Raw genomic sequence first — 72,089 nt, forward strand, 5'->3', positions numbered from 1 at the left:
GCAGATATTACACAGCTCAAAGGTGGTTTCACTTAGTACAATGAGCTCTGCAAGAATCATAGAATCACAGAATCGTTAAGGTTGGAAAAGACCCGTAAGATCATCGAGTCCACCACCACTTGTCACTGCCAAGCCCACCACTAAACCATATCCTCAAGCACCGCGTCTGCCCTTCTTTTAAATACCTCCAGAGATGGAGACTCCACCACCTCCCTGGGCAGCCTGTGCCAATGCCTGACTACCCTTTTGGTGAAGAATTTTTTCCTCACACCCAACCTAACCCTCCCCTGACGCAGCTTGAGGCCGTTCCCTCTCGTCCTGTCACTGGTGACCTGGGGGCAGAGACCAGCCCCCCCCTCACTCCAGCCCCTCTCAGGCAGCTGCAGAGAGCGAGAAGGGCTCCCCTCAGCCCCCTCTTCTCCAGGCTAAACCCCCCCAGCCCCCTCAGCCACCCCCCAGCACACTTGTGCTCCAGACCCTGCCCCAGCCCCGCTGCCCTTCTCTGGACACGCTCCAGCCCCTCCAGGGCCTTCTTGTCCCGAGGGGCCCAAACCTGAGCCCAGCATTCGAGGTGGGGCCTCCCCAGGGCCGAAAAGACACATTGATACTGAAAGGTAGTCTTACAGAGTGGGAGGAAGGCAGATAGATCACCTGCTTCTGGAGCTCCAGCGGTGACCAAGGTTGGGTTGGTTGGAAGGGGTGGGTTTAGACCCAGCTGAGCCCTGGCTCACTGCTTTCCTGCAGGACTGCTTTTCATGGAGCTGAGTCTGTAAACTGGGAGCTGTGTTTAAAACATCCCCTGCTCTGAGAGCATTTTGCAACATTCCTCCTGCACCATAGGATTTTGGTGATACCTCCTGGTCATACCAATAGGCCTTTGTAGGGCTTTATTTTGTTTAATGGGGCGGGAGTCTGTGGCTGTAGTTGCAGGGATTGGCTTTACTGACCCCGGTGTTTCCTCTTCACTGATGTTCTTGTTTGAGCAGCTCTCCTTTATTAGGATCCCTGGGTGGTGGAAATGTCCTTTCCTTGAAAAAATACAGCCACGTACAGGCCTTTGTTACAGGCGTTACAGCACCGACCCTCAGCTGGAGACCCTCTCGCTGCTTTGTCCTGTAGGACGGAAGAATCTCCACCCCAATTACTCCGTGATGCAATGTAAACTTTGCTGCAAAACTGGCTTAAAACGCCTGGTGGGAGTCATTGGAGGAGCTCAATTTTTAGAGCACACATCTGCCTCTGACAAACTGTCACAGGAGAGAGAAGGGACGTTATTTAGTGTGAGAATTTGTAGGCCAGGTATCCTGTAACTGTCATGGAATAAAAAGTCAGCAGAAGTTGCCTGTGATTGGCTCACTGGCACCATCAAAACAAAATGCTAAGGAGAAACAATGTCATGTTATTTAAGAGTCTATAAGCAAAAAAGGAAGGCGGTAAGAAAAGCTGAGGGAAGTTTTCTTGGAAAGATAAAAAAGATGTGACACCCAGTGAGGAACAATAAGCAGCTACTGAAGTAAGTGGCGATGTTACTGTCTGGGATAGAGAACTGGCAGATTGTAAGGGATGCCCTGAGCAATGAACGGGTGGACAAGGGAAAAACTCTGAGTTTGCAAATACTTCGTAATTTGAGCACCTGAACCTCCATAGACCAAGGTAAACCACCTCCATGTTCACAAGACCCCGAGGAATTCTGGCAAACAGGCTGCTGTGGTTTTGCTGTCAGTGCTTTCTTACAGCTGCTTATTTTAAACAATGGCAAATGTATCCAGCCAAGTTTGTAAGTCAGGGAACAGGTTATTTTGCCTGTAACTGCTCACCGTATCCAGTTTTGTCACGTTAGCTACAGTTCAGTGGCCTGCCCAAAATCAGAAAGCAGCAACCATCTCTGCAACCAACTCCTTTCCTTTCCCCCTCCAGAAGACCCTAAGTCCGCCCAAAACTCTCCTACTATGGACTATTTGATTTTCCTTTGCAAAAGTTTCTCTGTTGCCTTCACTAAACTACACGGCCTCCTGCGTGTCCTCAAGAGACTGTACGTCCAGCTGTCGGATCGTGAACCTTAACGCAGCCCACCTGTGATGTACAAAATAAGGCCTCGTAGCTGGGAGACAGGTGGTGTGTTGTCAGTACCGCTAGCGCTCATCAGTAGTATTTCACTGCTGCTTTCTGGGTCTCTCGTGTCTCGTGTAGTCACCTGTCGTCTGGGCGCCCGCACCTGTACAGCGAACAGGAGCAAAGGGTGCGTTCCTTTGCTGTGGATTTGCAAGGAGTGTAGCACAGAGGCGTTTGCTGTCGGTAATAATAACTAAACATATTAATAAAAGGATAAAACACAGCCTTTTGGTTCTAATAGTCCTCTCGAAAGCAGAAGATAAAGAATCAAACTGATCTTATTCCTGTTCAAAACCTCTGAAATTGCTTGGTGGTATAACAAACAAGCAGCAGCACAAAGACATTATATTTATGTGTATTTCCAAACATACAAAAGCCAGCACTGCTGAGGTACATCTGGAGTGCTGGGCCCAGTTCTGGTCTCCCCAGTACAAGAATGATAGCGACTTAATGGATCGCAAAGGGCCCTGAAGATGATGAAGCACCTGGAGCATCTCTCAGATGTGGAGAGGCTGGGAGAGCTGGGACTGTTCAGCCTGGAGGAGAGAAGGCTCTGGGTTCAGGCTGATATATCCATGTGTATAAATTTCTGATGGGGTGTGAAAAAGATGCAGCCAGATTCTTCTCATTGGTGCCCACTGACAGGCAGAGGGGCAACGGGCACAGACTGAAATACAGGAAATTCCACTGAAACTTTAAAAAAAAGAAAAGGTTTTAAAAGCGAGGGTGGTCAAATACTGGCACAGGTTGCCCGGAGAGGCTGTGGAGTCTCCATCCTTGGAGGTATTCAAGATGCAGAAGGACACAGCCCCAAGGACCGTGCTCTCGCTGGCCCTGCTCTGAGCAACACAGTTGGATGGGACAATCTCTAGGGGTGCCACCAACCTATCCATGCTGGGGTGTGGTAAATGGGGGTATGAGGCCATGGAGGAAAAAAGGCTGCTTCAGAGAAAGGATGAATTTTTCATGAGAATATATTTGGGTAAAGTGGTCATGACTAGTTTGGTCTGATCACTGAGAGAAGATATCTACTGCCAGGGCAGAAAATAGAGCAGAATTCCAACTACATACATAAAACCAGATAGTTTGAGTAGGCAACCTGGCCGTTTCACGAGGGGGAGCCTGTGTCCCAGGTTGTAGCCTGGGAGTGGAGGCAGTAACCTGGAGCTCTCCTTCCAGTGCCTTCCTCATGCAGCCTGGGGAAACATGACTTGGCCACAGCCTGCCAGTGCTGAGAGTGATGGGGAAAGTGCCGTAATTGTGTCATTTCAAGCAGTACAAATATGCCTGAGAATAGAGATCTGCGGCAAACAAGTCTCTGTTTTTCCTATTACGTCCAGTTTTGTTATCTATGAACATATCCATGTCTAAGAGTATCTGGGAATATGTTATAAATGGTAGTCCCTACAGGCACGCTGTACTGATCTTTAAGGTAAACACGAAATGCAGAAAATAGAAGAAGTTGTTGGGAGAGCTTGAACTGGCCACAGAAGAAATTAGCATCATTAGTTGTGATTGACTGATGGAGTCATTAAGGTCAGGCTTATAGAAAATCTAGCCTGACCTCAGGCATCTTCTGGGTCACGGATGCTCACCCTGTGATCTGCGTCACATCTGTAACTCCCAGCTGAGCTAGAGCAGGGATTTGGGGAAGAAACCCGGCTAGAATTTAAAGATGGATTCAAGGTCTCCTTGTAAATAGACTAAATAGATTCTGATCCTCTGAAAAAGCAGAGTACTATCAAAAAAGAGCAAGTGTGGGGAGGTAAAAAAAATGTTTCTGAAGAGCAGGAACAATCACAGGATGGGTTAGATGCACTCTTTGTTTTGAGATCCTTGTTAAAACTGTGACAGCTTAAAGCACTCTACGGAAATGAAACATTGGAGCAAAATGCTGTGGGACTGCTGCGAGAGGGCTTTTGCGGCAAATTCCAGAGCTGAAAAGTGGAGGAACACATCGATTGTATGCCCAGGAGAGAAAGCAGAAATGGATATGAACAAACGATTGCAAAACACTATGTGCAGCTGAGCAAGCGATCGTGCAGGTGTTTGGATGGAACGAGCTCTGCCCGGCCGCCGTGGCGGCAGACGAGTACACACGGTGGGTAATTACTTCAGCCTGGCTGACAGTGATACATTTATTAAGTTGTGATAAGTCATTGCTTTCACTTGTCTGTCCAGGCCCGAAGTACTTCTATAGTGATAAAGTCCAAAAAGAGATAGCAAAGATTTCTACCTGCAGGAGCAAATTAAATTTCTGCCCCCATGTTACCAAGGCTCTTCGCAGAGCAGATAATTTATGTCAAGAAGGTGACTAGCCTCTTGGCAGAGGTAAGAGAAGTGGAGAAGCCGGGTCAAGGGAAAAATTCAGGGAGGCAGAAGTTTGATCCCTCTGGAGAAAAGAAATTGCAGAGTGCCTCTGAGGCTGAAGCAATGCGTTCTCCTGGAGAAACCTTGAAAAACCTTTCAGTTGGCAAAAAGCCGAGAAACAGGTTGACAGCCACAGTGGTGCCATTTAAAACTTCAGATTCTGGACAGCAATGGGCTTGTACAATTTTAGGTTTCCTGTGCCAAGCCTGGTATTCTTCTCCAAACTCATTTTTATTCTCAGCACTGAATTAATATTTCTATTTTGCTTTGCAGTAAGCAGCAGTACCACATTATAAACGCAAAGTCATGCAAATAGACTAACCGTCACCGACTACAAACGCTGCTCCTGTAGGCTGGTTTTCAGCCAGCAGTTTTGAAGATAGAGTGGATTAGTGCCTGGGTTTTGCCAGTTCACAAGCTACACTAAATGAATGCCTCATTAGAAAAAATTATATACATATATTTATTTTCTTCACGTTGAACTCATCGTTTAAGGCTAAATCCATTTATGGAGCTAAATGAGAATGACAGAAAACGAAATAATGTGGAGATGGCTTATAGGCATACAATGAAAGTTGGCTTAGTTTTCTCTCTAGCCCAGCATCTGTTGCGGCTCTCAGGCCAGGTTCTCCATTGGAAAACACTGGAAAACCACGCAACCACACATGGTTAAAGATAACCTATTTGACAAAATTAAAAAGGGCAGTCCACTGATAAAGGGTATTTTACGTCAGATGGTAGGAGAGAGGAAACGAAGTCGCAGCATGTGCTCTAATAATGCTTTGCAAAACCCTATACTGTGAAAAAAAGATCCTTGGAGAACTTTGTTACAGGAAGCAGTGACCTGAAAAGTAGGTGGCAGGTAATCTGATGGACGAGACCTCTCCGTGCAATGCTCCAGTCCAAATGGATGACAAAATGCTTGGGTACAAATACAGGGAGCTCCTGGGGAGGCGCAAAGAGTTTCTGTTGCATGGGTACTTAGCGCTGATGCAAGTGTAAGGGGAATACTGCATTATGGCCTTTATCCACAGCTCCAGGAGAAGGTTAATAGGTTAAACAAAGCTCATAGTGGAACCAACCAAATGTTGAAAATGTGGGAAAATAAGCCCTGGTAGCAACAGACTGCAGGAGCACAATGTGGGTAATTTAGAAAGAGATTGAAAGATGACTTGATCATAACAAGTAAGTACCGACACGGGGAATAGAAATTAAGATAATGGGCTCTTGAGTCTTTCAGGCCCATATGTAACAAGATCTAGTGGCTGGAAGCTGAAATTAGACAAATTAAGAGTAGAAATAAAATACATGCCTGATGATGAGAGTAAATTAACCAATGGGACCACTGGCTGGGTTTTGGGAAACATATAAATACATATATCACTGGAAATGTGTAAACTAGTGAGGTATTTTTCAAAACAACATGCTGATTACTTTAGGAAGGTCTTCTGACTAGCATTACACAGATAGGTTGCAGGATAGCAAGGATAAACTCAGCTTAAATAGCCTGTGAGTTCCTGACTGTCTCTGGTGATTAGGACATAAAGATAAAACAACAGAGTTTCCTCTGCTCTGGCCTGCTTGGAGCTAGTCTTATTTATAAATCACGCGAAGGCTTCAGAGGTTTTCGCAAATACTTGTCCTAAGTCGGTTCCTGGTGGCCCCCCACCAGAGGAAGGCAGCAGACGGGCGGAGAGCTTGACAGCGACTCCTCGCACCCCGGCACCTTTCACCTGGGGTGCATCGAGTGTGAGGAGCCAGCGGAGTAAGATAAGAAAGTAATTGTGCAGCCGCCACAGAAACACAAGGCATTTCAGTCCCGGAGACTGGCAGAGGTTAATTAAAAGTGTGAATTTCAAATGATTCCATTAATCTGGTACAAATCCCTTTTTGAACAATCATTTTTCATTCTGAAGCCGTGGGCTCTATTTTAGTTCAAGGAACACTGTTCAAGTAACCTGAGATGGTAATCGGTTCAACCCGGAATGCATATACGCGTGTGAACGTGTGCGTCGCTTCTCTGGTTTGAGCAGCCCGGTGCGAAGCGGTATGTATCTTAAACCTCATAGTCTTGTGAAAAAGAGAGATGTGTGCAATTAATTTTTTTAACTAGTGGCTCAATTTTGCCCTCCTCTGCGTGTCTTTCCCACGTAAATTACATGCACTTCCAGCATGTATCAATGCGGGATTTCCCTCTTCGGTGGGTGGCTAGTTCCTTCGGCGCAGCAGGTCACTGGAGGAAAGGTAACTACCCAGATAAAAGTAGTTTTCAACAACTTTTGAGATTGAAACACTCCTTTTAAATTGCACTGGAGGGTAAGCGTTTCACAAGCTACTTTTGTCCAAAAAGTTATTTCAAGTCCTGAAATCCTGAAGCTTCTGAGTTGCTTAGGCTTCTGTGGTTGAAGAGACCCTGAAGAGGCCTCAAAAACCCTACAGAAGCCTGAAAATTGTAACCCTTCAGAAAATCCGTGGCTTTCCATGGACTTGCGTATTTAACATTCAGTTGAATATTGGAGCATTAAATGGGATTTCTTTGACTTCCGTTACTCATAGCGTTCATTTGCTCAGTCTCTGCCCTGCAGTAATTATTTCTGGAGGAGAGTAGGGGCTTTTTCCATTAGTCAAAGAAATGAAAGTCCTCAATCTCATTTATTTCAGAAAAAATAAAGCCTGGCTTTAAGGGCTTTCTGCTGAGTCAAATTTACACTATGTTCTTGTTGCTCAAACAAAATGCTTCAAGGGTCATTTTCAGTACGGCTGGAGTGGCTTGTTAGGCACAATCCATGCTTAAAATGTCTTGGCTGAAATTGCTTCTAACGCTACATTTCCGTGCAGTGGCTCTTCAGCGAGTTCGTTTAAAGGAAATGTTTTGTGTGGGTGCGAGCGCTGCGCAAATGGTCTGGTGCATCCCGTTTCTTTTCCAACCTGGCTCCAGGAATGGGGCAAGGAGCACATGATGGCAGCTCTCGTGGTTCATCAAAGGCCACCTTTTATTCTGAAGTAGAAATGGAAAGGCTTCGCTGTACTTTGAGATGCAAAAGCTAAATTTATCACCGGCTTGAGAATAGGGAAACCTATTCCATCGCGTTGGAGAGAGATTGAAAAGGGTGATTTTCATATTATTTCATAGTGGTAGAAATTTCATCCACAAGAGTTGTGCAAACCCTACGTGCTCTCGTTGAACATTGTGTGTGACTTTTGATTTGTGGTTTATGAGATAAGCTGTGAGTTTTTCTGCAGATTATCTCAGGAATACACTTGGGAAATGAGTGTCACAGAAGTCCTTTAGGTAACATAGCTGTAGGTGAGCATGGGAAATATTTGGAGAATTTAAATGTCACTTCTGAGAAATATGTTCAAAATTGTTAAACCCAACACATTGAAGTTGATTTCATAAAATTTTTTTGCAAAAGTTCATGCATCTTTCCAGTGCTATGACAAGGGAGAAGGGCCTATGTTGCTTTGCATTATCCAGTGCAATGTCATGACAATTAAAACAAGAATTAAGGCAGGACCAGCATTTATCAGCAGGCTGGCTTGTCTCACAATCCTGGTTTTATTTTCAGCAAAAAACAACGAAAATTTAATATAGTTAAACCTTTTGGGGGCAGGCAGGTAATCTTGCAGTTCAGGCATTATATTAGCCGCAAGGAGACCTGAGTCCATTCCAAGTTCTGATATTGATTTCAATAGTGGAAATCAACTAGATTAAGCTGAAGGCACCTAATTGTTGCATCTCAGAAACACTGTACAGACAAATACCACGTGAGCTGTACAGCACATGTATGGCGGCCCTCACGTGCCCTACTCTGTTCAACCTGCTGCAAATGCTGTGCACAGAGTTCTCCTAGTGTGCAATAAGCACCTTGCGCTTTGAGGCTCTGGACTTGCTCTGCACACTGGGACTGATCCAACAGCATGGGCAGAGGGAACTTCTGGGCATGAAGATCTCCTAGCAGACTGCTGGATAGCTGCAAATCCTGACAAAGGGAAAGCATCTTTGGTTTTTTTTTCCTCTGAGATTTTTTTTCCCCCTTTTTATTTCCCTGAATGATTGTTCTGGGCAATAAAAGAAATTGTGTAAAGAGACAATCAGCAGGGAAACCTGGATGACTGGCAGCTCCACTGAGGCTATTTAGCTTCTTCTAAAACAATTCTCAGATTTGCAAAGAGAGCTTTTTTTTTTTTTCTGCAGGAATGGATTCTTGGTTTGCATTTCTGTAGTAAGTAATAAATAGAACCTCTGATCCACCTGGAGCCTCCAGGGCCTCTTGGTATAGCCTGAGATCAGCAAGTTCATTCAGTAGCGTAAATCACAGAAATGTAAGGAGGAAGCTAAAACAATGGGGTACATCAAAGCCCTGCACTGAGGGAAAATAACCGTTATTCCTGCCCTGCTCCCCGGGCAGACTGTTCATCTCCTGCAAACATTCACCAGAGAGGACTCGTCAGACCCCTGTTTCATTGGCATTACAGTTAAAGATGTTTCTCTGTACTAAGGGGTAATGATTTTAATCTAAAGTAGCGTAGATTTAGGCTGGATATAAGGGTGAAATATTTTACAGTGAGGGTGGTGAAGCACTGGAACGGGTTGCCCAGAGAAGTGGTGGAGGCCCCATCCCTGGAAACATCCAAGGCCAGGCTGGACGGGGCTCTGAGCAACCTGATTGAGTTGAAGATGTCCCTGCTCACTGCGGGGGGTGGGACTGGATGGCCTCTAAAGGTCCCTTCCAACCCAAACCATTCTGTGATTCTATGATTCTATGTTTCTCTAAAAGTCAAATGAAATCTGGGAGGTGATAATTTAATTTCTTCCTCAACTAGTGGAGAAAAATTGATTGACCTGTTTTACCTATGTTCTTGTCATGGGTTTAGCTGGGGTGGAGGTAACGTCCTTCCCCGCAGCTGCGCAGTGCTGGGCTTTGGGCTGAGGAGGAAAACAACGCCGGTAACACACCGATGGTTTGGTTGTTGCTGGGTGAGAGAGTGGCTGCGTGGGGTTTAGTTGCCAACTGAGGCTGAACCTCATCCTTACCATACCCATTCCCTATATCTGTCCACACCCCTCTACCTGTCTGAGCAGTTCATGTGCTGAATGGCTAAACAATTCTTTTTCTCTCCTGCAAATTCTTTCCATTTATTTACATCTTCCTTCCTTGAAGTACAGTGCTCAGAACATGGGGTAGCACCTCAGCATCCTCTATCCTACCCTGCGCTCTCCTGTTAATATGTCCCAGTGAGATTTGCCATTTGACCAACATGGTTCGCTTACACAGAATTTTAGGCTACTAATACCTGCAAATCTTTCCAAGATATTAAATGCTCCTTTGAAACAGGGAACAAAACCGGACACTGAGATCACAGAATCCCAGAATCCCAGGTTAGAAGGGGCCTCAGGGATCATCTAGTCCAACCTTTCTAGGAAGAGCCCAGCCTAGACAAGATGGCCCAGCACCCTGTCCAGGCGACTCTTGAAGGCGCCCAACGTGGCCGAGCCAACCCCTTCCCTGGGGAGATTATTCCAGCGGTGACTGTCCTCACTGTGAAAAATTTCCCTCTCGTGCCCAATCGGAATCTCCCCAAGAGCAACTTGTGTCCATCCCCCTTGCCCTCTCCATGGGACTCCATGCAAAAAGGGAGTCTCCATCTTCTTTGTAGCTGCCCCTTAAGTACTGGTACATGGTGATGAGATCCCCTCTGAGCCTCCGTTTCTCAAGGCTGAACAAACCCAGCTCTCCCAGCCTATCCTCGTATGGCAGCTTCCCAGTCCTCTGATCATCCTGGTGGCCCTTCTCTGGACCCCTTCCAGCCTGTCCACATCCTTTTTGTACAATGGGGACCAGAACTGGACACAGCACTCCAGGTGTGGCCTGACAAGTGCTGAGTAGAGCGGGATGATGACTTCTTTCTCTCTGCTGGCGATGCCCTTTTTGATGCAACCCAGCACCCTGACACCTACTAAAGATGCAGAGGTTCAGCTGGACAAACCTTTATCTGCCCATCCTGTTTTTCATTTTGAATGGAATATTGGCCACATGTATGCAAACAACTAAATGCAGATCAGCAGCGTTTTTGTTGGTTTTAATACTGAAGGTCCTCAGAGTTTCTCAGGCCCATCTTCTGTTGAGACCATAAGCTATAGCTGAGCATAAAAGCTGTAAGTTATTAAAGTGTTATGACTGTACACCTGAAACACTGACAAATAAACTAGCGTAACTGGCATTTGACTCCTTGGGTCATGTAACTTAAGAAAATAAATAAGAAGATGTGACAGTTCAGTTCATGCAGAAATAAAATTGTACTGTCTCAGGAAGTGGGTGTTCACACACAGTGCCAGTTTCTGTTGAACGTAGCAAAATCTATACATCAGTTGAGCTGATTTGACATTAATTACAGACTTAATTTTTCATACAGTAAACTGCATAGTGAATAAAAAAACTCTAAAAGAGGGAAGGTGAAATCCCACTTCCGTTTCCTCTGAAATACGTCAAAATTGAGTCTATGTTTGCAATCACTGAAATCCTGCTGTATGCAGTAAAAGATGGTTGGTGATACTGCACTGACACCCCTCACTTGGTCTTTAGTGACATGGGCTCAGAATCAGCTCTTCCACATATTTGGAGCATGGCTTTGGAAAAAAATGACTTCTTTTAAGCAGCATATTAAGCTATGCATCAATGGACCTTAATCGCTCTTTGCCCTGACTCTCTAGATGGAAAAATGGCATCGTAACCCTTCCTTTCTCCCGGCTTTATTTAAGATGTGTGCTCCTCTGTAGCAAGGCCTGAGGGTGAAGCCAGGTTGAGACAGAATCAGATTTGCTGAGCTCTTAGGTCTCTGTGTGACTGCTCTGCTCTTGTATCTAGTTAGATTTATCATAAGCTGAAAAATTGCATTTTACCTGACTCAGTCAATGTTTGTGCTCCACAGAAAACACACTCCTCCTAGAGAGGAAAGAGTAGTGCAAAGCTTTCCAGGTTCCTCTTGGACTTGAAAGAGTAGGGTTTTATTCCGTGTTCATCTGTGGTCACCCTGTCCTGCCTGGGAGCAGCCTGTGAAAGTCATTTAGGCACCTGTAGGTACCTACAGCCAGGTCTGCATAGGGACAGGACACAGGACACTTAAATCTTTTTGTTGTCCATTCCCTAGGCCCTAAGTCCTCAATCACACTTGTAGGGCCCTAAACACTCTGAAGATTTGGGTCCTGGTTGAATTGTCAAGGCTTCTTGGTTGCCTTGGTACTGTTTGATTACATTTAGCTTCCAAAAAACCTCTTGTATCTCAAATTGACAACCTGAGCATATAAATTCCCCAAAAGTTGTCCTGTAGATAGTTCTAAAAAACCAATATGAATCATCAAGCACTTAAGCATTTTAAATACTGAGAAGGCCTGCTGAAATTTATCTGAGTATATTTATGGATTCAACTGGAACAACGTCAAAGTCTTCAGCCGTTAGCACCTTCTCCCTGCATGCAGCATAGGAGAGAGGCCAAAAGGCTTTGAAAGATCAAAAAGCATCGTTGTATTTAGAAAAAGGCAGGAAAGGGAAGTGAAACCATGGGTCAGATAATCTGCATTTCTGGAGATATACTGGAGAAACTGGAATAGGAGTGGAGAAACTGCAATGAGGATGAACGTTGGAGACACTGGAATGAATCTGACATCCCCAGTGATGCTGTGCCAGAGTGGAAGGTGCTTTGAGAGACACTTTGATTGTAAGTACAAACAATCTGGATAAATTGGAGTTCTTGTACATATTGGAGCAAGCAATTGCTTGTATACAAGCTGGAGAGAGCTGGATGAAGAGTCTGAAAAGAATCAGAGGAGGAAGGCCAGTCTGCTGTGAAAAAAAAAAATATCATCCTGGGATATGTGTACAGGAATACTGTATAATAAACCCTTCCTTCTGCGCAATTATGGAGAGGTCTCAGGTGTCCAGGCATGTGCCCCGTGAAGCAAGACAGACATGAAATAATGGAAGGTAGTCCAGGGAAAAAAAAAAAACAATAAAAATGACTAGGAGTCTAGAAAACATGAAGATTGAAAGATGTGGGGTTGTTTATTTTAGAGAACAGAAGGCAGAGAGGAGATATATGAGAGCTTAAATGTTTAAAATATTGCTGCAGAGAGGAAATACCCATTTTCCATATCCAGGGCAAGAAGTTACGTTATGAACTGTAGTAAGGGAGAGAGAGAGCAGCCAGCAAGGAAGCCACCAAAAGCCAGCAGCTTAGCCCTGGCATAGGCTGCCTGGGGAGGTGGGAGCATCTCCCTCCATCCGCAGAAGTGTCTGAGCATGTTAAGAGCACCCGTAACAGTTTGAGGCGAGCTGAAACAGCCTTTGTACAAGGAGATGGACTAGGTGACCTCTATCATGGCTGAAAAATGAGGCCCTTAGTTTCACTGTCACTCACGAGGACAATTCATAGCAAGCCAAGCTATTACCTTAAATCTGTCAAAGATTATGAGGAGCTCAGATGCTTCAGGAGCAAAGGAAGGGAGGTGTATAAGCTTCTGAGGTTGATCAGCAGCCTCTTAAAACCATGATTTAAGTGGCATAGTGCTGTTGTGATATAACTCAGACGCTGTTGTACCGAGTTTCCTGCAGGGAACGGGACTTAATTTTTTTTTCCCCTAAACATTATCAAGCACAATGTCAGAGACAGTATTTAAGAATCCCACCATAGCCCAAGAGCTGTGATCTTTATTTTCCTGGGACAGCGTTTGCTATGAGGCCATCGGCCTGTATCCATGTAGCTGTTGAGGGAGGACTGTCAACTCTCACGGCATACAGGCAGCGTGGAATGATCAGTCCTGCAAAAAGCCCGCTCTTGGCACCTGAGTGTTCCCATTTCATACTGGGCTCCTCCAGAACTGAGAGAGAGGATTGCTAACTGGACAGGGAGCTTAAACCAGACTCCACCTCAAGTAGAAACTTGGGCTGGAAACACTGTTTTCTGAATTGCAAGAATGCTGAGGCAGTGGCACAAGAACATTGTCCAAGTTTGATTGTCAAATATTGAGTTTCCTTGAAAATAAATTATTCAATGTTAAAAGTAATCAGAGCTATCCAGCAGCAATTTAGGATCCAGCAAATAAGACAGACAAAAAAAAAAAAAAGGTAATTTCTTTACTTTGAGATGTGTTTTCAAGACTTAGGCATGTGAGTGCAGAAAATGAGTTGTCATGGCTTAATAAGTTACTGGTGATGAGCTGAGTTGCAGGACATTGGTGGGCTGTAGCAAAGTGATGGCTTAGGATAGGGCGTAGCTGAGGTACCAGCAACTGAGACGAAGACCCAAGACAAAGACAAAACTTTCACGGCGAGGAGAGGGTTATCTAATCACCAACGTATTCTCTTCCATTTCGATTTTTTTCAGAGTGCTGTGACCCTAATCACAGATACCTTAATACCAACGACAGCAGAGCAGATCCCTTGGACATTATCAGTGAAATAGAAACTAAAAGTCTGGCCAAGTGCAAAACTGCTTTATTGTTCAAAAAAAAATGCAGTCTGTATTTCCTACAGATTTCTCCCAACCTCTGTTTTCAGACATGGATCTTCTCACACCTTTGTCTGGTGGCCTGGGAAGATCCCACCGGAAAGAAATCTTTTATGCAGGTACTCAGGAAACAGATCAAGTCATCACTTCCACTTCTCTTGCTTAAACTAAGATGAACTTATTAAGTCTCTTGCTGTTCGGCAAGTTCTCCAGACTTGAAATAAAACTAAATAACTTCGTCTCTTCTACATACTTATCTCTGCCCCACAAAGCATTGTTTTAAAAGCTAAATACTCTGCAGGCAAGCTGTGCTGTTGTGTTTGGAGATTGCTTATTACGGGTCATAGTGTTCTCCTGGAGGGATGAACTTGTTCAGCAAGAACATCTAGGAAGGGAGGATCTGGAATTTAAAATTAGATGTTGGAAGTAAGGAGGGACTGTTTTCAGCGCATCCTCAATGCGTCTGATTAAAGACTAGGTACTAAAGAAGGATAATGTATCCTTGTATTTAACACAGCAGCTGTCTGGGATTTGGAGATTAAAGAGCAATCTTTACACCTCAGAGGTAATCTCCTGATTGAATGCTGGATTTGGAAATGCCCCAGGCTATAATGCAAAGGTCTGTATGGAAAAAGAAAAGAAGGCAGTCCATTTGGTATCTCTGGTAGCATAAACGGGAGGTTTTAATGGAAGAGGCAACAAAACAGTAATTTATTCAGCATGATTTCTTATCAGAAAATTGCCTATTTTTAGGCAAGAGTAATGTTCACTGGTGTGGATTTGCAGCTGCCCGTAATGGTGACCACCTACTCATTTATAAAAATTCGTACCGTTGTGCCTTCCTGCATTGTTTCCTAACAGCCTTGTTGATTCAGCTCAAGATAGTCACAGAGTAAATACCTTGCTAATATGGAAAGGGTGCTGTGTTCATACAGTCATGAATTATTGAATCCTGATTCTTGATTTAGTTATTGAGGTATTTACTATATGCCTGTTTGGACTAAAAAACTAGAGATGTTGGCAAAAAGCTCAGTGAAGCAAGAACGATCCAAGATAGCAACATCTATAAACCCTAAGGAATCCTGACTTTGCACCCACAGTAATGGGTTCTCTGCAGCACAATGGGACCACAGGAACCTCTAAAGTCTGCATTAGTCTGATCCCCACTGTCACATTATCCCTTCCATAATATGGTTTAGGTCACCTTCAGCCCCCTAATGAGTACCCAATCCTCAGCATCGCTGTACTAAAGGTGCAGATCTGCAGACATACAGCTGAAAGGAGTTCCAGTTTGCCTGTACGTGTTCTTGTGGCAGCAATATCCTATGTTTAAGTGGGTCTGCTCCTATTGTGGTGCATTTCTACACCACATCTACATCTACAAAAAGCAGTGAAATCCTCTTTTAGCCTTTCTTTATTAAACCTAACAAGCCCAAATTTTCTCCACCTTCTCTTACGAGACCACCAGTGCCTGATGCCCTTTATAGTCCTCCGTAGCAATTGTTCTAGTGCCAACATTTTTTGCTTCAATGACCCTGTCCAGAACTGCACAGAGATGAGGTCTTATCTAGGCTGTTTCACTGGCACCAGGGTGATCTTCACCGGAATTAGTTGTCTCCACATATTGTAGGGCTGAATTTGGTTTTTTACCAGCCCTACTGCATCGGTGGCTACATGTCATTTCCATTCCTGCTAACTGGTGACTGTCAGATGGGCCACCCTAAGCATTGTGCTTGCAGTGTTCTGCTGTCTCTTCAAATGTCTTACTGTATGTCGGCACAATGGCTGCACTGATTTATTTTTCTCTAGGCCTTAAGGTCATCCGGTTCTTCCTCTCAATATTCCTGCTTTACTCAAGAGCTGACAATGTTCCAACAGATTTAACAGGAACACTACTAATTTAGATCATAGAATCATAGATCATAGAATGGATTGGCTTGGAAGGGACCGTGAGGATTATCTAGTTCCAATCCCCCTGCCATGGGCAGGGACATCTTCTACTAGGTCAGCTTGCTCAAAGGCCCATCCAACCTGGCCTTGACCACTTCCAGGAATGGGGTATCCACAGCTTCTCTGGGAAACCTCTTCTAGTGTCTCACCACCTCCATAAAGACCAATTTCTTCCCAACATCTAATCTAAATATATCCTCTTCCAGTTTAAAGTCATTACCCCTTGTCCTATCCTCCCTGATAAAGAGTACCTCCCATCTTTCCTGTAGGCCCCCTTTAAGTACCGGAGGGCCGCAATAAGGTCTCTCCAAAACCTTCTTTTCTCTAGGCTAAACAACCCAAACAACCCCAAGTTCAGTTCCAGCTTTGCCTTGGCCTTCGAATCCCCTCCCTGCACTCCTGGGCCACATCTCTATAATGTCCCCAGGTTGTGTATCCCTGTCTCCACTGCCTATGCTTTTTGGTTTTGTGTTTTAGTTTGGCTAAAGGTCTTGACTCAGTCAAACTGGCCTCCTGCCTCCCCTGCCCAACTTCTTGCATGTTGAGAGTGAGAGCTCTTGTGCCCTAAGAAAAAAATGTCTTCAAATATCTCCCAGCTCTAGTTCTGTCCTTTGCCTCTGAGGGCAGTTTCCCAAGGGGTCGCATGCACTCACACCCTAAACAGCTGAAAGTTTGCCTTTGTGAGGTTTAGGGCCCTGACACTACTTTTTACCCATCCTGTACCCCTCAAGATTGAGAATTCCACCAGGGCATGATTGCTGCAGCCCAGTCTACCTCCCATCTTGAATTCTCTGGTAACTTCTTCTGCATTAGTCAGCAACAGGTCCAGCAGTGCCTCTCCTCTGGTCGGGCTCTCCATCGCCCGGACTAGGAAGCTGTCCCCAGTGCACTGCAGTAGTTTCCTGGACTGCCTGCAGTTCACTGTGCTTTTCCAGCGATGTCTGGGTGGTTGAAGTCCCCTGTGAGGACCAAGGCCAGTGTGATGCTTCCTGTTGTTGAAGAAAGAACTCTTCATCAACCTCCTCTCCTCAGGCAGGTGGCCTGTAGTCGACACCAACCACAAAGCTTCCTTTGTTGGTTTGGTCTCTAATTTTCATGCATAAGCTCTCGACCTGCATATTGGTGTTCTTCAAGAATAGCTCTGTGCAATCAATCCCATTTTTGGCGTAGAGCGCAATTCACCCAGCTCTCCTTCCTTGCCTGTCCCTTCTGAATAGTTTATAGCCATCAATCACAGCACACCAGTTGTGCAATTCATCCCACCAAGTTTCTGTGATAGCAATCAGGTCATAGTTTTCCACCTGGGTAGTGTGTACCAGCTCCTCCTGTTTGTTTCCCATGCTGCATGCATTGGTATAAAGGCACTTCAGCTGGGCTATCGGCCACGTCCCCTTTTCGGATAAGTTCAGCCTAATTTCCTTGAGCAATTCACAGGTGTTTCACCGTTGCTTCCTAATGCCTCAGCAACCCCTGGCTCTTCTCTAGTGCTCAGAACTCCATCCCATTCTCCTGCTAAATCTAATTTAAAGCTCGGCTTATAAGTCCAGCCAGCTTGCTGCCGAGGACAAGCCCAGCACACCAGTATAAAAACTGATATTCCCTGAGGAACTTTTCCAGTAGCCTTGTTGTAAAGAAATATTTCCTCTTTAACCATTTCCTTTTTCTAGCCTCCTCCTTTCCTACCTTAGTGTTTACCTATGCCTCATCTTCACTTGCATAATTTTGTATCTGGTACTTTGCAATTTGTTTTTTTTTTTTTTTGAAATGACCAAATGGATTCAACCTATGGCATTTCTTGCCCAAGCCCCTAGTCCAGCATGCTTGCAAAAGTCTGTTTAATTTTATGTCACTTTCCATCATCACCGTGTCTTCAATTACTTTTCTGTTAAGGACTTGTTCTAAATCTTTGCATATAATGGAACTTAAATTAATTACTCATTGGTACCCATATCAGTCTTTCCCAGTCTTCTACCTTAATTGGATATCTAAGCACATAAATCCAAGTCTTGCATTGTTTGTAACCAATACCATGTTCGATCATTTAGTTGGAGATGTTCTAGCTACTTCAACTACCGATGGGACATGCCCTAAATGTAGGATCTGATCATCATCAGGTTCATACTCTAAATACATGGAAGGTAGTGTTTAGAGTCATGTCAGCCCAGGTTTTCATGTGAATAAGTGCATCCAGGTAGTTTTCAAGAGACAAAACCCCGCTGGTTTTCAAGAGGCATATGTTTTTTTCAGAAACCTGTTGACTTTCCTGTAATTCATAAAGAAGGACTCTTCCAAAGCTGTAAGTGCTATTGACTGAACACTTTGGAAATGAGTTCTTCATTCTCCTCCTCTCTTTGAACCCCAACTGCCTTTACATCATGTCCTTACTCAAGCTGTAGGAGATAATTTATCCTTTCAGGACTTGTTTATAGGGTTTCTTTTGACTTCAGCAGTTCACTTTGTCTGCCTTACCTCTCACATTTTTCTGCCTCCCTACCTGAAACTCAGGTTTCTGAGTTATCCACCATGGCTCTGGGAAGGTGGATGATCTGGAGTGAATCCAGACCCAAAGCTGCTGTCTGTGTTCAGTGCAAGAGAGAAAATTGCATCTTTTGGGTGCAAAATGCCTCTGTCAGACAGCTATCAGGGCATCCAGCAGGCTAAATCCTGCACCACCCATGGCTTAGGTTTATCCCAACAAGGCTGTAGGAAAACACCTGCATCCAGTTGTTGCTCAGCTCAGGCCTATAGCCTTGATTTCTGTGCTTGCTTTAAAATGGAGCAGCAGGTCATTCTTTCCTTAGGTATCACAGGAGGTAACATACTGTCACACTCATTTCACGTGGCAGCTGAGCGGGCAGAGGACTCATCCAGTTTATGGGCCCCAAATTCAAACCCCAGCTCTGCTACAAGGGATACGACTCAGAACCCCCAAAGGTGGAAAGGACCTCTGCTTCTTCATACCAGTGCTGTTGGTGGGCCACAGTGGGCAGGAAGAGTCAAAGCTGGAAGGAAGCAGAGGGAATGGAAGGGGAAAGGTGACACTGAATCTTAGAAATTAGAGCATCCAGTCTCTGCATTGAAGCCAGCTTGAAAATATTGCTCTTAGTGCTGTTGCAGATGACAGCCAGCCTTGCAGAAAGCATAGGAGCAGCTCCAAGAGGAGGGATCAGAAGCCAGGATCCCGCTTTGCTAGGCAGCCCTTTGCACATTTGGCTCCGGAGTCAGACCTTCCTTCACTTGCTTTTATGCTGCCCCAAAGATAAACGTGTGTCTTTCCTCACATTGGGCCCAGACCAAAGATGAAGGGCTGCAGCTGCAGGAAAAGCAGAGGTCCTGGTGCTTCCCAGCAGGGAGCAAAGAGATCAAGGCTTTATCCCTCTTGGTCTCAGCAGCCTCCTCCTCGAGCAGCCGTCTGATACGTGCACTTTTTCTTACCATGGAGGGAGGAAATACACAACTAAATTACTCATATCTATTAATTCCTGCTGGGTCTGTGCTTGTGTTTCTTTAATATTGCGGGTTCTTTACTGACCCCAAGGGAAAATGCATAGTTTGGCATGTTGTGACACTGACTACAGGCATAGAGGGTATTTTAAAGCATGGAATGACCTCAAAAGATAATGAAGGTGGTGGCAATTAAATGGGAAAACCTGCTAATGGTAGAAACCGAGTAACACTTTGCTGTTAAAATTGTGACAACTAATTTTGTAGAGGCTAGAAGTGAGTACAAGTCTTTGCCCAGCACTTTTTTATCCTTCCTACAGCCAAGCTTTTTGCATTACAGTTTTTGATTGGTTAATAGAAAACAAATCAATTTGTGAGCTTTCTTATTGAAAGCGGAATGTAATCATTCCTATAACAGATTGTTATCTGTGAGGAACAAGATTATTTTGCAAGGGGCATGATGGGTTAAGAGTAATTATCGACTAACAAACAAGCCTGAAATCTTGTACTGAGAGGCATGGTTGTCTTTTTCTTTTCAAGAGAATTTAATTTAAGCGATGCTGTTGTGCTGCTAGTGCCAAAAAAACAAAGCAGGAGTTTCCTGAGAACGCTGAACTCTTGGTGACCTCTCCAGTGACGATGTTAGTACTTGGCAGTAGTTGGTAGGAAAAATAAACATGCTGAGAACGGATCACAAGTCTAACCCTTACTGCTAAAGGCAATCCTGTGTAATAGGAATTGCACTCACCTCTGAACCACTCCACCGGATTTCAAAGAAGTTACAGTAGTGTAAAGCTGGAGTAAAGCAACGGCCCACTTGTCCAGCTGCCATTTCATTGACTTTTAGGTGCATTTGCAAATGGAAAAGAACAATTTTACATTTCTCATGCTGAGGTTGGGCATAGAAGGCTAAATGCCTTGGACACAGGAAGCCTTCAGTGGCAAATGCTGCACCAGATCTGAATGAATGGGGTTGCGACCAACCCCACAGAATGTTTTGTGTAATACTTTATGCACTTGCAAATTAGGACTGAAGGTACCCAAGGCCGGTTCCTGCTCTCACTGATGGCCAAGTCATGCAGTCCTGACTACAGAGCCCTTTTGCATCTCTCCCTGAGCCAATGCTCCATTTGGAGCAGGCACAGGAAGCACCAGGATCCAGACAAGTGGTGATGCAAAGCACAGCTACGGCTAAAAACAGCAGAGTCGGAAGAGGCTTAAGCTAGAAATGAGAGTTAATGGAGAAGGCAGATGGAGAGCATAACTCGGCACTTTCCGACAGGGGCAAGAGGCAACTAATGGGTTAGAAATCAGATGGGTAAATCCACGGTAGGGCTGAAATCTGAAATAAAAACCCAAGAAAACTCCATTAGTGTAATACATCTTTCGCACAGCTGTGACCAAGCTGCAGGCTCTGTGTGTGGAGGGAACAACAATTTCCCCTGCTCTGAGCATTAGTACATTAGTGTCATCTTGGATGAAGAGGGAGAAAATGAGAAATTGAAAGCTTAAGGAATCTTGTTTCTCTGAAGGAACAGCCCTTGGGACAGAGGTGAACCCTGCAACTCCAGCCCTGCAGGGATGCTATTTAAGGACCACTGATGTGTTTCCCTGGCCCTGTGCTTCCACAATTTGCTCTTGATCAGATCTGAAAGTCTCAGGATTGCTCCCACTCCAGTGTTCTGAGCCAGGTAAAGAAGCCTTTTGCTTTAAGAGGGGAGCAGAGAAAATGGCACACAGAGAGGATTCAAGAAGGCTAAGACCGCTCCTGGCTTTACCCCAGGCTCACTCCTTGGGTTCAGCATGCTTGATATAGCATGGATTTAGTTGCTGAAGTTTGCCTTATTTACACTGAAGCCATGCCAGTCCAAAATGACACCCGTTGCTGTCGTCTAGCCTTGGAAACATGCAACAGTGTGGTCCTGGGCAAGCCTGGAGATGCCTTCACCCTCACAGGGCTGAGCAGCCCAGTCCCTGTGTTGTGCCTATGCCCTCCCAGCAGCTGTAAATTAAGCATTGTCCACACAGGTTGCCTGAAGGCTTGGCTCAACTGAATACATTTCCACTCAGTGGCCTCTGCTCTCTTCCTGTTCATTTTTAGCTTCTAATATTCTAGTAGTTAAAAAATGCCACCAGGAAATGGGGGACTGACTTACTTCTTACCTCTGTTCACACCAGAGGCTCCCAGGAGAGCACCAAGTCTGCAGACTACTCTAGAGGAAAGTGGGCTCAGACCCTCCTTCTGGACCTGTGCTCCTTTGCAAAATATTTAAGCAGACTATGAGAGAAAAAGGAAAACAGTCCAGGCTGGGACCATCTTGCCCAGAGGTTGGAACAGGCCTTTTAGTGATGAGGACATGCTGATGGACAGGACTACAAAGCCAGCACCACACGTGGGCCTGCAGTGTCTGAGTCCCTGTGGGGACATAGCCCTTAGCTGCTCTCTGGGCCAAAGCCCCCAAGGCAATGAGTAATTTAAATATCTTTGAGAGCCTTAAGCATTGACATATGAACACTTCCCACTACCGTTATTGCTCTAGACAGTGAGAAGACATTGCTTTTATCAGGAGAAAGCTACTAAAATAGTACAGAAACACAAGAAAAAAGGTTGACATGCTACAGAGGAGAGAGAAGAAAGTCAATACCATGAGGTCAGGGACAAATGCAAAAGAAATAAAGAAAATTAGGAACAGTTTCAGAACACTGAATTTGCAAATAAAGGAAAATGTGAGACCAGCTATGATGAAAGCTTGGAGTGGTGAAAACTGGTGTATTTCTGCAGGGATCAATAAAACAGGCCCAGCTGTTGAGTTTTTGACTGATCAGCTGTGAAAAGTAGCTTTAGTGAATACCGAGGTGGTTCCATCTCCTCAAAACCATGAAGACCCTGCCCACCATGGGGGTCTATCCCTGTGGTCCCTCCTGGCCACCAGCCTGCATTAACTCCTCATCTTCAAGGGGAAGGGAAAGGCTTGTTGAAGCACTCACCCTTAGCGGCACACTCTGCTGTGTGGCCAGGAGCAACTGTGGGAGGTTTTTTGCAAATTACCCTGATTTTTTTTCTTGTTAACATTCTGGCTCTCTAAAGGCCATGCCTTTCACCTGCTCCAGCACTCATCAGGGAGGATGTGGTGGGGACCAGGGGAGAAGGCTGCACAGGTTGAGTAATCAATATATACACAGGAGTAAAAGGGTCAGCACAGTGCAGTGCCATGTATTTCTTTCTCTTGCTTAATATTTGATCCCTGGAGTTAAGATACACCACTCTCTGATTTAATGCCACGCTACATGCCACAGCGTGATGCTGCTGACCCAGCCTGACATCAGAAGCCATAAAAGGACACTTTGACGAGATGATTATTTTCAAAAAGGTTTTGAAGTGTGATTACAGAAACTTCAAATTTCAAAAGCTGGGAGCCTATCAAAGATGTTCTCGGTATGTTCATACATATCTATAACTTCAAAGAAAGGTTGAGAGGGCTCACATCCCTTCCTGCTTGAATACTGGCCAAAATTGCCTAGTTAACTTAAATTACCTCCTGGGAGAGATCACGGCAGGGTTTTCCGCTTTTATCCACCAAGAGATTCTTAACCAATTCTTACAAAGCTGGACCCAAGTTTCTCTCCCTGTGTGTCCTACAGATGGGCCACATTGTCAGCGAGGGATTCTGAGGGAGCTCCCTGCACTGCCTGCTTCAGCTAGAAGACTGCACATATTGCTGCCAAATTTAACCCCGTCAGGAAAGCCAGGCCTATGTTAGGAACTGAACAAGTCACAGATCTCCACCTTATCATTATTTATTTGTTAAAGCAAAGGGCCCTTGATAAATGTATATGGAAAATATAGTAATGATGAAGACAAAAGTCAATTGTAGTAAAAGAGTATACACTTGTCTCTTCTTCAACCCTCCCTTTTTCCATATTCCCTGTTTTCTCATAGAATCATAGAATTGTTTAGGTTGGAAAAGACCTTTAAGATCATCAGGACCAACCGTTAACCCAACACTGCCAAGCCCACACTAAACCATGTCCCTAAGCACCACGCCTACACGGCTTTTTAATACCTCCAGGGATGGTGACTCAACCACTTGCCTGGGCAGCCTGTTCCAGTGCTTGACAGCCCTTTAGGTGAAGAAATCTTCCCTGTGTCCAATCTAAAACCTCCCCTGGTGCAACTCAAGGCCATTTCTTCTTGTATCCCTTTAACAAGATAAAATAAAAATGGAGAGGAAATAAGGAAGAAAATTTAGGCAAAAAATGGAAAATAGTGCTGATTTAGTCTATAGGTTCTCCTGTAAACAACATAAAACTTGAGGAAAATTGATCAGTGCATTTTTTTATCCATTTCCCATGAAACAATGATCCTCTTCCTTCTGGTACCATAGAAAACTCTTTTGTCAGTCAAGCTCCCCCTGAAAGTTAATCCTGACATTAAGGACTTCAAAGGTCCTCCAGGTGCTGCCAGCTCTCTCAGCAGTGTGATGGCATCTCGAATTGTCTTGCACACTCCCTTGCACAGCGAGAAGCACTCTCCCCTCCCTGTGAACTCTTGTACCATGCCACCCTTTCCCCTCTCCAGAACTGCTCATACTTTGCATTTCTGAAACAGAGGACTTTAGCCAGTTTTCCATCATGCCTTTTCTCTTGAGTAACCTGAAGTGCATTAATACCATGATGGAGGCAGCACAGATTCCTGGGAAACCTTATCAGTAATTTCTTTTTCTTTTGCTCTCTCTCATTCCTAGTCTCTCACACCTGCCCACTCTCCCCTGATTTGCTCAATCCCTTCCTCTTCTACTTTTCAGGGAAGGCCAGAGAATTCAAGTGGGAAATTGCACTGAAGATAGGACTTCTTGAATCTTGGCAGATATGTCAATAACAACGCAGCTTTTCACAAAGCTTTTCATCCTCCCTGCCAAACTGGTTGCAAAAGTCCCAATTTTTTATTAGTCAGGGTTTTAAAAGACACACATAATACCTTGACCTTCAGTGCATTCACTTTCTGTGCCTAATCCTAAAAGGATTGCTAGCAGCTTGGGCAGGACTCTGCTGGCACAGAGGAATCCTCTCTCTCCAATTAAATGGACAGGATGTTGTTCACTGCTCTGAGACTTTAAGCATAGACAATATTCTTGGCTCTGTTTGGTTCAGTTTCTCCCTAGTAGGTTACTGCTTAACACTAAATATCCCCACCTCTGACAATCTGGTAGCTGCCAATGTCTTCCTGGATAACACAGTGGTAAACCAGAATGAAGTTTAAACACTTGGGTTTTCCCCCTCCTTTAGCCAGTGCTTTGTAATATCCCTAGTCTATTGATGTGGTGAGCCTAGTCAACAGCTGAAATTTAAGTGTGAAATAAACCTTTTTCAAGTGTACTTGGAGTAAAAAGCTGAGCTTCTGGATTTACTCTAAACATCTCGAAGACTAATCAGTGCTGGTATATCACCACTCTCTGTGGATGAACCCCAAAATAACAGGAGTTAAATACTGTGATGCCATGTAGGTTGCTGAATAGCGGTCGTATGGCCTTGGACCATTCTAATTTCCAGGGCTGTAAGAGGAAGCGTCTCAACAGAACCAAACTCACCCTGCTCAAATAATCCCCATAGAGCAATGTTTATCTGGGCCTGGTGAGGGGCTGTTTTAGGGGGGCAGAAAAACCTACCAACCAACCATCCAGCCAACCAACCAACCCCCCCAGGGCCAAAGAAGATCATTACATTTACTTACCAAGTGTGGTTTGGTCAGCAGGTGGGTGTAAAGGGCCAGAAAGTAGACCAAAGTTACGCTGTGTGTTGGCTATGGTGGCAGGAGTGTTTGTATTTTAAAAATAACGATGCTCGTTCAAAGCTGGTCCAGATCCATGTCCCCGTTGCTGTCACCCAGAAATTAGAAATGGCTGAGCTGATAATATACCTCTGATCGAAGACTGACAGAGAGCAGAGCTTTGCCTTACCCCACACCAGCATTACCGACACTTGTGTTACTGATTTCTTCTACCCTTTTGTGAAAACAGATAAAGCATACAATAATTGCAGTCTACAGGTCTGTAATTGGGAGGACTGAAAGGAGAAATTGGAGCAAATTAAATGAAAAGGTTCATTTTTTCTCAGACACAAAAAGAAATAATAAGTACGTGAGCGCCTGTTTTTCATAAAAAGTCATTTACATCTCTTTTCAGAAAGGATGTGTGTAAGCAAGACACACACGTATATAATAGAGACAAATTAAACTCTCCGGAGTCAATGGTGGCTCTGCACAGCACTGCAATACAAAGGAGAAATACCTGGAGACACGCTCGATTAGACCCTGTTTGTAGAAGCCATACCACTTGAAGTCTCATAGGTTTGAGCACCTAATTCTCTCAAAATCCTTCCAAAATCACAGCATAAATGAGGGAACAGAGTTCTCTTCGCAGCCTGTTTGGCTCAGTGATACTTTCTGCTCCAGATATGCAGCAGCCAAGCCCAGCAACACACCTCTCTCACCTGCCCCTCAGTGGGTGACACACGTTTGCTGTCACACGTGATGCTGCATCGGCCAGTGACATCAGCACAGTATCGGTTGCCAAGGCGATTACTTCAGCGCCTGTCTCTATCTTTATTAAAGGCCAGACCTTCCATTACCTTGGTGACTTTTCAGAGACAAAAGGTCTTTCCAGACTGCAATTCCTTGTATTTCAGCCCACGCCGGCCGAAGCCCAGTTGTTCCCACCAGGTTTGGCTCTGCAGAGGCTGGTTTGCTGCAACAGGTTGCATGAATGAGCTTGAGTCCTTCCCCCTACTCTGCCTTTATTTGGGGAGAATGCTCCAAACTGCAAATTCTCTTACAAACTCCTTTCATGGTGCCTGGCTGGCAGGAGAGCACCATCAGCACAGCTCACAGCTTGGCTCCAGGGCACAATGGGGGATAGAAGGAGCAGGGGGTGCTTGTTTCAGTTGAACACCCCCAGGGATGGTGACTCCCCCACCTCTCTGGGCAGCCTGTTCAAATGCCCAACCATGTTATGAGTAAAGAAATTTTTCCTAATATCCAACCTAACCCTCCCCTGACGCAGCTTGGGGCCGTTCCCTCTCGTCCTGTCACTGGTGACTTGGGAGCAGAGACCAGCCCCCCCCTCACTCCAGCCCCTCTCAGGCAGCTGCAGAGAGCGAGAAGGGCTCCCCTCAGCCTCCCCTTCTCCAGGCTAAACCCCCCAGCTCCCCCAGCCGCCCCCCAGCACACTTGTGCTCCAGACCCTGCCCCAGCCCCGCTGCCCTTCTCTGGACACGCTCCAGCCCCTCAAGGCCCTTCTTGTCCCGAGGGGCCCAAACCTGAGCCCAGCATTCGAGGTGGGGCCTCCCCAGGGCCGAGCACAGGGGCCCCATCCCTGCCCGGCTCCTGCTGGCCACACCAGTGCTGACACAAGCCCGGGGGCTGGTGGCCTCCTTGGCCACCCGGGCACTGCTGGCTCATGCCCAGCCGGCTGTCAGCCAGCACCCCCAGGGCCTTCTCCGCCGGGCACTTCCCAGCCCCTCTGCCCCAGGCCTGGGGCGCTGCCTGGGGTTGGTGTGACCCAAGGGCAGGACCCGGCCCTTGGCCTTGTTAAACCTCACACAACTGGCCTCGGCCCATGGATCCAGCCTGTCCAGGTCCCTTTGCAGAGCCTCCCTGCCCTCCAGCAGATCGACACTCCCACCCAACTTGGTGTCACCTGCAAACTCACTGAGGGTGCCCTTGATCCCCTCATCCAGATGGTTCATAAAGATATTAAACAAGACTGCCCCCAACACTGAGCCCTGGGGGACCCCGCTTGTGACCGGCCACCAGCCTGCTTTAGCTCCGTCACCACAACTCTCTGGGCTTGGCCATCCAGCCAGGTTTTACCCAGCAAAGAGTCCACCCGTCCAAGCCATGAGCTGCCTCCTTCCGTAGGAGGATGCTGTGGGAGACAGTGCCAAAGGCTTTGCTGGAGCCCAGACAGACACAGCCACAGCCTTTCCCTCACCCACCAGGTGGGTCACCTGGTCATAGCAGGAGATCAGGTTGGTCAGGCAGGACCTGCCTTTCATGAAGCTGTGCTGGCTGGGCCTCAGAGAACATTCAAATTAAAGAAATAGGATAATGCAATGCTACCTGAAAAACATCAGCCTAGTTCCAGGAGGCACAGGAGTCCCCATCAGAGTTTGCTTTGCTTTCGCTAGGCTGCACTCCATAATTTTGCCACGAGAGATTATCTGCAGTTTATTTTAACTGGGATATTGGAGCTATTTTTGGCTTTGCAGTTTTAAAGATTCTTGTCACTTGGCTCCAAGCAGGCTTTAAAACCAAGTACCTAGGGATCTTAAGCAAACAAATAACAAGGCCTTTTCTGCAAGTCATGCTGCCTGCATTACAGACCCATCACATTTAATGTGTCAGTCAGGTATTTAGGATCTGCTTTCCCCATCAACCACATATACTGCTGGCATAAAGGTCAAGTAAGTTGAAGCCAGGATTGTAAGCTATATATTATAGTTATGAAACAGACTCCGCACTCCCCTTGTTAAATGTTTATCAAACATTCTAGTTCCTCATAATATAGAATATGGATTTTTCTTCTTAAGGTCTGGGTCATTAATGCAGAAAGGCCAGGTTAATTGCATGGCAGAAAGATGCAACAGGATTTTTTTTGTTACTGGGAAAAACCCAAATGGTTCAAGTCGGAAGGAATCATTGAAGTTCCTGTGGTAAATGACTACCCAAAAAAGCAGACACAGATACAAACTCACATTTGACTGGAAGGATTCATCTCGTCTAGTGTATCTGCCTAAAGGGAGGTGTTTCACCTAAGCTGGACGCTCAGCTTTCCTCCATGGCTTCTTTTCTCTCGTATCTTAGATACACTTGCCTTCGGGCACGATAAGTTGCCTTTAGGATATGCCCATCTCTCTCCAGGGACTACTGAAGGAGCCTGGGGCTTAAAATAGCTGCTCAACTTTACATTAGCAAAAATTAATGGAGGTAAATTATGGCCCTGCTCCCAGGCCAGCAGTTGGTTGCTAGAAATACAAAGGGACCACCGGTCATGGAGCCCAAGCTCCGGCCCCACAGGACTCCACATCACACAGAGCTCAGTTTTCAGGTAAACCAGCCACCAACTCTCCCCTTCCCTAATTTCCAGTTCACTCATTTTGCAAATGAGCCCAAGTTCCCTTTTGATTCTTTGTCTTCAAAAGTCCTCTGCTTGTATTGACAATATGCCCAACCAAAAGGGAAGTTACTCACTTTCAGATGATGGCAAAGCTTGAATCCTTAAAAAAAAAAATAAACAGGGTACAATTATTTTTATGGCAAACTCTTTGCTCTGTGTTCAGACTTCCATGTTTAAAAACCTATTTTTGACTTTTTTTTTCACATTTGAGTAACTTTGAGTTCTGTAGCTGGGCCTCTGATACCTCAGCCAAAGCGCACTGAATATACTGGGAGGTTTGCAGTTGCATTCGCTGGCTCTCCATATGCAGCCATAGGAGTGACACAACAGGCAGTGAACATCTCACCGAAACCCTCATCATCAGTTTCCTTCTTCAGGTGTCTGGATGGAAACCACAGAAACTCAACACTTCCTCCTGGGTTCATGTTCCCCTTGCCCAGTATAATCATTTTTTTCTCCTTTTTTCCCCCCAGTCTGCCATAATGTGGTTAGTTATAGCTTAGTCATTGTCAAGCCTGCCAGTATCATAGTGGAGCCAAATGATCCTCAAACTGTGTGTTCCAGCAGGAAAACCTGCATTGGGCCAGATGCTGTTTGCTGAGATGCCAAAGCCATCTGAGATGATGTAGGAAATGGTGTGCGGCTGGGAACACCACTGCAGACCAGGGCAGAGGAGCGAGGAGGCTGGTGGAGTTCGTCATGGCTGGGGTTGAGGTCCTCCACAGAGTGAAAAGATGTCAAGCTGAGAATAAAACCAAGATAAATGAAAGAGTGCTAAAATGTCGGTGAAGACTTCAGTGTGGGAGGGCAGCTGGAACCAGAATATTTTAAAATTTTCTTTCATAACTTGGGCTTTTTATGCTCGGTCTCTTCAAAGTAGAAGACTTTTTTTGACTTCTAGCCGGGAAGACATTAATTCAACGCTATTTTCAAGATTTTCTTAAAAGCCAGGCTCTGTAACAGATCTCAGACTAAGTGAGCAGCGTGATTAAGTGTCCTTTCCCCTATCACTGGACATGGAAGGGCATTTGGAGGACAGAGGCCATGGCTGAACTCCATGTGAACACCTTCGGGGGGAGCATGAGAGTTTGATTATTCGAGAATAAGAAGGAAATTTTATGTTAATTAACTTGGAAGAGTTTCTAATGTGAACAAGTTAAGATTCACTAAGAAAAATTAGAGTTGATTAAATAAAATCCAATAAGAGGAAATTCAGTGCCAGGAATCTACTAAATTACCAGGACTCTCTTACCTCTCTACCATTCTTTATTAACCACCTGAAAAGAAAATGAAGTAAACAACCTTCATTCATTCAGTGGGATGAGGGCATTCCTGGGTTTGCCAGAGGACACTTTTCCTGTGCAGACTAGTTACATAATGGCTCGCTAATTTTTTACCAGCTTTGATCCTTTCCAAAGGCATATTTCAGTAAATACAGCAGGTTTTAACCTGCTGGCTCCTTTCGCACGTTGTTAGTGGAGGTCCTATGGAACAGTGGGGAGGAAGGGGCAGAAGCAGCCAGGAGCACTGCTTGTTTTCTGTGGCTGATGGTGCCGAGCACAGCAGGCAGGATTAGACCAAAGGAAAACCCATGGGTGGTTTCTCAAACAGGCACTCATCTTGCCACAGAGATTTTAGGTCACCCTTGAATCCTCTCTGCCAGTTGAAAGTCATGAGTAATTTAGAGCAGGTTGGATGGGGCTGTAATAAAGATGCAGTACGGAGACATCAACGTATCATCCTTCTCCACCGGTCACAGGCAGGGGAAGCAGCAGTGTACAAGCCAGTCCAATGTCTCTCAAGAGCCTCATTTCTGCTGTAGCCTGGACTGGTGTGGGACCCCACCAGCCCAAAGCCCCGTCACTCTTTAAAACTCACCAAACCCGTAGCTGCGATGATTCCAGCTTGCTTTACAGTGTTAGCAGAGGAGCCGGGGGCGCACCAGAGTTTCCTCAGTGCTGCTGCTCTCCTTTCATGCAAATTGTAGTCCAATTTCTCTCTCACTTTGGCCTGAGCCTAGCTTGGCATGTCAGCCCTTCTGCAGTGGAACACGGAGAGGCAGCCTTCAGCATTAGGATTTTCCTCAAATAGCCATATGCCACACTGGCATGACTGCAAGGTGGGTTAAAGTCAAGTCTCCCCTGATTCAGCTCAGAGTGTGTGTGGGATCCATCCTGTAACTTGCACTTAGATCCACCTGCAATTTTGCTCTCAGGTAGGAAAAGAAAACGTTAAGATGATGGATGTCTTGATGTTTTTCCATGGTGGCACTTCTCAAAGGCGGTGATTTGCAAGACGCTGCCTTCCCACGAGGTAGGACATCTGTTCCGGGAGCTAAACCGGTGAGGAGACACAGCTGGCCTCATCTCCACAGCCATCCGATGATGTGGTTAAAGTGCCATAGTGACAATATTTACAAACCACATCTGTTTAAAAAGGATAACATGGCTAGGCTCCATCACCCGGGAAATTCAGAACACAGCTGTATTTTAGAAGTATTTCTCAAAGAATTACGGGTGAGGTATTTACTATGATTTACAAAGAGAAGCTTCATTTAAAAATGAAAATACAATTCCATTATTCTCCAGCTGTGCTCAGGATTTTTCCCCTCAGCCTTCCAGCACCAGAAGCTTTACGTGCAAGAAGAGTTACCCGACTCCACCCCCCTTGGCAAGTTAACTTTGCTCTAGTCCTACTTAGCCTAATGCTTTTGCTGCTCTTTTTATAGCCTCGATTTATTCACACATTCTCAAACATCCTTTTCTTAAGGCCTCCAGACCAGAGAGCTCTGTGCTCCGATTGTTCATGTCGCTTGTGTTGTTGCAGATAAGTGCGCTAGCAAATTGCCAATAAATTCCGAATTACAGATTGTTTCTGTTCTCTTTTTCTGAATTTCTGCGCTACAGAGAGCAGCTGGATATGAATTTTTGTTTCTGAGTTTTTCCTAGCATGAAACACAAGTCAGAATCCATCCACGCTAGAGAATAAAATTGTTTGTTTTGCCTCGGGTGGAAATCAAAAGCAGTATTTGTTCAATCTCAGAGATATTTATAGGGACTAACTTCAAAGCTCCGGATACGCAGAGCAATTAGACAGAAAACTATATGTGTGTTATATGATCACTGCTCTGCTATAATATTAAATTAAAAAAAAAAAAATCTCATTTATGTTTGCTAAACAAAAGCAAAAACAAAAAGACTTCCAATAAGCATCTCTTTCATCTTCACTATAGGAAACTTCCAGGTAGCAAAGCACAATGAATTTCACCGCAGTGCCTCATTAGTACCGAGCTTACAAATACAAAAGGGTTTTAGGAAAAGGAATAGATAAAACACATCGCCATGTCACTTTTAAAGTGGCTGCGTGCCTCCTGGTTTCAGAATGAGTGCTGGGAGTCTGCTGGCAGTCTAGCCTGATAAAGGGATTGGATTTTGCCAGAGGTTTTAATAATCCAAATTCAATAATTTCAACAACGCAAGACAAGCTTCTGATCATCTCTTTACTTAATCATCTTGTTTGTTCCGTCTTGCGTAAGACCATATTAGATTCATTTTAATTCAAAAACCAACATGAACGGATGTACGACATATAATGATAAATTACTCCTAGACCACGGAATTGATTTCTGATAGATTATCCTGCGCATCGCCTGAGCATTCTCCTGGCCTTGGCATAAGCTGGGTGGGTGGGAAGGCGATGGCGTACACGCAACACACACCCGGGCGCATTGCGTGAGCGGCAATAACAGAAACCAGCTGTGGGCTTTTCAGGGACAGCGTGGTTTTGCTACGGCAATACCAAAAAGCAAAAGGAATCCTCCCCCTGCCCCTCTTTTTTAAAGAAATTGCTAAAATAAATTGACTCGGAGGCCTTTGTGATCACTGTGTAATTTCTCTGAGCTTCTCTATCCTCAACCACACCGTGTTACGCTGTGGCGGAGGAGTTCAGGGAGGGCAGTCGTGCTGGTTGAAAAATGGGGTTTATCTTTCAAGGACTTTTTTTTTTCCCCCCACTTTGTGATTTCTTAACTTTTTTTACAGGGGCAAAAGAGATTTTCTTGTGAAAATGGACCCTGGGAAGTCGTTGCTTTCCAAAGCCTTTTGTTTTCTCAAATTGACTTAGCCGCCTTTTTTTAAAAAGAGAGGATTTCTTTTTTGATTGTTTGGTATTTTAAATTCTTTCTTCCCCTTATAAAAAAGAATACCATTTTTTACCTAAATGGAAGTGGCTGGTAACCTTCATTTACATCAGATTGTCATTCTTCTGTCAAGACATACTGGAAGCAAGAAAAATAAGAACTGAAATAATCGTACAACTCTACACATTAACTTTTTAGTGCTGAGGTTTTGGTTGGTTCAGAATTTCAGGGGGAGACCCACTGAGAGATAAGAAAAAGCCCCAGTCCCTTGAGATTTCAAGGGAGAGCAGGCGATGTAGGTAAGTTGTCAGAGCTTTCAGTTGCCAAATCCTGGGGAAACAAAAAGGGAAATCAGGCGGCTGAAACCGTGGTTCCTTTTGCCACTTCTCAGCCGCGGTGTGGAGAGTTGTAATGCACCATTTGGGAACTCCAGAATCCCGTAAGGAAAAGAAAAAATGACGTTACAGTTGTACGTATGGATAAAGTGAAAGCGATATTTTGTCCTTCTCTGGTGATTTATGTGCATGTAAATCACGATTCTGCTTTTCGCGCTCTGTTGCCAGAAATCACAATTTTGTCACTGCCCCATCTAGAAGCAAATATTGAAGACAAATGGGCTTTAATGTTTTTTTTCCTTATATTTCCTTGAAACATATGGCACATGAATCATCATCAGGTACCTATTGTTGTTGGAAGTATTTACAATTTGTGTACACAGTATGCAGTCGCCACTACGAATATTTCTCTGAAAACATGAAATCAAAATAGTGCATGAAAACCATTTAATTAAAACTGCAAGGCGTGCTGTTATTCAGCGGCGGAATTATGAAAACAATGGATTTTCCCATTTGTTTGTTTCTTTCACTGTTCAGTATTTTGAGTGTCCCAGATTGATTGAAAACTTTTTAAATAATTGAAATAAAATCCCTTTTAAAAATAATTCCAAATTATATATTTTTCTGGTTTATCTGAATTCAGACTAATGTCTCCTTCTGACTGAGAGCAAATTTTCATGTTTTTATCACACAAACAAAAAGACAATTTCAAAACAAAAACACTAGGAAAGCGGAAAAATCGAAACATTTAATTTAGTTCGTCAAAACAAAATCCCTCTTTCATGGTGCAGACCTATTTTCAGACTTCATCTGGCGTGAGAAATTTGAGAAAATGTTACAAATTGGCAAGATAACATTGCTATCTACATGTATCGCTGAAAACAATTTTATTTAAACATTATTCCAGCGTTCATTACAATTTCCCAGTGAAATTATATTTCAGGAACAGCTTTGCTGACAAGCGTGTCCCTTTCTCAGCAGTACTAGGTGCAAAACCGGTGAGCTTGCCGGGATGGTATTTGCCCTGCGAGTGCTCGATGTGAGCTGCTTGCCCCCTCCTTGCCTGCAGGCGACCTCTGAACCTCTCGTTCCCGTGGCGCGGCGGCTCACCGAGGCTTGTGGCCGCGCAGCTCACGCGCAAAGGGATGTCGCACAGGCTTTGCATTTGTGTAAAGTAACTCCTGGGGGACGGGCCCGTCCCTCTCCACTGCCAGAGAGCGCAGAGGGGACAGCCAAGGTGGGCATCTTGGGGAAGTGTTACCTTTGAGACTGCGAAATTTGGTGACGTGAATCGCACGGTGAGTGATTCCAAACGCGAAGCCACGTAATCCTATGGGTGGAAATCTAAGCGCTTGTTTCCATTGATACGCTTATAAATTGACTTGATTTTCTTTGGTGTATAATTAGATGGGGTTTGTCCCTGTGACACCAACCAGACTAAAGCGCATGTGTCCTCCGTGCTGTTAAACTCAGATTGAAGATTTGGCCAGGGCTATATCCTAATATATGCAGGGGAGTTTTGCACCTGAATCCATAGGACAAGGAACATGATATTAATTTTCCATTGGATTTAGCCCTCTGGATTTTCAGTTCCTACTCCTTAAATCCAAATCCCCATTAAAAAAAAAAAAAAAAAGAGTAAGCGGTTTGGTTATGTTTTTGTTTTGGTTTATACATATATATATATAAATTTTTTATCTAAGATGTGGTTGAAACCTTATGTGCTCATAAGCAGAAACAACAGAAGAAAAGTGGTACCAACAGCTTATGATGTCTGATAACTCTCAACTTTGGCCTAAAGAAAGCAGAGTTGGGGGGCTATTATCAGCTCTCCACCAGCTCTCAGGCTCTGCAAAGGAGAATCTTTTCGTAAAGAAACTCTTCCTTAAAGTTTTTGCTTTAATGTTGAAACAGCAGTCCTAGAAACCCTTTGCTTTCATGCTCTTGGGCAGGTTTTTCATGAGATTCAGCTCTCCCCATGCTGGCTAAAGACACACATTTCATGATAAACAAAGAAGTCGCAGGGAACACTGCCTGCATTCTTTTTTCTTAAAACTTTTCCTTATTGAGAAAGCAAATAGAAAGCATAAAGGCTATTTCCCTTGAGCAGACTGCAATCATTGTTACAAGCTGCGGCTTTGTGCGAGCCCTGGTAAACAGGCAGGGGTAGCTATCGCTTGCAGGACTGTGGTTTTAATCATGCACCGTGCAACAGATGTAGATATGTTTGGAAAGAGAATTTTCACAGAAAGGCAGCAACCTGCTTTGTGCCTCCGGGGTGTCTAACTATAAACATAGTAGCATAGGCTTCACTTAATTTTCTCCGTGCGTGCATGTGCTTAAAGCGTGCTTATTATAGAAACTGATTACAGAAACAAAGGTCAACATGACCCTCTGGCTTGGAAGAGCGAAGTCACCAGAAAAAGCAAAACACATTCCCGTGGTCCGGGCAGGAGAAACGGCATGTGGCAAGGGTGAATTGGTATATATTTCTCAAGGGAATTTGGGGTTGCTTTCTGCTTTTTACGTTGTCCTGAAGCCAGAACAGCGTGTCTCTGCTGCCCTCCGCTCTGGCCTCAACAGCACTGAGACTGCTGTGGTCGCTACCTGTCCCGGGGAGGCTCTCGGGAGGTCACCCATGGCACTTCTGTCTGTTTGCTCATAGCCTTTTTACTTTGCTCCTTCGGGAGAGGCAAGCGGAGCGATGCGAGGAGTGCGCAGCCCAGCTGCGGTCCTGCTCTGCTCCTCCGCTGCCACGGGCTGCGTCTGCAGCAAGGCTGGGCAAGGCTTCAGGGAAGCAGAAGGGCTGCTCTAAGCCTTACACCCTCTGCTATCAGGCAAAGAGAAGGGCCTGTGGAGGTGATGCACCTAGAGAACAAGTAATTCTCCTCAACTCCACCTTTACCAGCTCAGTCCTGCTTTATTCCACCTATACAATCTGGGTTTTTTAACTTCTTTATTAATTTGAACACATCTTGGACCTTTTCCTTTTTCCTTTCCTCCAGCACTGCAGAAACACTGGAGGCCACAGGGACCAAGTCCAAAGCCTGTTAATACCAAGTCAAAAACTGCCAAAGGGCTTTAGATCAGAAACCCTGTTTCCAAGGATTATCTCATTTGGTAGCCAGGCTATCTAGATGAAATCACCCTAGATACAAGCCTAGCTGCTCTAACATTTGACCAACTGTGGACTCCTTCACATGCTAAAGAGTAGGTCAGAATTTGCATCAAAATCCCTTTTTAAGGTCAGCAAATACACAGAACAATTTAAATGACTTAAATTCATAGAACAGGGCCACGATCCATGAAAGATTTATGAGCATCATATCTCTTTGCATAGGGGCCAACCCTCCCACATTATCCCAAAATCAAAGTCAGAGTGTAACCTTTTAGAGTGTTTAATTTGGGCCACAATGATATAACGGTCAGTGTCATGTTGATGATCAGTGTAAGGTTTATGGCAGTTGTTTTAATTAAAAACTGATTAATGAAAGACAGTGGAAAATTCCTTCAATTGTTGGGTTTCACCAGATAAGGCCACGTATCATATAATTTTCTTTGCTGTTCTCTATTTCTCTTCTTCCCATTTTCTTCCTCTTCTATTACCTCTATAAAGTGTTATTAGAATTGGCTTCTCTTTGCAGTTGTGCTCTGCCAGAATTGTGGAGACAAAAATGACCTTACACTTCCTCTGAAAAGAAAAGGAACATGAGATTAATTCTGCTTTCCTGTGCTCAGTTTATGGAAATGGCATCAGAGCCTCACTGCATCAGAGATTACAAAAAACTGCTTGTAATACTGAAAAGTGTTGTAAAATACCTTGCATGGCATAATGAAAGCCTCAAAATCTCTTATTTTTCAGATGTTGGATTTCATTTTGCTGTGAGAAATATTCTATTTCCTCTTCTCTGATAACTTAATAAGTGTTGGGCCAGACTTTGAAACCAAAGGTTTATCCCAGCGTGAGACCAGCAGAAGAGTAAGATGCACACCTGAATACCTATTCACTACAGCAGTGCAAATCTGCTCTGCTCTGGATTCACACCAGATTTACTCTGGTGTAGGAATCAAGCTACAGCTGTGTTTTAGAGAACATACAGATGCATGTCTAGCTGCTGTGGACTGATGCAGCTTCATGATGTAGACCGAGTGAAGGTGATTTAGTTGCATGGTCCTCTAAAGCGTGTCTTGAATATGCCAACTGATGAATGTCTTAATTCTTTACTTCTTTTTGTATTCCTGTCAAAAGCCAGAGCAACTGTCTCATTGTTCCCAACAATTTGTTCCCATTACATGCCTTAGAAATTATATAGATGGAAATGTGGTGCTCACTTCAATTTGTATAGGCACAGACACTGGTAGTGTGAGGGACATGGTAATACATAAGGATAGAGTACCTCTTGTAGAGGTACTTCAGCTATGTACCAGTAAACCCCAGAAAAGAATAGCTGGTCTGGAATAGCAAGCCTTTATTGCACAGAGGGTGATGAACGCCACAACCACCTGGTGTGGAAAGTTGCATATCACTCATATGGTTTACAGACTAGGTCAAGATGATATAGCCGTTGTAGTTCAGCTGCACTCAGCAGCGTATATGATAAAATATACCAGTATAAAATGTAATGGTGTAACACACAGTATATTCCATCACCTGTGGATTCCCGGATCAAACAGGCAGGCACCATGAAGACCAAAGGTGCCTGGAAAAGCCTTCAGCACATGCAGGACTGAGCTGCCATATTTCTTATTCCACATTAGAGACTCCTGGCAGACCTTCTGTAGGAAGAGTCTTGAACATCTAGATGTATCCTCATTTGCTTTGACATCCACACCAGAATTATTTTGATGTAGGTGGGAGACGCTAAGTCCTGTTTCATTGTCAGGATGGGATCTATAGGGGTACAAAAAACTTCTGCTTCTGCCTTCCTATTATAGCAGGAGATTAGAGGTAGGAAAGGTGGTCTGTTCCCTTCCCTTTTTCTTGAGCAGTCTGGGTGCTCCCAGGTCAATCCAGAGGAGCTGCTTCGTGTCAGACTTCTGCAGTTACCCGCAAAGGGTGTGCAGAGTAAGACAGAAGGGAAAAAACCCCAACCCCCAAAAGGTAGACGTCATACCTCTTCGATCTGCATGTGTGAAGGTAAGTCTTCAAAAAGGTTATCTGGTCTCTGTGTTACAGGTGGAGAGCGAGCTGGTCCCTCCTAAGGTGCAGGCCATGCCCTGGAGGTGCCTCTCTGCCCACTGGCCACTGAGAAGCATAGATGGCTACTTGGACGATACAGTTATTTTAACAGAGCCAGCCAGTTGTCTCGACCCACATTGCACATCCCTTCTCACTGGTGGGTGAAAATCCATATGCAGCTGTCATTCCTGCTTATAGTATTTGTGGAAATTCATCGGCTGCCCTGTGACGATGATTTTCCACCTGCCTTGTTGATCTCATGCAGAATAAACCAAGTATAATCAGGGACTAGAATTCAATAAAAAAATAGACTGGCACTCTGCAAGATGCACTGACTCGGCATTCTGCAGATATGACCTTGGGAAAGGTAACGCAAGACTGCTTTAGATTGGAAGGTCAGCCTGAAGATTAAACAAAACCAACTTGTGCATGAAGGACTAGGCACTGTGTCCTGGTTTTGGCTGGGGTAGAGTTAATTTTCTCCACAGTAGCCGGTGTGGGGCTGTGCTTTGGGTTTGTGCTGAAGCCAGTGTTGATAATGTGGAGATGTTTTAGTTGTTGCTCAGCAGTGCTTACACTAGTCATGGACTTTTTCTGCTTCCCGGGCTCCGCGGGTGCACAAGGGGCTGGGAGGGGACACGGCCGGGACAGTGACCCCAGCTGACCCCAGGGATGTCCCACACCACACGGCGTCATGCTCAGCGTATAGAGCTGGGGGAAGGAGGAGGAAAGGGGTGAGGTTGGGAGCGATGGCGTTGGCCTCCCCCAGTCACCGTTAGGTGTGATGGAGCCCTGCTGTCCTGGGGATGGCTGAGCACCCCCTGCCCAGGGGAAGGAGTGAAGGAATGCCTTGTTTTGCTTTGCTTGTGCGCAGCTTTTGCTTTCCCTGTTAAACTGTCTTTATCCCAACCCACCAATTTTCTCGCTTTTACCCTTCCGATTCTCTCCCCCGTCCCACCGGGGAGCGAGCGAGCGGCTGCGTTGGGGCTGAGTTGCTCACTGGGGCTAAACCATAACACAATGTAAAAAGATACTCTCCCTATAAAGATGCAGCTGCAGATTTTGAAATTAGATACATACAAAAATGCTGTTGACAATGTGACAGAGAATTCTGAAAAACATGGTTTCACCTCTGTAATCTTGAATGATACTGAGTTAAAAATGTCGCAGAGCTGATGCCTCTGCCGTCATCCACCTGGCGTGGTCAAGCACCCACAGTTCTGAAATGTTAATAATTGAACGATCACCTGTCTCAGCTACAGAAACTGATCTTATGCCTAGATTTAGTGGCATAAATAGCACAGTGCACTAAACTATCCTCAAAACATGATGAGTGCTTTCACTGAGGGATTTGGATACACAAAACACTCACAGAGCTGCCTTATTTTCCTGTCAGGATGGTATGCACAGCCTCATCTGCAGTAACTGTTCTGCTGCGAGCTCCTGAAGGAGGGCTAGCTTGCCCCATATATCTTGCGTTTGCTGCAGGGTAACGGGATGCGTGTAGAAAATTCTCACAGCCCAGCTCAGCTGATGCATGTTGAGTTTTTACCCACAGGTCACTTCGCAAACGTGAAGAGGCATGGCTTGTCTAGGGGAGAAGAAAAGATGAAACAGTAGCCACAAGAATTTGTGCTAGTCCATCGAGCAGTCTGAAGGCTGTGTAATTACTGTGCAAACTCCCGATAGTTATCAGTCATTCGCTGAGGTTTGCTGAACGGTGGAGGCTGATCACTCCTGAGGCTTTTGCTGGCCTCAGTGGCACAGCAGGACGCAGTCCACCTTCCTCGAGGTAAAAGGAAGAGATTTGGTATCCCATGAGCTGTGTTGAAGACCATATAGATGGCTAATTAACAGCGCTCAGCCAGTGGAAGGCAGCGAGTGAAGGAGCCATAACCCAAGACAACTCAGGCTTCCTCCCCTCCCATCCATGGCCCCTGTTGTCTGCTTCTGAACGCTACTTCTCATGGCAGGTTTGCAGCCCTGCGGCCACATCAGCTTTTGCCCTTTAATTGCACTTCACCATATAGTAACTCCCTGCTGGCACGCTGTTTTAATTCAGGCATTTCGGAGCCACCATGGCACAAAGCTGAAGCTGCACAAGCGTGGGGAAGGGAGGAAGAGATGCCATAGTGACCCACACAGCCCACAGCAGAGATACAGAAGACCTGTTGATTCTTGCTGTAAAAGGATCAACCGTTTGTAATTTAAAATTATAGATGGAGCTATTCTCAGTGCCAAAGGCACTTCTGATGAGATTTGGAATGGATTTATTTACAAATGGGATGACGTTTTCAATTACAAATGATGACTTCTCTTGATACATTTTGAATTGGACATGCATGTGTCCAATGCTTTTAAGATATTTTGGCAGCTCTTAGCCATTGGCCAGTCAATTCAGTGCTGACCCAGCTCTTTCTGAGGGTGGCGTCAGCAGTTCCTAGTCCTGCAGAGGTCCTGGAGTGCTCATTGCTCTGTGCCTGCAAGCCTTGCCTCCACGGGGGCAGGGAAATCACGGGGGCACACAATGAGTTCAAACCTGCTGGAGAAGACCCTGTGGCGGTGTCTGGATCCCATCTGACTCACTGTCCTGTAGGACCCGGTCAGTGTTTTGGCCACTTATTGAAAACAACAGAAATTCAGATGCTACCAATGAATCGATCTACAGAATCTGAATGCAGGACCACAGTTTCAGATATTGTTTTAGGCAAGAAACAACAATTACCATAACCTTGTCTGGCATCTTGCATGACTTGGGCAAGTTCTCCTCATGATTCTTCTAACTTATTAAACCCAAGCTAGAACAGATCATTTAGGACAAACATTCTAATTTTAGAGTTAGGTAGTTGCACTTCTTTCACCACATTTATCTTGCAAATTAGACAACCAACATTAAAGAGAGCTTCCTGAGGAGTGGAATAAGATGGGTGCCTTTCTTAGTAAGATGAGTAGATGTCGTCTCCATCAGTTAACTGTAATCGGAGACTGAACAACTAATGTAGACTTGAGCTTAGTCTTTCAGAGGATGGAAGTTACATTCATAGACAGAGATTTCTTTTACATGGCCCTGACTATCTCTGTTAATGTTAGTACACTCCTGTTAGGATATTTTCTTGCTTCAAACATTTTCAGCTCCCAGACGGGACAATTTCAGTCTGGCAAACCATTTAATTTTGCCCATCACAAAGCTATAGCTTTTTGCACAGCCACAGCCCTGCACTGATCTTTGCTTCAGGGGAGTCCCGGGCCCCGCGGCAAAGCCGAAGAGAACATTTTTGAAAATCCATTCATCCCCTCTACTTAAAGCTGGTAATTTTTCTGAAAACTTATTGTTCAGATTTATATTCCATGCTTCTGCATTAACTAATGAAATGGATTTTCTCTGGATTAAAAAAGAGTCCATACTAGTCAAGTAAAAGCGTTGTACTTAAGGGAGGTCCTTGCTTACTGGCGCTAGTCAGGACTTAAACCAATGATCAAGGGGTAAAAAGACATTTTTCCTCTTAATGAAAGAGTTGCAGTTTATTGAAAAATAGCCTGACTTTTAACAAAAATTGTAGTCTAAAGAAATTTAACTCCACAATATGTTAAATTATGGAAGTGAGAAATGTGCGGTTTGGAAACCATTACTAGAACAATAATGAAGGTGAATATATTCCAAGTCAATAGGAAAACCACAAAACTCATTTTCTGCCCATAAATTATATACATATATATAAACATATACAGGGGGTTGTATGTGTGCTTATTTATGCCTCCTAAATGATGGAAACTAAACCACACAGATGGGATTTCTGAGAAAACTAGCAATTTTTCACTTAATACATCAATCCTGACTTTTTTTCTGAGTGGCTGTGAATCTTCTCTAGCTCTCTATTTCACACTTTTTACTAGTAAACAGAGTTTTTCATGGCAGCAAACATTGCATTTTCACCATTTTCTTGTAAGAATGCTTCCCTTTTCACTCCCAGAGAGTGTAACTCTCTGTTTTGATGCTCCCCTTTGCATTTTTGTCAAAAATTGAAAGCCGCTTTCATTGATGGGTTGAGATTTTTCTCGCAGGCTTTCACTGCAAGCTTGATAAAAAGGGTTTGCAGCTTGCTAAGGAAAACAAACTACCAGTTCCTTTTAGCAGAAATGAAAGTGTCTGAGCAATGTGAAGCTGCTGCTTCCACTCTTTAGTTTTGCTTGAAAAGAAAATGTAAAAACTCTTTGTACTGCACATTGTTAAAAATCCAGGCTGCTTCGTGTTTTAAGAAATACCAAATTGTTTAGACTAAAGAGAGAAAAAACACACGTTTAAAGACTGAAATAGTTATATTAGCACGCAGTCTTGTAGAAGTGCTACAGCCTCTGGTGTGCTTTTCTCTTTGCTCTTCTGCTCGAAGGAAAGTCTGATTTTGTTCAGGTAAAGGAATACCTAATGGGATAGATAAGAACACTGGAGAATTTTTAGAAACTAATTCCCAGCAACCAGGGATTGATGGCGACTCTTACACCTTTAGTCAAGTACGATCTGCAGACTGTTTGAAAAAAAGCCCTCTGGCTTTAGGAAACCACCAGTTCCTAAATTATTGCAGCTCAAAGCATGGGGGATACTGCTGGAATTAGCATCCACTCTAGAGCAAGGCCACACGCCTACTGTGCATGCGCTCACCCTCTGTGTTGCAGTGGAGAGCCTCCTTCCCACCCTTGAAGGCTGGAGTGCAGCAAAGGAAGGTAAGAACTGGTACGTGATGGAGATAAGAGGAAGCCCCCTGTCTGAATGGTGGGGAGAAAGGAGATAAAGAGAGGTTTGAGGTCAGGGACGAGGACTTTGGGGCATCTCAGTACACACAGAGGGACCCACCTCTGATCTCAGAAACTTCCCACCATTTACCAAAACGCATGGAAAGCTGCCTGCCCCAAAAAAGACTCAGCTCTGGGGCACCCAAGGGTTGTCTACTCCTTGGCCACAAGGAACAAGGAAAGGTTTGTTTGTGTCTCTCATGGCAAGCAGGAGATTGGGGCCAGCCAAGACAGAAGGACGGTCCTTTTGAAAATACTCATCCTTCTCTAAAACCTGCTCATTTTTGCAGCCCGGTTCATCTTTCCAGCGCAGGGTAACATTTGAGAGACTTGGAGGAAACAGGAAAAGAAAGGAACAGGGTTAATATTACTTTTAATGTAAAAAAGTGGGTATTTTTTCCCTTAGCTAGTCAAAGACTTCCAGCTTTGCAAAGGTGAGAACTTGCAAAAATAATTTTTAAAAAAAGAAGGAAAAATTCAAGCATTTGAAACTAGCAATTTAAATGAACAAATCCTGATAATTTGAGAAGACAATTTGGTTGAACGCATTTGAAAGGTTACATCCATTGGTCACATAACATTTGACTAGGAGGAATTTCTGCGGTGGATTTAACTTTCTAGGCCATTTTCAGAAAAGTCTGAGGTTTTAAGGTTCACGCTGAGGCTAGATATCAAAGCTATGTTTCATTCCAGTTGCAATGCAATCTGCTGCAGTTTGACATGATTTAGACCAGGGTAACAGCAACAGCATATGAAGAGATGGAGCACCCTGAGCATGAGCACCCTTCTATCCACCCCCTTTTTTTTCCCCTCAGCCTGATTTTTATAACAGTTGGTTTCACAGGAACGTTCCTTACCATGAATCCCTTGAAGGCCCAGGCTAGAGCAGCAGTAAATCATCTCTCCTGCAGTGGTCCACGGCTGTAACTCAGACCCTGAGTAGAGCATGAGCCTAGCTGTGTCCTGCAGCAAGAGCAGGCATATCTGGAGCTTTAAAACCAACAACGAGGGCACAGGCCAAAGCCTAGCTGAATGCAAACGAACAAAACTCAAGCAAACAACTAAACTGGGCTTGGTCAAGGAAAGGCGAAGCGGCTAAACAGACCTAGTGAGGAAAGCCAAGAAGCACCTGTGAACACCAGTAAGGAAATATAAGCAGCACCTCCTGGTGCTGCTGTCACTGAGACCAATGACAAAAGCCTCCCAGATTTCAGGGGAAGTTTTCCCTCCTGCAAAAAAGCTCCAAACCGGTGAGGAGGAGGATGAGCATGCTCCGTAAGAGGGCTTCAAACGCAACATTAGTTCTGTGCCTTGTAGGAAGGAAGACAACAACTGCAGGAATATTAAAACTGTTAGAAAACTGTCTCAAGCTGTCCTACAAATTATCTCCTGCTGTTTGAGCTCTCCAAGATTCTGAAAGTAGAATAATTTAAGTACAAATACACTGTATACAATCTTTAAAACCACTTCAGGTGAACTCAGAAGGACTTGGAGAAAATATTATTTATCATCCTATAGTGATAGAATGAGGCAAATTGCTGATGTCATCAATTCTTTTCTCTTTTAGCTACAAACAGTAGGGTTCTCGGACGCACAGCTTCAGTCAAATGAAATTCAGTATAGGTACCATGACACTATTTTAAGTTTATTTGATTCATTTCTTGCCAGATTCCATTTGCTGAGGCTTGGGTTTTTTTTTTTCTTTTCTGCAGGAGAATCACATTAAAGCATTAGCTATGGAAGTGGAATTTGGAGATGGTGATCTTTAAAATAATTGATGTAGGGAAGCTAACCCTGAATATAGTAAGTCAACCGCCTGCTCAATTTAACAATTACGTGTTAAAGCTGGCTCAAATAAGAACAAATCTTATGTCAGGGAAGCTTTTTTGGAAGGTCCATTGTCCCCGGATGGAAAGGATGATAACAACATAAGGCTAGAATGGTTCCTTGGGTAATCGAGTTAGCCCAAACTTTAACATCACTGTCTCCTGGATTATAAAGTTACTCAGCTGTATCACAGGTTAAAAGTCTAGCACCGAGTGCCTGATTTGCATATAGGAGGATGCTTGCCACTGAATTCTGGCAGTGCTGGATCAGCCCCTGAACAATTTCTGTGTGCAGATTTATTTCTAAGTCTTATCTGGGAGCTGAGATTTTTCATCAAGGATCATCAGCATACAGAAATCGTTGAGACTTCCTTTGGCAGTTGAGGATGCTGTGCCTGTATTTCACTTATTTTCCTCATTTGCAGCACTGCTCCAGGAGAAATCACCTCTTCTACTCAAATCAGCAGGTCCCTAGACTTCTCTGTATAAATTCAACAGCTGGGCGAGGGACTAATCCTGACACTTCACTGTATGAGTAGTCCAGCCTAGTAACACCCACTAAGCTGGGGTGAAGGCCTAGGTTGCATGTACAAGAATAATAAAGGAATGCTCCTTTCCTCTGCAGACTGGAACACGATTTAACCCATCTAATTAGGTCCTTTTTCACTCAGAGATAGAAGTCAGCTTTCATTTCTCTGTATTATTTCTTCAGTTTACTTAGTAATTAAAGTCATTGCACAGCTCAGATCACCTGAGTGACCTGTCACCTTGAAACCTCTGCGTTTCTGCAGCACTGAAAGAGCAGCAGAGAAATCAAGAGGTACAGACTTGAGTGATTTGCTGTAAATGCCAGCCCCTCCAGCTGACTTGTTGATGTATATGTTAGATATAGCGGCCTGGTGGGTGTGCTGAACTGACTGTTCCAGAATGTGAGAATTGTTAATCACTGTATTTACCAGATCCGACCCCAGATGCCTTTGGAGTTCATCAGTACAATCTGAAATATTCTGCTCCTGAAGACATCTTGCTACAGAGGGGTTTAGCAACACGTAAGAAAAATAGAAGAGGAAGGTTATGCTTAAGAGGCAGTGGAAGCTAACTCTGGCAGGCTCCCAGGGTATGGAAGAGGAAAGAAAATCCCTACAACTACAGAAAAGGCTACCCCAAACATTGTTGGAATTCATTTGATTAAGACAGTTATCAGGCGTCATCAGCAGGTGAGAAAGAAATAAGCGAGAAAGCAAAAGCTAAAAAGATCAGACCAAGAGCAGGGCCGGAGCAGCAGGGAAAGAAGTCAGCAATCAGCAATTAATTTAAGTTCCCTTTCCCCTTAAGACTTCACATGAAAAGTCATCACACCATGTGGGACCCATCCTTCAGAGAGAGGTCTCTAATCAAAGAGTGGTAATTAAGGCCAGCACAGCAAGAAGACCCCACACCAAGTAGGGAACATCCTCCCCACACAGCTGCCCGCACCAAGCTTCACAAGGGATTTTATACTCTAATGATGCTTGACTGGTCCACCTTAGGCCATACTCTTAGGAGGAGTGTGCCTGGAGTCGGGGTCAATGTGACTTTAGTTGCCTTGCGATGGTCTGAGCAGTTGGAGAAGGGTGGCTTTCCCCTGCTTGGGTCACCAGCAGTTGCTCACCTGGCGTGACTCACAAGGATAGGCAATAGCTTGTTATACAGAGCTGTGTTGGGGTGCTTTGGGAACTCCCAATGGCTGGTGTGGGGCTGGACGGGGAGGTGAGATGTGAAGGTTGAAGTGGGAGATAAAATACCTGCTAGGACAGAAGCCTTTTAGCCTGAAATTGTCAAACTCAATGAACATTCTCATAGTTCCTCCATTTTCATCTCCTGGAGTGTCATCCTCCTCTTCATGCTTTCTTTTTAAATCTCTCTTGCTCTCATTACGTTGACTGATGTAGTCTGGATAACTGTCTGCCCAGGCTAAATTCAAAGCAAATTGGAGTGTCCTGCTTGCTGGATGCAATTGCTGCATGTGTATGCTCACTTAGTGGGATTAAAGGAAAGTAAAAAAACCTGGCACACCTGTTTCAGGGCACAAACCTCAGAAAACTTCATACCTGCTGGATCTTCAAGTTGTTTTGCTTGTCGAGAGCCCGGTGCCAGTCTGGAACAAGACTGTACAGTAAACAGAGTAAGGAGCATCCTGAGCTAGTATTTACCAACTGGAGGTCAAGAGAAAATGACAGAAATGAAGCTCAAGACCACTGAGAGACTCTCCTGGGCGTGCTGGGAGTGAAGTACTTGCTGGTTGGCTGCGTGCTGTGTTGTGGTGAGTGTAACTTTGCTAAGGTCCCATCTCTCTTGCCAAATCCTTCTTGGCAATACCATACCAGAAACCTCTTAATGAGGGGAAAACCCACTGCTCCTTTTGTATCATCTCTTCTCTAGGCAAGAGGGGGTCTGTGCAGTCCTGCCCTGAGTTTAGCTGGGATTTAGCATTAGTCAAGAGCTATTTGGTGGGCACCTAGTGCACTGCAGGCTAGTGCTTGCCTCCCTGGCTGTCCAGGGCATCCTGACTTTCAGCTGTGTTATAAGATCACTGGACTGAAAGGCAAATCCTGGGTTAATGAATGTGGCCCATCTCTGGTGCACCAAGTGTGACGTGAGGACACCTAGGTCTGCTTTTCCTTCTCACTAGTAGGGGAAACTCTTCCAGAAACTCTTCCCTACCTGCCAGGAACTTTCATCTTATTTCAGCCTATGTAGAGTCAAAGTCACCTTAAATCCACTTAAATCCACTTACCTTTGTGCTTTCATTGCTCACTGGAGCAACTGCCAGTGCCATGGGAGGGAGAGACAAAAATCAGGCTCTCCCAGTATGAACATGATTAGAGCACTTTCCCTCCTTGTTCCTGCTGTATTGTTGGTGATGGTTAACAAAGCCTCACTTAGCACTGATAATTATGAGACTTCTTTAATTACACAATAGGAAGGGTGAGAACCAGTGGAGGAAAAAGCTGGGGAGGGAGACCGTAGGATGCTGCAATCACAGAACTGAACGGCCCAAGTGGCTTCAAGCAAAATGTCCTGAGGATGATACGTATCTGCCCAAGCTCTGAATCGCCAAACCATTGCATCGCTTCCCCTTTGGGTCTCTTAAATGTGTCCTGCAGATGTTTCATGGTAGGTACTAATTCTCCTTTCTGGTCCCCATTTTCTGCTTTCTCCTTCCCATCTTTACATTTTTTTCCCCCCAATCCAGTAGCATTTAAGACCTATTCATAACAAGCTTTAAAAAAAATGGTTAAAAATCAACTTTTGCATAAATGCTTGGCTTTTATTAGAGATTTAGCCTGTGACAGCACATGAAAACCATGCAGTGAAGCCTCTTCTGCTTTCCTTTTATCCACGAGGAACTTACCATCTTGCTTCTGTGTGCATTGCCTTTCTTCTCTGTTGTGCAGCTCTGCAAAGGTCAGTGCTGACCTGTGGCAGAGCCGCAGCTGTGCTTTGATTCTTTCTGCATTCCATCTCTTCAGATAACTTTTAAAATTGTGAAGCTCTATTGTACACCTGGAGATGATCTTTGTGGGTCTGACTCAAAGCCCGTTTATGCTGCATCATTAACCCTTTTAAACCATGGTAAGGAAATGGCCTCAGATCACGGGACACCTGGATGAACTGAGAGACAGGGGTGCATTGGGCATCCACAGCTTCATTTGGGCAGACTCCTGATACCAATGGCTGCATGCAAAAAAACCTCTCAAAAATCTTTGTTTCTAAGTCAATATAAGCAAAAGCAGAAACTGCTTTAGAAATCAGATTGTTTTCCCTAAAGTATTTCTGTATTTCAATGTACTTAGAAATCGTGTAAAAGGCACTCAGCTGGTGATATTCTCCATAAGTTGCACTGTAATTAGTGCATTGACTCCTGTCTCTTGAGAATCAGACCTAAAATGCACATACAGTAGAAAATTCCTGCAAAATAAAATATAGCCACAATAACAGCCTTTCAGAAAATAAGTAAACAATAAAGCTATTGTTTTCTCCCTGACTCTGGCACAACTAATTAAGCGTATTTATCTGACTAAATAGTTTGGTGTACTGCTATAAAATGATTCCGCATTGCACTGGCCCTTGGTGGTAGTTTATTTTTAGTCTCCCTTTGCCTGGCTTGGTTATTTCCACGCAAGAATCGGAACATTTGCAAGTATATTAATCTGAATTTATATTTTTTTTTCGTTTGGGGGCAGCCTAGCTTTTAGGGGTCTTTTTGCTATATTACATGTCCATTCCCAGTATTTTTCTGATTGCTTAGAATAATGGATATTTATAAGCTTAACAGAGGAGCTTTGATCTGCTTGATATCTTTGTCTTTTGACAGTCCAACAAATTGCTTGCCAGTTTATAGGTAGCTTGCCTGACCAGCAGCCCAGCGTTGCAGGAACTGCTTGCTCATTATACTTGGGTGTTGGGTATAATAAGCAGTATATTGAAGTTTTCTCCACATGTTGACGTTTGCCATTGCAAACCCAAAGAAATAGAAATACCCCAGAGAGCTGCTGACAGGTCTGATTCTAAAACAGACCTGGGCAAACCATTTGCAAGAAAAGAAAATGCTCAACAACCTCAAGTGCTGAGTTTTGACAATTTGCCTATTAGTGATTGGTGAGATCTGGGTTTTAAATTTTTATTCAGTGAATGGTCTGTGCTTGGTCTCTGCCCATGGGTTGCTTATATGAAGTATTTGCTTTAATGGCACTGTGAGTTCTGTCTTTGGGCAGTAAAGAAGGCATCCTTCAAATACAAAAGACCAAAAACCCAGAGAGCAAACCAAAAATGCCAAAAGCAGCTCAGAAGGAGAGAGAAAGCACTAAAGATGTCTTTTAGGCTTTTTTTTCTCCCCTTCTCTTTTCCCCCTAACATCTCCTTAATTAAAGCTGATAAATGCCAGTCTAAACTTAAAGGTTTGCTGAGAAGCAGGGCTTAAATGGAGACCAAACAGTAGGAGCAGGACAGAGAAGTGGAGTAACCTCTTTCTTTTTCTGATGAGGATCCAGGAAAAGGAGATACTGAGCCAGTTTCTTCTTCTGTCTCATGCAATGGGTGTTCAAACCCTGTCTTGTGGGAGAAAAAATACTGCCTCTGTTTTCAGAACAGATGAAAGCATTTTAACCCTTCCCTCTGCCTGTTTCTTATTGCATACCTCTAAACGTGTCTTTATAAAGGAGGGACTGTTTTTTGCCTGTTTGAAGGGATTAATGTCCGCACGGAATTGTGCGCATTAAGTGGAGGGTTTATTGATGAGCCCTTTCTAGCAACATCCGCTCTGGACAGTACAGCTCCAAGGTTACCAGTCATGCCGTGAAAAAGCAGTACTTTGGAAGCACTGCATCTTCCTCAACTGAAAAGTGAGCCAATTACCTGTCTGTTCACACAGCCAATGAGCCTTCTCAGAAAGAAGTCTGAACATGCTATTTCTAATGCGCCAGGATGCTTATCACCCTTTGCATCCCATCAGTTTGAGTAATTTCCCACAGGTAGAGAGAGTGATGTTTCAGGGCGATGCATACATGACATCATCTTGCGATGGCACTTACATTGATTAGAACTGAGTTATCTTTCTTCTCTACAAACTGTACCATCTTAAAAATTTGTTATGACTTCAGGTGCCATTTCAGCTCTGTCATATTTCATTAAAAGGTCACATTCAGGTTACGTTAATAGAAGAAAACTTGAGCATCTGCAACTTCCCCTGTATTTACTGCCACTTTCTGTCCACGTGACCTGGATTGTCCGGCTGGTTCAAATACCTAACAAACTACCTCTGGCTACTTGGATCTGTACCATTAGGTTAGAGCATCTTCTGCATTTTAATTGCAGCGCACATTTAATTAACGTGGTGATTCACAGCTCTGGGCATAAAACTAGATTTGTGCAGAACCAGAACTGAGGGGAACCCCCTGAGCCTGACCTCTTCTGGAGACGATTCCCAAGTCTATGGGATTGCATAAAGGAGTTGAGATATGTTCTTTGATATCTCCTTGCCCTTTTGAAAGCTTTTTTTCCATGATGTAGAGATTTCTTATTGTGTGAATCGTTCACCTTTGCAAATGTTTGAAATTCCTTAGAGTTGGGGTCGAGTCAAATGAATTGAAACAACCTAATTGAAAATACTTGCGCTAAACACTACTTTTCATATGGAAGGCAGGTTTCTGACTGAGGCATTTTTTAGCTGAGTCCTTTGGAAACAGCAAATCTAATAACCAGCTCTCAGCAGACTATGGTTTCCCTTGTGTTCAAAGAGACGGGCTGGCTGGTGCTGCCAGGCTGTTGGGCTGCAGTACAAACGGTCCCTCCTGAGCTGTTTTCAGAATCCTCAGATGAATTTTCTTCAAAATTTCCCATTTTTCCCCTTTCAGCACTTGTCCATCCTCCATCATCATAATTTTATTTTTTTTCCCTTTCCAGCCTCCTCTAATAGCCAAGGGAACTTGTTTGAGTCCAGGCCATCTGGATGTTATTCTTTGTACTGAAATATTTGTTGCAAGATCACTTTTCAATTCTCACGCTGTTTTCATGGTTTATTTACAGATGCTAATAGATACCGTGGTGTCACATGCAGCTTTCTTCTCATCTGCAGTAACTCTTTGACACAAAATAAGGAGCTACTATGAGACTGCCTCCTTGGGCCGTGTGTACGCAGTTTTGCAAGCTGTGTGTTGGTGATAATTCGCTAAGGACTCACTGGTGCAACGCCTAAAGGTCTGGTAGGGCTGTACGGCGGGGAGAGCCCTGTGTTCTGTGCTGACATACTGGCAGCTGATGGCACTTCTGATATCCAGAGACAGCAGTTTCTAGAAGTCTAGAGAAATCCAATTCAGCGTGATTCTAGCTCATTCTTCTCTACAGTATCTCCCTCTTCAACAGTATTCAACTTCTCAATGAATGTTTTACTTCCCCTTCTTCTTCTGCTTCTAATAAGTTTATTGTTCCGATATATAACTTGGTGTCTGTCCTGTACATAAATCAGCCCTTGTCTTGCTACTTGTTTTCAACAGAGCAGCAAAACCCAAAAGCAAACAGGGACTGAATGAGGCTTAATGAAAAGCATTTCATAAAAGGCAGCTATTGCTGTAAGTTAGGAGCGACACAGATAGGCCTGGGGGGGGGGAGCAGGGCACGGCAGGCTTCAGGCATCTCCACGGTGATTGACCACTTCCAGGTTTTGCTCTCGGGGGCGGACTGCTGACCTTGGGCCTTTGAGGTGACTGAATCAGCGGTTCCTCTGGGAACCGTCATTATCATTGATTTTTGGAAAGCAGCTTTGATTCTTGAATGTTTTGTTCCAGGTGTATGGCCGGGCTGCCACGTTTGAGCTTGAGCTGTGAGCTTGTTGGATGACCTTTAATGAAGGGGAAAGAAAGGCCAGCATCGAGCCCGGCGAAGCAGCGGTCATTTGAACAGTCACAGCAGACAGCTAACATCAGAAATGATCACAGAGGAAATCTGGAGACTTCACTTCATATGGGTTTTTTTGGTGTTTCAGTAACACTGGATGGAAAGCAGCTCCCCTCTGTTGTGGTTTATATCAGATCCGGAATATTCTGGTTTTTCCCTAGAGAGACAAGGAGCAGTTTGCCTGTGAACCAAACTTTAAGATTAAATTTCAGTGTCTTGAGGAACAAAAGTCTTCCTTGAGAAATGTCACAAAACATTCCCAGATCATTTACTATGTCTCCTGCTGCCACAGGGGAGACACTAAAGGCCAGTGACATTGAGAAATAAGGATAACAAAACGCAGACCACCGGAATCAGCAGAACGCCAAGGATAAGCTGGAAGCTGAATGATCCAAATTGCTGTTATGTGCTGAGTTAGACTGCTGAAAGAAACATAATGAAGGACCAGCTAGACAAAAGGTCCTGCAGGGTGCAGAAAAAGCTGCTGAAAGCTGTTGCTCAGCTGAATGCAGATGAGCTCAAAAAAGCACCCGAAACTGGTATGGGAACATGCTCCTCTCTGAGGACTCCTTGTGAAGGAGGAGTGGGATGTTCCCCAGTGGGCTGGAGACAAATAGGCAAACAGTTTCCCCCTGGAATGAAGAGCGTCACTGAGAAATAAAAAACATCTTGAGCATAAGAAATGCATTTGGTGCCAAGTCATACTGGCCCACCTGTAATCCTCCCAGCACAAATCCACTGACCTGCAAGGCTCACTAAATACAGAAAGGAAGCAGAAAGAGAGAAATAGTTACACAAATGCCTCAGAAATCCATGCTGACCCTTTAGCCAGAGGGCAGCAAATACTGTAGATGAGCAAGGAGCCAAGCGACTGTTGAAAGGGAAAGATTTTAGTGCACATTAGCTTCCCCCTATCAAGAGTAAAGGCTTTTCGGGCTGGATGTCCAGAAATGCCGTTACTGTTCTAGTTGCAGACCATTCATGATCACAGCACCCTGAAATTTAGGGACTAAGGCTCTAATAGATATAACTAAAAATGCTAGGCAAGGCGTTAGCTGTTACAACAGCAGAAGATGTCTTCCTCACAACATATTGGAGGAAAAAAAAAGCACTGACACGTGAAGTCTTTGACATGGAATAATTTGCTGCGTTCTGTGTAGACCATAACAAGTATTTTAAAAATAATTGCAGGGCTGGGCTGGGTAAATTTAGGCTGGACATCCAATGGCGTTCTCGGCGTTGAAATAAATTTATCGCTGACTTGGAAGTAAGTATGCACTTGGGAAGTGATAGCTGTGGTCTTGCTGCATTTGCTTTGTGCAAACAGAACATGGCACTGGGCAGTAACGTGTGTACTCAGCACCGTTAGAGAGCTGCTTCCCCAGAGCTTATAACAGCAGTCAGCCTAACTCTCTGAGAATACAAACCTGAAGTGGGGAACATGAACAAAGGCTGGAAATTGTTCAGCTACTAGATTCCCTATGGTCAAGAGAAAAAAAATTTCAGGGCTAGACACCGTAATGGTGAAGAAAAGAAGAGGAAGCAGTGACAAAACATGCAAGACGGAGGCAGAGATGATCTTAATGAAGAAAAAAAGGGTGTAAATTATTTTTAATATAGTTTGGGAGTAATTAATAAAGGAAGAAGCAGGGATTAATGAAGTAATGATAGTATTAGATAAAAAAAATAATCTTTTGAAAATACGGTTACAAGAGGAAAAACACCCATCAGTTACAGGTTCAGTGTTAGTTAAGCTGGAATTAATGAGGCAGGAAAGTCAGAAATGCAAAGCAGATATTTCTGTTTTGTATTGGCTGGTATTTGGCTGGCTTCAAAAATGAACGCTTCAACCATACATTGAGATGATTTCGTCAATTTTCACCCACCTACCTGGCAAAAAGAATAGCAGCCCAGAGAAGATGATTTTTCTTTCATGTTATATCTCTTTACAATAGATCCTTTGATAGAGTGCAATCTGTCATTACGCTAACTATCTGTTCAAGCAAAATGGCATCTCTGATATGCTGCGTGGCAGAGTGAATGGCCTAATGGGCATAGAGGGACGCGTCCACAGAGGCTGTGGTTTCAAAAAACTAAAAGGAAAAAAAGGGAAAAAAAGGGAAAAAAGGAGACTTGAGGGAAAAGGATTCTTTTTAACAGGATATGAGAGCCTAACTCCCTTAAACTCCTTTGGAAATCTGAGCCAGAAATCCTATGATTTTATAAGATAGTTTGACTAACTAAGACAAAAAGATTAAACAGGTGCCGATGATGCTGCAGTGGCACAACTAGACATGTGGGGTGTTGGCTTTGAAGGGTGCTGCAGGGAGACAGGCCACCACAGCGGGTGTAACCGCGTGCTGCGTCGTCTGACACGAGAAAGGAAAGATTTTGCCGGGATGACAAATGAAATACAAAAGCTGTAAATAGAGGCTCTGCACTTACATGTTTTGTAGCTCGTAGGCAAAAGGCACAGATGGATTGGAGAGAAATCACTGGCCAAAGCACTGTCAAAACGCTGCAGTTGTGCTACAGCTTAAAAATTGTCATTTTTCATTTACCGATTAAGTGTATAATAGTGTCAACTGTCAAACTTGCAGTTGTGACATGCAATTTGTTACCTGCAGGGAATCTATTTGAAAATGTGTAACATTTCATATTATGTATTAATCACGTGAGACACTATTGCATGGTGCAGATTAACCAGCGTCTGGTTTCCATACAGACTCTGAGAGAAATCTTGCTCTGTGTGTGTGTTGTTTCAATTATACGGTGCTTTTCTTTATTTTTAGCGCCATAGAAATGTGATAATTTGGCTGGAGTAAGTCCAACTGCATTGTAAAGTTAATGAATTTCTTAGCAGATCTTTTTTAAGACTTTCTGTTCAGAAAAAGCCACCGAGCACAAAATTAATTGGGCAGGGTTACAAAATATCCAACTCAGACATTATAGGAGTCAATGAGAGTGGTTGTGTGGAGAAAGGCTTATTGCTTTTATCTCCCTGAATGTCACAGTCATACAGCCAGTGATGATAATGCTTTATATTGAAAATTAAAGGAGTGCTTCGAAGCCAGTTTAGAATGACAAAGGGAAAACTGTTGGTGCAGGGCTAAACTTGGTGGGAAATGTGACTTTCCGTTTCAGCACAGCCCCAGGGGTTTGCTGCGGGCAGACGTTCTCTGACCGGAGCTTTTGCATGTAGGAGCATGAAGTGAGCAGCCTGCACGTGTGGTCTTACCCACCCTTGTGGGACAGTGGGGGTTTCGCCCCAGGGCTCGCTCTGCAGCATCTCTGACACTTCTGCCTGCACTTTACACTGGATTTTGAGTAAGAATCATGGAATCGTTAAGGTTGGAAAAGACCCTTAAGATCACCGAGTCCAACCGCTAACCTGTCACTGCCAAGGCCACCACTAAACCACATCCTCAAGCACCACGTCTACCCTTCCTTTAAATACCCCCAGGGATGGAGACTCAGCCACTTCCCTGGGCAGCCTGTTCCGATGTTTGACAACCCTTTCGGTGGCTTATTCCTCCAAATGCTCCTGACGTTGAGGTGGTTCATTCACTACCGTTTTGTGTGTGGAACAAAGCTGCCAGTGCGCCTGTTGGGGTATTTTTGAGTACAAAAACTCATCATGTGTGAAGATCCTAGTTAGTATCACCTAAAAACAAGCATTGTTAGAGGCTTTGTCACCTGAGTTCTAGCCACTGCTATAGCGAATGGAGCAACAGAAGGCAGAAGTCTTTTCAGCCACAGCCTCTGACCATCCTTGTTCCTCTCCCTGGACCTGGAAGGAAGCCGGACAGATTAATCACCTGCTTCAGCATTTCAGTGAGGAGCCTGATGAGACAGAATGAACCTGGGCCCAGGACCCAAATACAACATGCCAGTGCTCACGTAAGTGCCCATGCAGACAAAGCAAGAGAGCTTCTGAGTGCTGTTTTGGTGGTGTTCTTTAATTCTGGTCCTTTACTCTTCTTAGCCCTGGCCAGGAGTGTGCACCAGGGGTTGGACAGGGGAGAGTGATTGTTCTACCACCTTCCCATCTGGCCCCTTGAACATTTTATGGCAGTCCAAAGGCTCTGCTGGATTGTGCTGTGGAATAGTGGTCTTAAGGGTCCACATTCATCATGCTGTGAACAGAAAAACACCCTCTGGCATAGGCCTGCGGGCCACAGGGAGGTGCATCGGGTGGGATGTGGGAGAGCTGCTCTCTACCAGAAAAAAGCTCTTCCTTCCCAGTAGGCTTCCACTTGCAGCGCCTTTTATTTGTCCTGATAGCATGAAAACAACCCTAAATCTAAGTAGAACTTAGGCCAAAGCGTTTACCAGACTCAGTTTGCTTAAAAAAAAAAAAAGTAGAATGTGTAGTATTTAATATTGTAGTTTTCCATAAAATTTGCATAAGCATAATGTGTGCCCTAAGGCTCCTTTACCAAGGATTCTGTGCATTATCATCATACATATATTAACAATGTGTTTGAACTCTGTAGCAAATTTTAATTTTTCTTTGTCAATATCAATGTTTCCATTGCATACACAGGGTGGAATGAGCTCAGTGTTTTCATTATATTTTTCAATTAACTTTTCTTCCCCTCATCAATGCTGTTGTGGATTAATTCATTCTCTCCACTTTTCTTCAAGAAAAAAAAAAATCATTATCTGATATGAAATATTTCAGTTCCTTGGAAGAAAACTGGCTGTGAAAGGGGATGCTCAATCCAGGTAGCAGCATGCTACCAGCTAAAGGCTTGACCATGTTAATGATCAAACACCAGTGGGTTGGTCACCTCTAGGAAGCCAGATAATTTAATGGCTTAACCAAACTGTAGGAATATCCTGAATCTGACCTTTGTGGGGTTATTAAGGAGGGAGGGCAGCTCAAAGGAAACAACCTGTGGCCTGGGAGCTTTATTCCCTCTCCAGGGCAGCAAATGCATTAGTCCCGTTACTGTAGCATTTCAGAGGAAGGTCCATAAGCACAAGGAGCCAAGAACCATGTTATTAATTATTGAAGGAGTGTAAGGGAAGCTATTTTGCTGCTGGTCTTGTTGGGCAATCTCTCATTCTCCTGCCCAAAGACGGAAACTCCCTGGAAAGCCCCTCCAGAGCCAAGAACAGCTTCGGTGATCCCCTTGGAATTGTCTCAGGCGCAGACATCCCTCCCTCCTGGTGCTGTTTCTGGGGCTCAATGATCCAGTTATTGACATCTGGGGAGGGAAGGAGAGATACCCCTGCTCATACCAAAAGGCTGTCCCATACAGGTGATTTTTCTTTGCTCCTTGTATAGTAGAGTAACTTTGTGAAGCTCACTCAAGAGCAAGCTGGTTTGGTTGCTTTTTGCTGTCTCTAGAGTCAGGTGGGTTGAGCTCAGACGCCTCACAGAAGGACAACCTCTTCACATCTGCTGCCATGAGTAACCCATGGAGAAAGCCCAGCTGCCTGGTCGTAGCCAGTTGTCTCATCTGGCTTGGGACAGCTGGGCCTGAGCGCTGAACAAGCACAAGACAGAAAGCCCCGAACTGTTTAAAGCTCCTCAATAACAATGGCAGAGCAAAGAGGGAAGAAAGGAAGGGTTGGATCTTCTGGGAGTTTCTGGGATGCACAAGTAGGGAGTAGAAACCCCAACTCCCTCTGCCCCTTTTTTCTCCTTGTAAGACCCAGCTGGTACCTCCCCAGCCTGCCATTAAGGTTGCTAGTCCAGGATGTTGTTCAAATTGTACCTCCCTTTCCCTCCATGCATCTGGTGCATCTGCATTGGGAAAATAAGCCATGAAGTCAAGACCTGCTCATTTGGAGGGTGGGTTTTGGTCGTTTTTTTCGCCTTCACAAGCAATTATTTAAGGACACCATTGCCAAACCTGCCTTGTAGGATACCAGCGCTCAGGATGCCTAGTACGGTACACGAGGAACCAGTTTCTCTATGGTCTTCAGAGCTGAACACAGTACACATTCAACACAAGCTTTGAAGCACAGCAGCTCTGCTCCTTAAGGGTAATGCACAACCTCCTCCCTCCTTCTGCAGTCCTTTGAGGCTTGGCTTGAGAGCAAATTGCAGCAAATTGGTGTCCACCCTGCCATGGAAAACACGTTAATTTTTATGTGCTGTCCTGATGCAGAGAGGAGCGATATTTTGGTCTTTTTATATTTTTTTTTTTTCAGGCTGGGGGGGTGTATGAAGATTTGTGTTTTTCGTTCATGGAACTGTCTTTCTGACAGGGGTCTGCACCTTTCAAAGGAATTATTTGTTGTATACCCACAGTGGACTGTTTGTGTAGAGTTTTCAGGAAAAAATCTGTCGATGAAATATGCGGCCATTTAATTTATCCTTCACAGTTGTTCCATGTAAATGAAGAAATGGAAGTCTTTGTGAGCCATCAAAGCTGTGAAATAAATGCACGATTAGCTGCATGAAAGTGCTGAAACCCATTAGCACTCATTTTAGAATAATAATGTACTTCAAGTCTATTTGTTGAAATATAAATACAATTATGTGGAAAGAAATTAATGCACAGTATGAAGTTTCTTTAAGATCTCATAAAATTTTCTGCAGCACAAGATTAAATTAATGAAACCATGTTTTTAGAAGGCAAACAATTAGGATGTTGTATGAAAGTATAGCTAAAATGAAAAAAAAAAAGTTATCACAAACTATGAGCATCAAAGCAGATAAACATTTGTAAAAACTGGTCTGAATGACGAAAGCGCACAGTCTGCCTGTCCTGGCCTTCAGTGGTGTTGCCAGCAGGCAGAAGGGCATGTGGTTTTTTGGGCACGGTTGGAAGGGAACATGCTTCTGGCAAAAAAGTTCAAATCATTAGAAGTTTGTCCAAAGCGCAGATCAGACAACCGATTCCTGCTTCTCTCATTTAATATAAATTAGGCTCACAAGTGGAGTGAGCAGTGGTTTCTCATCTGTTCAGAAGCATCCTTTTTGCCCTTTCCTATTTCCATCCTCCCCTGACTCCACCGTGATGGCTTCTCAGCCCGGGGTTATTGGCACTATGGTAAAGTCACTCAAAGCTGGTGCCCAGCAAACCTCCAACAGCAAATGAAGCTGCCCTTGCCAACGTAGGGATGGCTGTGCTGGGTTCTTGGACGTCCACCTAAACTGGTGGTCTTTGGAGGACAGTGATCAGGAGCATAAGACACAGGGCAAGCGTTGACTGGTCATGCCCCTCGGGGTGTTACCCCACCTTCAGCCCACAGCCAGCCTAGGTGGGAACAGGATCTTCTCTGCATTATGGGACATCATCCAGCCTCTGCTGAAGACATTGTGCTGCGGGAGGATCCTGTGGGCATTGCTCATACTATCAGCCCTCCTTTTGGGCTACCAGGAGGAGACAGCTGCAAAGGAAATCCCATCTGTGCGGGGGAGAACAGACAGGGAAAGGCCACATGAGGGATCTCATTTTACACCATGGGAAAGCCTACTTAACTGGCATTAAAATACTTCCAAGATTATTTTAAAGTTGGCAGCCAGAGGCAGGGCAGATAACTGTGCTTGGAAAGGCGCTCTCCGTCTTTCCAGTAGTGTTCATTCAGGTCTAGTATAAAATGAAAACAGGTCCTCAAAAATAGAAAGTATTTGCCATAATCCTGAGAGTACTGAGAAAAAGAGATCTCCTAGAGTAAATATATCAGTCTTCAGTCACCTGAGCCGATACTCAAGTCACAGAAAATGTGGAAAAAGAAAGTAATCTGTTTGGTGGCACAACTAACTGCGCTTCAGCTGCAGGAGTTCATAACATTACAGACAGCAAGTCCCAGCCTAGGAAGTACCAGAGTGTTCATCTCTGAGCGTGCAATTAGAGTTGTCTAAATCAGCGGGGTTGCTTACAGACATAAATATATACATGTGCTTTTGCCCTTGTGAGTTGGCAGAGCACTGTCTGACAGTTTGCCAGCTTAGCTGGATATCCCAAGGAAAAAGGAAACGAAGGAAAGGTTAAATAGTAAAACCACTGTGTCTCTTTCTTCCTAATGCCAGGAGAAATCACAAAACATTTACAAACTACAGCTTTCTCAAATGCTCCATCATTTAGTATTGACTTTCAGACATGAAGAAAAGATCAGATAGCAGGGCTGGTCTGCTAATATTGTAATAATTTTTATCTGAATTGCCAACATGAGATGTGGATATAAGAAACTGCTTGTGATAATGACATAAGTATGGCATTTCTCTTCAATTTTTGTAATGAAATACCCTAGTAATTTTAATAGGAATGTAAAATGATTTTTATGCTGCATAAGAGGTTAATATATTAGTCTTTTGCCTGGTTGCACTAGGTTTTAATCTGTCCTGGGACACAGGTTAAATTATGTCAGGGATCTGTAAAGCCAGTATTCATCCCACTTAACTGTAGCTGTCTGAAAGACGACTGACCGAAACTTTGAAGCTTAGCCATGCAAAAGCAGGTGTTGTAACTCCCTCAACAGTCACAGAAAGAGACACGGACACTTCTAAGAAAAGAAAAATCTGACACTCAAATCTGAAGTAGTTGAGTCACCTTCTGGAGACACCACGGCCAGCCCAGATCACCAGCTCAGAGCAGATGTCAGGATCCGAACAGCTTGAGTTGGATGGGATGAGCCCCGTTCCCAGAGTAGGTTCTGTTCAGGTTAAAACTTCGGTGTCCTGCCTAAAAACAAGATTTACAATCCATTGCCTTCAGAAAACTTGTTTTACCCAATTTTTTAGATGCTATAGGCACAAACAGATTCACCTCTCCTATTACATGCCTTCAAACCTTGAAAAATTTCAGCTTTGAACTTCATGTGTGTTTTCAGTAACAACCTGATGCAACTTTCCAGCTTCTAGTGTCTCTGCATTCCTGACTCAATGGAGGCATTTCTGGGACCTACAATGGATCATGAAAGCATGCTAAAAATTAAAGGAAGCCAATACCCGAATGTCTGAAGCATGATCTAGAGAAAATCCATTGCATCTTTGTAATCAGAAGGCTCCTCTTCAATAGATCAAGTGCTGTGAATGCGCAGGAACCCATGAGAACAATTTAGTGCGGAGTTTTTAAAGGTTGCCAAAGGTCAGCCAGTCTGGGAGACATGTTAGCTAATGTTATGCGTCTCTGCTGGAAAAGGAGATGTTCAAGGACTGGCTGTAGTGTGTCTGACAGATGGCTGTCCCTGCGCACATGCCTTCTGTTCACAGACCCACAGCTACTGATTTCAGATCAGACATGGAACTTGAAAGCCTGGTTAACATCTCAAGGGAACAAAGTCAGGCATTTAATTAAAGGATGCCAGGCCCAGTTCAGAAGGACTTGATGTGTTCAGAAATGCAGCACCCAGAAGACCTTCTGGAGGCTGCCCAGGACGGCACAGCTGTGCACACCGAGCGCTCAGTGCCTACGGCAGCCGGGCCACGTCTGCGGTGATATCGAGCGAGGCATCTGTAACTGTATAAAAGCTTTGCAAATAGCTAATATACTCCGGGGATTTTTTGAGATGACTTGTTTATGGTGCATGAACCCCTGCATGCTGCTTGCTTGCCGTGCAGGAGGAGCCTTGCATTTTCTTTCTTGGGGGGCATCAAGGGGCTGTGGAGAAAGCAGTTTTATAATGATGCTTGGACTGAGCTAGCCTGCATAGACGTCACGCAGAAAAATGTCTCGTCCTGCAAACACGTATCTGCCCTGGCTGCCATCGGCATGCAGTAGCCGTGCAACTTGCTCAGGGTTGTTCTCAGTAGCAGGTCTTAAAGGCATGACAGTCTGGCAACTGCTATGCAACGATGCTATGGCAGCTGCCAACTCATCAGTATCATTTACGATACGACTGTTGTAACACCTCCAGAGTCCCCACCAAAGAGCTCTGCTGCTTAGTGTTTACATGCAGACACACGCAGAGACACACGGAGTAAGTCTGGGCATTGCAGACCCTCCAAATTGTACCTTGTTATCCTCACCGTACAAAAATGGTGCAGGTGTGTAAAGTGACCCGTCTAGAGTTACACATGGCATCTATGACAAAGGTGGCAACTAGAACAAATTATTGCAGGGGAAAGAACTTAAATGGCACCCTTGTTAGCAAAAGCAAGATAATAAAGAGTCCTCGTATGAGGTATATGTAGAGGGTCCCTTGAGTGTCTTCTTGCTTCTGTACTAAGATATTTTTGGCTGCCAAATGCATTGCTCCAACTGCTAACTTCTTCAACAGACAACCTTTGATTTGTTTGTTAAACTGAAGACATCCTTCCCAGGCTGTTCACGTCCAAGGAAGAAGAGAAACTGCTCTCACATGGCTTCCTCCGGACAGATTTTTTCAGCTGATGAAAATACTTCTGGGAGCCGTGTGCTGGTCCTCCCCCGGGGAAAGCTGGGCTCCTGGAGAAGCAGCTGCAGCTGGTGCAGAGAGCCTGCAACAAGGTGCAGCTCATCTCGATTCTTCTGACATTTCCACGACAGCGCATCGACTTTTCCCCCAAGGCAAAGTGGTTTCTGACACGAGTATTTGCTTAATCAGACTGCCATGCTAGGAACCAATTTTATTTGAAATGCTTTTAATTCCATTTCGTGCATGCACCCTTAAGTCCTCATGCTGGTTCAGGGAGAGTGTTTGGATGCCCCTTGGCAATTTGTTAACGCTCTGTTAACGTCAATTACATCAGAGCATAAGTGCAGAGAATACGGGTGGTTGCTCTAGCACGGAAAGGGGCATGGTGGGAGACCAGTTACTGACTACAGCCATGAAATGCAACAAGCTTCTCTTTGCTGATGGGTAACATACAGTGAATGCAAAGAAACCAGGTTGACTTTTAATTGCTCAGTCTGATAACATCAACAGGTGGGATGGGAAGCGTTCAAATTCATGTGCGGGCATGCTGTAAATGGGACACGATGACACGATTGCTTAATCTCTTTGCATCAAATGACTTGGGAACCTGTGCCGTTATGAGTGATGCTAACGAAGATGTAAGGGCAGTGCTATGGCTCCCAGTAAATCCTCTTGAAATAATCATAGCTAGAGAAAGCTCCCGTAACAGCAAAATCCAGGAAACCCCAAGCATGAGGAAGGAATCTTCTAGGACAGATTTTATTGGAAGAGCTTGCTCTAATCAGATCCATCCAGAGGCACAATGCTCTGAAGGACCAAAGTAGCCCCAAGATTTGGGCCCACTGAGCTGGCAGGCTGTCAGAATTTCTACCCTAAAATACTGGGCTGTCGACAGAGACTGCGAGCTGCTCAAGCCCAACGGGTTCTCTAATTTGAGAGGAAGATGTGACGTTAGTCGACAGATACGTAGTGAGTCACAGCCCCGGGGTTTAAGAGGAAACATTACAACGGCTGCAGAATTGCACAGAGGGCTCTGAGCAAGGGTTGCTGCACTCAACTCTGCCGTGCTTTCTTCAGTAATTTGGCTCTTTTAACCACTAGTTATGTGTGAAAAAGACAGGAAACATATAAAATAGATGCAGCTTCAAACAAGCAGGCAGAATCACAGACTTCGTTTCTGCCTCTGATGCCAAAACTGGCAGGCCGATGGGATTTGTACTAATGAGCTAATTGGGAAAATTTCCCTTGACTGTTCCGTCAAAAGCTTGACGTGCTCTAATCAGCTACTCCTTGACAGCAAATCAGGGAAAAACTGCAAGCTTGAACCTGCTGTAGTCTTCTTGGCTCTTGGCTCAGCTGTGGGTGCCTACAAGAGTCAGAGATTTGGATTCAGAGCAGCTGTAAGAGCTCGCATGGCTGGAGGGCTGGTATTTCTTCCTGTGCGTTACTGCATTGTCATTTTTTCCCCAGGGATCCTTTTTCTTTTTCTCCTGGATGAATCATCTTTTCCATATGGGTTGTGACGGGAAACCATTCCTACCCAAATTTGTCTTGTTCTTCTCAAAACTGCAGCTAGCCTTAATTACCATGGTTACACGCATCTCTACACCCTGCCAGGGAGCACCAGTGAATGCAAACCAGCCAGGAGCGGGGAAATGATTCTTGTTTCTACTCCCTTATAAAAATATCTCTGCTGATTTCTTCTTCCCAACTCTCATTTTCCCATTGACTGTTATGTCTGTTCATCCTGATGAACTCTTGGGTACTCCACTGGGCAGTACTAATACCAAAAGCACCAGAGACAGCCTGGCCAATAAACCAGAGATCCTGACCTACTCACATTCCACTAACAACAGAATTGATTCAAAACACATTAATCATCCGAGTTCCTTTATTCACAGAACAGCACAGGTAGCAAGAGGTTGCCGTGTACTTGTGATCAAGCAGCGCAGCTCGAATCCAAAGAACAACTAATTCACTGCTCCCTTTAAATATACATAATTCAATCCTTAGAAATGAAAAAAAACTTTGAAAGCTAATTTGGGCATTTGTAGTCAGCACATCAGAAAACAAAATGCCACAGGTGTCTACTTAAATTTTCATTATTCCTTTAACGGACTACAGATACCTTGCTCAGCTGTCTGTTAAGCAGTTACTTACCAGTTATGCTCCCAAGCACCTTAGCTGCATGCATCTAAGATTTAGAAATTGTGGTTTTTATGTCTGCCTTTGTCTTGCGCTAACATTAGTGATGGAAGAGCCATAAACAGTGCATAGTAGAAGGAGAATTGCTAACCCTACATGAATGTCAGGGCTTGTTTATTTAAAAGCAGCTGCATTTAGAAATGGTGGGGAAGTCTAGCTGATGAGTAAAGCATTCCTGTTGATAAATACCACTTCACCTAAGGGTGAAGACTGAGAATTTTCAGTCAGATTTTTCCATATAAGAGATAAGGTAAAGCAAATATTTTCTGTGACTCGTTATCTTATTTGTTGCTATGAAGGGAAAAATCATCACTCCATGGCTATGGGAGATGACAGCAGTGTTCAATGGAGTATGGATCTGATAATCCAAAGCCTTCTTGAGGCTGAGCCAGGATTAAATTTAAGCAAACCAGATTTACTGGTCAGATGACTAGTAAATCTACAGCTCAGGTCAGGAAGCAGAGCTTATTAGCCACACTGTGCAAGGATAAGTAGACTGCTTCCAGACCCAGGGAGGACATGTGCAGCAGAACTGATGTGTCAACACTGTCACACAGCTACTTACAGCCTTTTGTTAGAGGCAGGTCTCTTTGGATACACTGCTGGGCTTGTAATCCTGCTCCGGTCTGAGCAGCTAGTTCTTGCACACTCTATTTTGTGCAAGTCAGTGCTTCTGGGTGGGGGATAGTGCTGATGGAGCCAGGTCTGATGTCTGTGCCCCTGTGAGGTCCCTGTGCCTTATCCTGTGTCTGTTGCGAGTAAAATAGACTTCTACATCAACAACCATACTCCCACCACACTCCAGGAGTACTGCAGAGCTGCGGCCCCCAGCCTTTTTGGACCTGTTGACAACAATGTGTTCTTGAAAAGCTGAAGGATTGGAGGGACATCATGTGTTGGGTACCACGCCCTTACACAGGCTGAGATTCACTGGGGCTCAGGGAGATCCTGGGCTTCATGAGCACTGGGGACCTGAACAGTTCTATGAATACAGTTTTTCAATGCAAACATGCTGAGACTTTTTTAGGAGACTCCCAAGAGAAAATCAAAACAAACCAAAAAAGCCTCCAAAGCTTTGAGGGCCATCTTTCCCCAGGAACCAGTTCTATATTGCTTAACAAAAAAGCTAGACCATAACCAAGAAAAATGGTTCTTGAGTGCATTTCTGGTTGCCAAGAAGTTGTTACTGCAGATGCAGATGTCTCTGGTCATTCCTAAGAAAATAGATTGGACAAGTGCTAAGTGCTCCAGGGGACCAGGAGGGATTTTGCTGAATGCCATCCAGCAGAACAGATGCTGTCAACCAAGTAAAATTTTCTGACATCGAAGTGCAGGACACATTCATACAATTTTGGCCAAATAAGTGGATTGGCGTGCTCTTTGTGACAGCATGACTTATGACAAGTGTCCTGCTCTGGGTCTCATTCAGCCACCGTGTTAACACTGATAGAGCGGGGTGATGGGGAGGTGTTGGCCTGAAACCAGCTCCACCAACTGTAGTCACGTTGTTATGTTCGCGTGGTTGGGCTGTAATACATCTGGCTGCTTCCTTGCAGACATCTTACTGGGTGGCTTACTGGCAATGGGGATGGAGCTGGGACGTTAAGGCTCCCCAGGTACCAGCCACCGCTACCGCGACAGAGGGCTCCCCGGTCATGGCTGGTAGTGGGAGATGGACAAGGGACACCACAGCACCTTCTACCAAGGGTTTCTCTTGCTGTGGATGACCTTTTCCTCACTGTCTATTTAGCCAAAAAGAAAGAGAGAGAGAGAGACATCTGTGTTTGCTGAAGCAGTGCAAAGAAACTCTGAAGCAGAGAGGGCTCAAAGCTTCAATGTCTAAATCAAACATGTTTCAGCTCACACACCATTTACTGCAAATACAATGCTGGGAATTCAATATTTGCCTTCTGGAACACGAGGTTTTTCACAGGGCCTTTCTGTGGCATGATATTATTCTTGTCCACTGACCGAATGAGTTTAAGGCTGAAGTTTCCCCTGAAAATGCTGGTGATTACCGGAGCAATTTGAAACGATATTCATTTCATGCTCATTGTTAGAAAAGACATCTTTGCCTGTAAATGTGTTCGGTCAAGAACTGAAAGCAAACAGACAAAAGAGGGACAAGCAGTCAAGGGAAAAAAATGAATAGCTCTTCACAGAGAAACATTCACTTACACTAGACTTAAAGCCTGACAAAGGCAAAGGCGCTCCAAGGGGTAACATTCAGAGGAGAAAAGAGATTAATAATTTGCAATGCACCTGGTACACGGAGCTCAGTAGCAGCCGGAACGTCCACAGCTCAGAAATTGCACCAGCGACCAGGATTCACAATAGCGTGGGGAAAGAGAGCTCAAGTAGAGCACTCTGCAATTTACTGTCACTTTTGCTGCCAAGAAAAATAGAAATATTGGCCTCTCCTTTCCCTTTTCTTTGGGTTGTTTTACAGGACAAATTGTTTTTAAAAGATTTCTGAAAGCATCACATCTAGAAGTACCTAGTAAAATGAATTGTGCAGCAGCATATTTTTAAATTGGAGATGAAAGTAAATTTGGTTTCATGGCCATGTGTAAAGATTGTAGATGTGAATTATACCTCATTGCTTTATTTTTAAAGCTTGGAGGGAAGTGAATTAAAGTCTAAGAGTTCTTTTTGCGGTTTATTGAAAGTAGAGAGACCTAACAAATGTTTTTAAAAGTTTTTAAGGTTCCCTTTTTCTTTTCAATTGTGGAATAGAGGGATTAAGTTGTTGGGTTTTGGTGAGGAAAAATCTAAAAAGAAACTGAGGGTCAGCTGGCTCATATTTCCTTGAATTGTGGCTGTGTTGCACCCCAGGCCACTGAGCAAAGGAAAACTTGGGGTCTCCGGATCCCACCTGACACCACCTCGAGGCAAAGCAGCTCATGCAGCTCCAGGCAGTGTTGACCCACTTCTCTACAGGTGGATGGGTCTGGTCCCGGAGTCGGAGGGGTGAGCAGCCAGCATGCTTTACCTTGGTGGTCTCAGGGCTTGAGGATCACTGCTTGGCCCTATGCAGAGGTGCCAAGCAGAGGGGATTTTCAAGGAAGATGCAAAGAGTTAAATTCAGCTACCAGCCCTGTGTGCCAGGCTTAGGTTGGCTCTAGATCTCTTGCAGTCAGAACGGTGGCTGTTTCTTGATAAAGCAAGCGTTTTACGATGGATCAGGTGTTCATTGGTTATAACAATGGTGGTTGGAATGGGGCTTTGTGAGGGCTGGATAGTACAAGAGGGAATCATAGAGTGCTGCAGAGAGGAAGCTTTATTTTCACAGGAAAATACAGTGACTGCAAGGTAACCTGGAGAAAACAACTCTATCAGCTAGATGGCTCTTTCAGTAGGACTCCATCTCTTGCTAATACCCACAGCCAAGATGTCTCTGTATCAGGAGGAGCTGGGCACTGCTGACAGCCCACGTTCAGGCTCTGGCCTCAGGGCGAAAAAGCTGCATTACAGCACAGGGTCTCCTGCAGAACAAAGGTAGGACATGGGAGAAGGACTGCCAAATCTACTTTTAGTGAATTTTCTGTATAAATTAATTATTTAGAAGAAATACGCAGGGTTAGAACACAACCAAGGTTTTTCCAGAGATATTAGTCATCCTACTTTGGGGCTATTGGAAATTAGGTGAAAATTTTGACCGTTTTTTTTTCCCAATTTGCCTACTTCAGTATGGTTAGTCCTACAGCAAACGTGTAAAGGTGTGAGCAGCTGGCAAGAGCCTTTGCAGCCAGTATAACACAGTGATCTGCTGGCACCTGCGTGATCCAGGTGCCGAATTCCCAGTAGCAGCAACTCCCAGGCACAACTGGGACATGTTGCTCTCCCAGTAACAGCAATGGCAGACTTAAACCGGAGTTCTCTTTTTCATTCAGAATACAAGTTTTCGGAATTAATACCATGTCTTATCGAAATCGTTAAAATGATTGATTCTGTGAATACTCAGATGATCACAGATACTTTCAGGATTAAAAATCATCTACATTTGTTGGTAGATGTATCTTTGTAATTCTCCTAGACTATAATAGACATGCAAAATAGGATAAGATTATCTAAAAGAAACTGCAGTTTCATTCGTAAATCGTCTAATTGCGGCATACTGATGTGTGCTATCACATATCACTACCTGAAAACCAAGAACCGAACATAGAAATAATATTGCTTTATGTATTTCAAATCAAACACAGCTTAATATTTGATCTCAGAAGTTAAGTTGTTTAATTTGCTATCATAAATCTGTAACGTTCAATAGAACATTAAGAAATTACTAGACTTCTGAATTATTTTTTCCTGGGGTTTTTTCCCTTTCTTTTTTTAACACTACACATTTTACAATTTATTTTTTTTTTACTGGATATTGGGCATAAAAAAGGAATATATAATATTCCTTTAATTTCAGATATAATTTGGTAAACACACATCTTCACAAAAATAAAACAGGCATTCTATCACCTACAGAAGCTGTGTAAATTGCTTTTGTCTACTTCATTGGCATTGTTTCTATTGTTAGCAATGCTCATCCACAGACTCACTAAAATATTGGATCCCTCAAGCAAGACCTGATCTCCCTCAAACACTTCAGTGACCTTAAAAGTAGGATGAATTAAAGGCACCATAATCAGGCATGAGGAGATTTAGGGATTTATCTCTTGATGTGTAACTGGAACGAAGATGAAGATATTGGAGAACGTGTTTTTTTCTATGACTTCTCTAAACCACGGTAGAATAAACCAGAGATATAAGAGGTCTCTGTTGTCAGAACTCCTGAGGGTAGTTTTTAAAATAAATCTAATATCTGGACTATTAACATGTGATGCTATTTAAAGGGACTGTTTTCTTCAGCACAAGAAAACATAACCTGCTCGCAAAAAGTTACATGTTAATAGTAAGGGAGAACTTAGGATTTATCATTCTCTGTGAAGCTGTAGTTTACTTAATTGCTTACTCGCAGTTACATCTACATCCAGCACATCTTTGCAGAGGCTGCTTCTTCCAAAGGGCATCTGGAAGCTTCATTTAAGAAAGGAACACACCAGTTGCAAAGATATCGCCTGCTTTTCGAATACAGCTTCCTTGTTCGCTAGTCTCTAATTTGACGTGTCAAGGGGCAATATTCAGATTCAGGCCAGATAAATGATTACACTCTGTTTCACGACCATCGTATTCAGGATGCGGATGGTTTACATCCTTAGACCAGGGATTAAAATGATTGGCTTGGCCTCTTTATTTCTCCAGTCTTGAATACTTGGTGAATAGTCATGCTTTAGACACAGGAGATCACGAAAAGAAGACAGCACTATATATAGTTATCTGTTTTCTATAAAATATATAACATATTGAGCAGGTCCAAACTTCTACTGGGTTTTGCTTGAGAATAACTGCTGATCATTAATGATCTTGAGCTGGGATGAAAAAATGTAAAAATGTAAAAATGTCCCTCAAAGTTCTTTCTCTTTTCCTAAGCATTTCCTGTCCTTGTCTACATGACCATTGTTAACAATATATTTGTTTATCCTGACTCATGATGTATTTGAAACCATACACATTCAAGCTACTTGAAATCCGGCGTTCAGTAGATGTTATCCCCTCCTCAGTTACTGCAAATAATGTAGGGTGGGGTACCTTTAAGTTCATCCACTTTTTCTAATGAAGAAGGAAAATGGTGATATTGTCTAGAGGGATAACCCTGAAAGCAAAACGAGGCAGATTTCAGCTTGATCTCTCCCTCTCACTGTTAGTCACCAGTTAGTTTATTTTAAGATGGGAAAGTTCTGATGAAGTGTTACAATAGGAGGGAAATTACATACAAATGTTTAATTAGAAGCTTCTTTCCACGCTAAATGATACTCCTGCAAGAATTTGTGGGACTAATTGGTGTTGCTCTACCCCTTCTTCTAAAAAAAGACCGGGGGTGAGCTGACATGAGAGGGAAGTTACCCTTTCAGCATGGCAGGTGGGTGGGCGGTGGGACGGCGAAGGAAAAGGCAGGCAAGGAGTTGAGAAGAGGAGAAGGAGCTGTGGAGGTGGAGCAGAAAACTATTGTGAGAGGTGGTCTGAAAGGCTGACAGGCAGGAGTTGGGGGTGACATTGAAAATTATTTTTTCAGGTTGCTCCTGGGTGCATAGCTCTAGAAATTTTTATTAAAAAAAAAATCCAGAAGCCGTGGCACTCCCAGAAATAAAAAAACATTATAAACTTTTGCACTTATGCGCTTTGATTGATAGTGTCAGCCAGAGCTCAGTGGGCATCTGTTAATGTGAATTTAGCAAACAGCTTATAGAGGGGAAAGAAATCACCATTCACGATGCCTTGCGTGAGGATTTTCAGAGGTTTGCCTGCATGGTAACCACAGCGAGAATGGATTATGAAATATCAAAACAGTAAGGCAGTGAAATGAAGCTTTTCCTCAACCCTTCCTGCACACCATTTACAAGATGAAAATGTAGAGGTTAAGTACCCAAAACATCAAAGCACCTTAAAACCAGAGGCTAAGTTTAACTTCAGTATTAAATATTGAATATCCAACTGAATGTTCTTTGCAAACACTCCAGACATCGCTTGCTAAATGTACTGAATACACTGAAAATATTCTATCAAGGAGTTGAAAAATACTTGACATGTATTGACAGTTGAAAAATACTTGACAGTTCAGCATCAGGCTGTAACTCCCCGTGCCAAAGCCTCTATGCTGTGATTCTATGATTCTGTGCTATGGGCTTCTCCTCTGTTTTACCAGATGGAGAAAGATGGGCAGCCAATAGCAGATGAATAATGCTACGTGGCTGGTGTTGTTGTGAGGGTTTTGGCTTTTATGATAATGGGACATTGCCCAGCAACCATAACCTGTTACGGAGGGATGAAATCCACCTGTCTAGGATGGGCAAGAGAATCTTTGGCAGCAGGCTGGCCAGCTTGGTGAGGTGGGATTTAAACTGAAGGAGTCAGTGGGCAGGGGCCAAAGTGGCAATGCTAGAGCCATCGCATCCAACGGGGGATAAGCCAGGCCAACCAGAGCAGTGACAAAGGTGCCTCAGCTGTCTCATAAGATGACAGTCAGGAGACCAACCACCTCAGGGGTGTGCATGGCTATAGTGGGTCCTCGAGCACCCCTCCAGGGAAACCTGCGTGCCCAGTTACCTCTCTGAAATGCCTGTACACCAACACATGCAGCGTGGGGAGTAAACAGGAGCAACTAGAGGTCTGTGTGCGGTCGCAGGGCCACGATCTGATTGCAATTACAGAGACGTGGTGGGATAGCTGACGTGGTGGGATAGCTCACATGGTGGGAATGCTGTCATGGATGGCTACAGG

General features: G+C 44.2%; 2 long non-coding RNA genes across 3 annotated transcripts; both read left to right on the plus strand.

The window, feature by feature from the left end:
- The first annotated feature begins 5,591 nt into the window (after positions 1–5,591).
- LOC135314958 (uncharacterized) lies at positions 5,592–38,596 on the plus strand. 2 transcript variants are annotated; one of them, XR_010374371.1, is made up of 4 exons: positions 5,592–5,667; positions 35,402–35,511; positions 36,892–37,184; positions 38,206–38,596. It is a non-coding gene; the product is annotated as an uncharacterized LOC135314958 (long non-coding RNA). The 2 variants fall into 2 exon arrangements; XR_010374370.1 differs by lacking the exon at positions 36,892–37,184.
- Positions 38,597–46,889: 8,293 nt separating this feature from the next.
- LOC135315084 (uncharacterized) lies at positions 46,890–58,731 on the plus strand. Its single transcript, XR_010374536.1, has 4 exons — positions 46,890–47,124; positions 47,785–47,978; positions 51,390–51,560; positions 52,148–58,731. It is a non-coding gene; the product is annotated as an uncharacterized LOC135315084 (long non-coding RNA).
- Positions 58,732–72,089: the final 13,358 nt, after the last annotated feature.

The sequence above is a fragment of the Phalacrocorax carbo genome, chromosome 9 (genome assembly GCF_963921805.1).
Source record: "Phalacrocorax carbo chromosome 9, bPhaCar2.1, whole genome shotgun sequence".
Taxonomy (NCBI): domain Eukaryota; kingdom Metazoa; phylum Chordata; class Aves; order Suliformes; family Phalacrocoracidae; genus Phalacrocorax; species Phalacrocorax carbo.